The sequence below is a fragment of the Oncorhynchus tshawytscha genome, linkage group LG01, assembly GCF_018296145.1.
Source record: "Oncorhynchus tshawytscha isolate Ot180627B linkage group LG01, Otsh_v2.0, whole genome shotgun sequence".
NCBI lineage: Eukaryota > Metazoa > Chordata > Actinopteri > Salmoniformes > Salmonidae > Oncorhynchus > Oncorhynchus tshawytscha.
This window is the reverse complement of record NC_056429.1, coordinates 43,155,852-43,227,940: the sequence shown is the minus strand read 5'-3', so window position 1 is coordinate 43,227,940 and position 72,089 is coordinate 43,155,852. Positions and strand designations below refer to the sequence as shown.

Here is a 72,089-nt window from a genome sequence, read left to right as displayed (position 1 = left end):
TGTAATAACTTAATAAACTAATTTTCCAATAGCATCTTAGCCCAAATGCCATATAGCATTATTAGCCCACATTTGTTTGACATTTTATTAACATAGTATCATGTAGTGTTGCACAGTATACCGAAACTCCGGTACTTTTTTGCAACAGGAACATGAAAAACGGTTCTGTACTTGAATTTTTTACTTTCGGTACTTCTATAAATTGTGTCTCACGTCTTCTACTGATTGAGAGAAGATCAAGTCTGTCTATCAGTGCAACTGATGTTATACTGTGAGCGCACCACTCATGCCTCTTGCCTGTCTGTTTGTCACGACTTCTGCTGAAGTCGTTGCCTCTCCTTGTTCGGGCGGTGCTCGGCGTTCGACGTCACCGGTCTTCTAGCCATCATTGATCCATTTTTCATTTTCCATTGGTTTTGTCTTGTCTTCCCACACACCTGTTTTCAATCCCATTCATTACCTGTTGTGTATTTAACCCTCTGTTTCCTCTCATGTCTTTGTCCGAGATTGTTTTATTGTCAGTGTTGTTATTTTGTTGTGCGACAGGTCCTCATACCCATGTTTTTTCATGTCTGTACTTTTAGTGTTATGGAGCATGTTCTGTTGACATTTATTAAAAGACTCCATTTACACTCCATTTTGACTCTCCTGCGCCTGACTTCCCTGCCACCTATACACACGACGCTGACACTGCTCCACTTACTCATTACTAGTTCTAGCCTGCAATGAGGAACCACTAAACTCCCTGCGAGTCTGGGCTGCATCACCACTGCACTGAAGTTACCACACTTGAATAATGAAACACGGCATGTAGAAATTTGGAAACTGTTAATTACTGCTCCCAGAACAATGTTCATTGCAGGCGATAACACTACAATGCAAGAAGATACCAAACACAGAAACAGACAAACTAGACATCCAACATAGAATGCCCACTCAGATCACACCCTGACCAAACAAAACATACAAAGCAAACTATGGTCAGGGTGTGATCTGAGTGGGCATTCTATGTTGGATGTCTAGTTTGTCTGTTTCTGTGTTTGGCCTGATATGGTTCTCAATCAGAGGCAGGTGTTAGTCGTTGTCTCTGATTGGGAGCCATATTTAGGTAGCCTGTTTTGTCATTTTGGGTTTTGGGTGATTGTCTATGTTAGTTGCTTGTGTCAGCACAGTTCTCATTATAGCTTCACGGTCGTTATTCGTTTAGTATAGTTTGTATTCAGTGTTCAGTGCTTTCTTTAATAAAAAAATCACCATGAACACACACCACGCTGCATTTTGGTCCGCTTCATACGACAATCGTGACAGAATCACCCACCAACCAAGGACCAAGCGGCGTGGTAAACAGAGGCAGCAGCAAAAGCAGCAGCAGGAGAAGCAACAGGCGCAGCAGGAGAAGCAGGAGCAACAGCAGCAGCAATGGGAGAGGCAGCATTATTTGGAGAAGTGGACTTGGGAGGAGATCCTAGACGGGAAGGGACCCTGGGCAGAGCCAGGGGAATATTGCCGCCCCAAAGCCAAGCTGGAGGCAGCGAAAGCAGAGAGGCGGCATTATGAGGAGCTAGCACGGCAGAGCGGCTGGAAGCCCGAGAGGCAGCCCCAAAAATGTATTGGGGGGGACCACAGGGAGAGTGTGGCAGAGTCAGGAGCCAGACCTGAGCCAACTCCCCCTCTTTACCGTAAGGAGCCATGGATGTTATCGGAGCTGTCGGCGAGTCTGAGAGGGTCAAGGAGTTATTGGACAGAATGGAGGAGAGTGAATGGATGGGAGATGAGGAGACACTCGAGGAGGTGTTAATGGAATTGGGGGAGTGTGAAGAGAGAGAGCAGTTGATTTGGCTTAGTATGCAAGGCATTCGCTCTGAGGTGCGTGTCCCCAGCCCGGTACCACCAGTGCCGGCACCCCGCACCAGGCTGTCTCTCCGTCCCATCAATACAGGTGCTCCCGTCTCTCCGGCGCCGCCGGAGCCCTCCTCCTCTCCGGCGCTGCCGGAGCCCTCCTCCTCTCCGGCGCCCCCGGAGCCTTCATCCTCTCCGGCGCCTTCCTCCTCTCCGGCGCCTTCCTCCTCTCCGGCGCCTTCCTCCTCTCCGGCGCTGCCGGAGCCTTCCTCCTCTCCGGCGCCTTCCTCCTCTCCGGCGCTGCCGGAGTCTCCAGTGTGCCCAGCGCAGCCTGAGCTGGCCGTCTGCCTAGCGACGCCTAAGCTGGCCGCCTGAGCTGCCCCTCAGTCCCGAGCTGCCCCTCAGTCCAGTGGGGCCATTTAGCAGGGTCGCCGTGTTTAGGAGGCCACGGAGGCGGACAATGAGGCGGAGAAAGACTGTGGTGAAGTGGGGTCCACATCCCACGCCAGAGCTGCCACCGCGGACAGACACCCACCCAGACCCTCCCCAATAGGTTCAGGTTTTTTTGGGGGGGGACCTTCATTTCCTTTGTTTTGTCGTTATTTAGTATGGTCAGGGCGTGAGTTGGGGTGGGCAGTCTATGTTTGTTTTTCTATGATTTGGGGATTTCTATGTTTCGGCCTAGTATGGTTCTCAATCAGAGGCAGGTGTCATTAGTTGTCTCTGATTGAGAATCATACTTAGGTAGCCTGGGTTTCACTGTTTGTTTGTGGGTGATTGTCTGTTTGTTGCTTGTGTCAGCACAGTTCTCATTATAGCTTCACGGTCGTTATTCGTTTATTGTTTTGTATAGTTTGATTCAGTGTTCAGTACTTTCTTTTATTTAAAATCATCATGAACACACACCACGCTGCATTTTGGTCCGCTTCATACGACGATCGTGACAGGAATTTAATGAAATTCCAAAGATCTGGAAATCAGCATTTGTCCTACCACTTTTAAAAGGGGGAGATCCAACTCTTGGACCATCCAACTCTTAAATAATTATAGGCCAATCTCAAAGCTGTCACCCCTAGTGAAAATAGTTGAAACTCTTGTAAGTGAACAGCTAAGCGTTTTTATTTACTAACTCTATTTTATCAATGTACCAATCGGGCTTCAGGAAGAAGCATAGCACAATTACAGCAGCCATGAAGGTTTTAAATGATATCACTGAAGACATTGACAAAAAACAGCACTGTGTCTCACTTTTTATTGATCTCTCTAAGGCTTTTGATACAGTTGATCATGCTATACTAAGGCAGAGATTTTCGAGTGTAGGTCTTTCGGAGCATGCAGTTGCATGGTTTGCTAACTATCTGTCTGATAGAACTCAGTGCACTCAATTTGATGGGCTTATTTCTGTTAAATTGTCTGTCTTGAATGTTGTGCCCCAAGGCTCTGTACTTGGTCCTCTCTTATTCACTATTTATATAAATGATTTCGACAAAAATGTCAAATGCACAACTTTTTATGCTGATGAAACTGTTATTTACTGCTCTGCCTCATCTTTTACAAAAGCTTTCCAGAACATGCAAACTGCTTTTTATACTGTTCAACATACCTTGGGATTTTATTTTAGGATAAGGCCTGTTTTTCTTTTGAAGCCAGAAAGGAGGCTAGTATCAGCTACATTTATGCCTTTATTAGACTATGGGGATATTTTATATATGAATGCTTCCACTCAGTGTTTGAGATCAATTGACACTCTTTACCATGGCACTTTAAGATTTATTTTAAACTGCAAAACCCTTACACACCACTGCACTTTGTATACCAGGGTCGGCTGTCCTTCTAGTCACTCGTAGGCTCAGTCACTGGTATACTTTTATTTACAAAGCCATTTTCGGTTTACTACCTTTTTATTTGTTCATTTTTATTGGCCAGAAATGTGGTGGGTACTCTCTTCGTTCGCTGGACTTTATCCTGCTAACTGTTCCAAATGTCCAAACTGAATTTGGTAAAAGGGCGTTTATGTACTCTGCGCCATTGTCTTGGACCACCTAACAAAATACTTTTAAACTGGAAGAACTTGTCCCGATTGGTGTTTTTAAATCACTGATGAAGGATTTTGAAGCTGATTCCCTGACCTGTCAATGTTTTTAATTTGCTGTTTTATACTCTTGTGAATTCAATGGTTTTTACTAGATTACTTGTAGATTTTCATGTTGTCTGTCTGTAATTTTTTTGTAATGACTTGGTGCTGCCTATCTTGGCCAGGGCGCTCTTGAAAAAGAGAATTTAAGCTCAATGAGCCCTTCCTGGTTAAATAAAGGTTAAATAAAATGAAGTTAAATAATGTGACAACATTATATACACTTTTTAAAAGGCCTAGGCTACTTCTTGATTTACTCCTTTTCATCAATAGAGATTTACAATTTAAAATAAATAATTACCATTATGTTGTTAATTAGTTAGATTTTGATTTTGGTAAAATAACATTGGTTGCATAATTGATTCATTAATGCATACATAAAAAATCTAACTGGATTGAATCTAACTGACATTCTGTGACCATTCTACGCATATTTTTTCGCCATGGTATCAACTATCGTGATGGTATCAAGTATCGTTATACTAAACCAGGTTTTGGTATCGAAGTCCAATTCTGGGACCGTGACAACACTAGTATTGAGTGAAAGTAACGTAACTAAAAAAACAAACAACGTGGACTCTGGATTGCCTTAGAGCCCTCAAATTCAAATATGTTCCAATGCTTTTTTTTCATTCTACCCCTCTAATCAAAATTAAATCAAATCAAATTGTATTTGTCACATGCGCTGAAAATCTTACAGTGAAATGCTGATTTACAAGCCCCTAACCAACAAGGCAGTCTTAAGAAAAAAAAAAATCACAAATCATTAAGGAGCAACATTAAAATAACAGTAGTGAGGCTATATACAGTGGTTTCCAGTACAGAGTCAATGTGCGGGGGCACCGGCTAGCCGAGGAAATTGAGGTAATATGTACAGTTGAAGTCGGAGGTTTACATACACCTTAGCCAAATACATTTCAACAGTTTTTCACAATTCCTGACATTTAATCCTAATTCCCCGTTTTAGGTCAGTTAGGATCACTACTTTATTTTAAGAATGTGAAATGTCAGAATAGAGAATTTATTTCAGTTTTTATTTATTTATTCCCATTCCCAGTGGGTCAGAAGTTTACATACACTCAATTAGTATTTGGTAGCATTGCCTTTAAATTGTTTAACTTGGGTCAAATTCTTTCGTGTAGGCTTCCACAAGCTTCCCACAATAAGTTTAATTTTGGCCCATTCCTCATGACAGAGCTGGTGTAACTGAATCACGTTTGTAGGCCTACTTGCTCACACACGCTTTTTCAGTTCTGCCCACAAATCTTCTATAGGATTGAAGTCAGGGCTTTGTGATGGCCACTCCAATACCTTGACTTTATTGCCCTTTAGCCATTTTGCCACAACTTTGTAAGTATGCTTTGGGTCATTGTCCATTTGGAAGACCCATTTGCGAACAAGCTTTAACTTCCTGACTGATGTCTTGAGATGTTGCTTCAAAATATCTACATTTCCATTCCTCATAAATCCATCTATTTTGTGAGGTGCAGCAAAGCACCCCCACAACATGATGCTGCCACCCCCGTGCTTCACGGATGGGATGGTGTTCTTCGGCTTGCAAGCCTCCCCTTTTTCTTCCAAACATAACGATGGTCATTATGGCCTAACAGTTCAATTTTTGTTTCATCAGACCAGAGGACATTTGTCCAAAACCTACGATCTTTGTCCCCATGTCGAGTTGCAAACCGTAGTCTAGCATTTTTATGGTTGTTTAGGAGCAGTGGCTTCTTCCTTGCTGAGCGACCTTTCAGGTTATGTCGATATAGGACTCGTTTTACAGTGGATATAGATACTTTTGTACCTGTTTCCTCCAGCATCTTGACAAGGTTATTTGCTGTTGTTCTGGGATTGATTGCACTTTTCTCAAAGTACGTTAATCTCTAGGAGACAAAACGCTCCTTCATGAGCGGTATGACGGCTGTATGGTCCCATGGCGTTTATGCTGGCATAATATTGTTTGTACAGATTAAAGTGGTTCCTTCAGGCTTTTGGACATTGCTCCCAAGGATGAACCAGACTTGTGGAGGTCAACAATTTTTTTTCTGAGGTCTTGGCTGATTTCTTTTGATTTTCCCATGATGTCAAGCAAAGTGGCACTGAGTTTGAAGGTAGGCCTTGAAATACATCCACAGGTACACCTCCAATTGACTCAATTCATGTCAATTAGCCTATCAGAAGCTTCTAAAGACATAATTTTCTGGAATTTTCCAAGCTGTTTAAAGGCACAGTCAACTTGTATGTTAACTTCTCACCCACTGGAATTGTGATACAGTGATTTCTAAGTGAAATAATCTGTTTGTAAACTATTGTTGGAAAAATGACTTGTGTCATGCACAAAGCAGATGTCCTAACCGACTTGCCAAAACTATAGTTTGTTAACAAGAAATTTGTGGATTGGTTGAGTGGATTTAATGACTCCCGACTTCAACTGTACTTGTAGGTAGAGGCGAAGTGACTATATATGGATAATTGGTGATTTACCCAATAAGTTACTGGGAGTTTATATATGCAGTGTGTGACTCTCTTTAATTATTTGTATATGCATGAATAATTAACAGAGAGTAGCACCAGCTCAAAAGTGGGCGGTGGGGTGGGGACAATGCAAATAGTCTGGGTAGCCTTTTGATGAACTATTCAAGAGTCTTTTGGCTTGGGGGTAGAAATTGTTAATGATTGATTGATGCCCTTTGACCTAGACTTGGCACTCCGGTACCACTTTCCGTGCGGTAGCAGAGAGAACAGTCTATGACTAGGGTGGCTGGAGTCCTTGGCAATTTTTTGGGCCCTCTGATACCGCCTGGTATAGACATCCTGGATTGCAGGAAGCTTGATCCCAGTGATGTACTGGTCCGTATGCACTACCCTCTGTAGTGCCTTGCGGACGGATGCAGAGCAGTTCCCATACCAGGCGGTGATGCAACCAGTCAGGATGCTCTCGATGGTGCAGCTGTAGAACTTTGAGGATCTGAGGACCCATACCAAATATTTTCAGTCTCCTGAGGGGGAATAGCCCTTTTCACAACTGTCTTGATGTGTTTGGACCATGCTAGTTTGTTGGACACCAAGAGACAGACCTGTGACATGTGGACACTTCAAGCTCTCAACCTGCTCCAGTACAGCCCTGTTGATGATAATGGGGACATGCTTGGTCCTCCTTTTCCTGTAGTCCACAATCATCTCCTTTGTCTTGGTCATGTTGAGGGATAGGTTGTTGTTCTGACACCACACTGCCAGGTCTCTGACCTCCTCTGACCATGTAGACTGTCACATCATTTTCAGTGATCAGGCCTACCACTGTTGTGTTGTCGGCAAACTTAATGATGGTGTTGGAGTCATACTTGGCCATGCAGTCATGTGTGAACAGGGAGTTTATTATTATACCTTTATTTAACTAGGCAAGTCAGTTAAGAACAAATTCTTATTTTCAATGACGGCCTAGGAACAGTGGGTTAACTGCCTGTTCAGGGGCAGAACGACAGATTTGTACCTTGTCAGCTCGGGGGTTTTGAACTTGCAACCTTCCGGTTACTAGTCCAACGCTCTAACCACTTGGCTACCCTGAGGGGACCGATCACGCAACCCTGAATGGCCCCTGTGTTGAGGATCAGTGTGGCAAATGTGTTGTTACCTACTCTTACCACCTGGGGGCGGCCCGTCAGGAAGTCCAGGATCCAGTTGCAGAGGGACGTGTTTGATCCCAGGGTCCTTAGCTTACTGATGAGCTTTGAGGGCACTATTGTGTTGAACGTTGAGTTGTAGTCAAAGAATAGCATTCTCACGTAGGTGTTCCTTTTGTCCATGCGGGAAAGGGCAGTGTAGAGTGCAATAGAGATTGCATGATCTGTTTGGATGGTATGCGAATTGGAGTGGTTATAAGATTTCTGGGATAATGGTGTTGATGTGAGCCATGACCAGAGTGCTACTAGTCAGTAGTCATTTAGGCAGGTTACCTTAGTGTTCTTGGGCACAGGGACTATGGTGGTCTGATTGAAACATGTTGGTATTACAGACTCAGACAGGGAGAGATTGAAAATGTCAGTGAATACTTGCCACTTGCCAGTTGTCCAGCACATGCTCAGAGTACACATCCTGGCAATCTGGCCCTGCGGCCTTGTGAATGTTGACCTGTTTAAAGGTCTTTACTCACATCATTTACAGAGAGTATCATCACACAGTCGTCTGGAACAGCTGATGCTCTCATGCATGCTTCTGTGTCATTTAGTCATTTAGCTCGTATGGTAGACTCGTGTCACTGTGCAGCTCTTGGCTGTGCTTCCCTTTGTAGCCTGTAATAGTTTGCAAGCCCTGCCACATCCGACGAGCATCAGAGCCGGTGTAGTATGATTTGATCTTAGTCCTCTATTGACGCTTTGCCTGTTTGATGGTTCGTCGGAGGTCATAGTGGGCTTTCTTCTAAGCTTCCAGGTTAGAGTCCCGCTCCTTGAAAGCGATAGCTCTACCCTTTAATTCAGTGCGGATGTTGCAGGTAATCCATGGCTTCTGGCATGTACGTACGGTCACTGTGGGGATGACGTCATCGATGCACTTATTAATGAAGCCAGTTATTGATGTGGTTTACTCATCAGTGCCATCAGAAGAATCCCAGAACATATTCCAATCTGTGCTAGCAAAACAGTCCTGTAGCTTAGCATACGTGCTATAGATACAAAGAAATCCACAGGGGCTGACTAATTGGTGCCAGGTCTGCTAAAGTGTGCTGCCCCTCTCATTGCCGGCTCAGTAACCCATATCTTAAATCTAACATCCTCTTCAGGAAATATTCCAAAAGTTGGGAAAACAGCTTATGTGCTGCCACTTGGTGGGGATAATTGTGATCTTGATAATTATCACCCCATCTCCAGGCTTCCATGTCTACCCAAAATTCTAAAATCTTTGCTAAATAATCAACTTTGCTCTTTTTTATCTGAGCATGGCATTTTTAATATAAATCCAGTCTAAATTGCTTGAAGTACATAAAAGTGTTGCAGTGGTCGATACTAGTACCTGTTATTTTCACTATTTATATTAACACTATTGTTCAATCTGTAATAAATTGTCCATTTTATCTGAGGTTGATACTATTATGTACACCATTGCCTCAACTGCTGACCTGGCTCAGACATGGCTGCATTCCAATTTTGCATTTATGTAGGAAGTCCTTACTGATTAAAAACTCTTGCTTAACACGGGAAAAACTGAATACATGTTGTTTTCATTTTCTCTTAAGCTTGTCTCAGATGGATTACGTCTGCACTCATCGGATGGTTCTATAATCGAATGAGTCCCTGCATAAAAATACTTTGGAATGACAATGATTTATCGTTTAAAAAAACATGCGAATGAGCTTGTTAAGAAACTAAGATTTTTTACCGAAAAGGGTAGTGTATCTCTCTAGTCAGCAAGAAGCAGATTGTGCAGTCAATCTTTCTATTTGTTCTTGATTATGGTGATACTATTGATCAAAGTGCAGCTGCCTCTACTGTTAAACCACTGGATGCCGTTTTTCATAGTACCCTTAGTTTTATCACATTAAACAGTTTTATTACTCATCACTGTAATCTTTACCAAAAGGTGGGCTGGACGTCTTTGAAGTCACATAGATCAAATCATTACACTCCTTTTGTTGACAAAGCCCTGTTCCACAAGCTTCAGAGTGTTAAGATTTACACATTTTCAAACCCGTTAAAAGGGTTGGTTAACTCTGTGTGTTGTGTATATTATTTATATTTATGTTTGTTGTGCAATGTGTGCTGTGCTGGTGGCTCCCTGATTAAATTTCTACCCCCAAGTTCTACCTCCAAGTTTTGAATGCTTTTTGGTTCCACGTAGAACCCTCTGTGGAAAAGGGTCCTACATTGAACCGAAAAGGGTTTTACCTGGAACCCCGAAAATATATTCAAAGCGTTTCCTATGGGGACAGCCGAAGAACCCTTTTAGGTCTTAGATACCACTTTTTGTGTAGAGTGAGTGACACCTAAAACATTTATGAATGTATTTTTTATAATTCAGAACTCTTTAATTCAGAGATTGATAGGTTCTGAACAAACAGTGTAAAAACTCAAAAGGACAAGTAGAAAAAGCTCAAACTATTCACCCACTGGGTCATACAGCTGCAAACACAAGCTATGATTACATATATTTGTAACCTTCTAATAGGCGGGGTCAACTCCTTACACATCTGGACAGCAAATACATCTCTGTTGCTAGGCAGGAACTTAATTGGTTCCTCTCATGCATGCCCTGCCTGATGCTATAACCTCTATGGGCGTGGAAGTGTATGTTTGTAAGATAGAACTGTAGTAGGAGGATCGTTGTGGTGGGCCCCTTTTTTCCATCTGTTGACTTGACCTCGAGCCGCATTTTTTACTCCTCCCTAGTTGCGCAGCTAGCCTGCCTTATCAAAGACTAACTATTTCCCTTCACCTCCCTCAGAAATATGGAATGAATATGAAGTTTTTGCACTTTCCATACACCCAGTCCCTATCTACCCATTAATGACCCCATCATATTCGTACATTCCTTATACTGTATCTTTCATCAATGTTTATGATGAGTATTTCTGTAATTTGATTTGGCTCTCTGCAATTTCACCAGATGTTTGTTTGAGACAATGCATTACTGAACATAATGCGCCAATTCAACCGGAGGTTTTTGGACATAAATATTAACTTTATCGAACAAATCAAACATTTATTGTGTAACATGGAGTCCTGGGAGTGCCACCAGATGAAGATCAAAGGTTAGGGGTTCATTGTAATGTTATTAATGACTTTTGTGATACCTCTCCTTGGCTGGAAAATGTCTGTATGGTTTTCTGTGGCTAGGCACTGTCCTAACAATATTGCATGGTGTGCTTTCGCCGAAAAGCCTTTTTGAAATTGTACACTGTGGTTGGATTAACAATAGGTTTATCTTTAAAATGGTGTGTAATACTTGTATGTTTGAGTAATTTTAATTATGAGATTTCAGTTGTTTGAATTTGGCACCCTGCAATTTCACTGGGTGTAGGCCAGGTGTTCCGCTAATTACATTAGCTAATGAGACAGCCAGCTAACCTTAGCTAGTTAAAAACAATGAACAAAGTGACAATGCCTAACATTAAGCTCTAACTAGAAAAGCAAACAGCTCTGGGAAGCAAATAATAATGTCTGCTAGGGAGCCAGCCAGCTGATGTTAGCTAGCTAGCTAACGGTACACTTTAGTTTAAGACACATAGCTAGCTAGCTAGATAAACAATGAACCTAGCTAGGTTAACAATGTTTAATATCACACACGTCAAGTAAATTTAGCTCAATCCGGATGGTCAAGGCGATGAGGGAATCAACATCCATAGGCAGCTCCCGGCCATGAGCTCATCCTTAACCTCCTCCCATAATCCATGAAGGAATGTGTCGAACAGGGATTCCGGGTTTCAGGCACTCTCGGGCAGCCAACGTGCCAAAATCAACCGCATAGTCCGCCACACTGCGGGAGTCTTGGCGAAGCTGCAGTAACTTCTGGGCAGCCTCTCTCCCAGACAATGGAGAATCGAAAACCTTTTTCACCACAGCCACAAACTCCTCCAGGCTGAAACACACGGCAGATTGTTGTTCCCACACCGCCGTAACCCTGGCGAGAGCCCTCCTGAACATTAAAGTTATGAGATACGCTATCTTTGAGCAGTCCGGGGGGAAGGATGACTGCTGCAGCTCGAAGATGAGGGATCACAGGGAGATAAATGCCCAACAGGTTCCTGACCCTCCAGCGAAGCATTCCTCGGGAGGTAAGCAGGGTTCTCGGAAAGCCGGGGTGGCCTGGAAAGACACACTACTGACAGCGGTGTTACTGGGGGGCTGGGAGGCAACTGTTATAGCCGGCTACCTCATAGATAATTTGTGGAATTGCTCAAGCAATGTATTCAAGGCAAAGTCATTCTGCCATGGTCTGGAATCCGTCCAGAAGACCTCGAAGTAACTCCTTGTGTCTCCCAATGCAGAGCTGGTCTGTGTCTGATGGGTCAGTCATTGCCAGTTCATACTCTCAGACCTCAGGATAAGACCCAGATGCAGACAATTCGAAGTAGCAAAAAAACAAGGGGCAGGCAAATGACAGGTCAAGGACAGGCAGAGGTCAGTAATCCAGAGCAGAGTCTGAAAGGTACAGAATAGCAGGCAGGCTCAGGGTCAGGGCAGGTAAAGGTCAGTAATTCAGGGAAGTGTCACAAGGTACAGAATGGCAGGCAGGGTCAGGGTCAGGGCACACAGAATGGTCAAAACCTGGAAAACTAGAAAACAGGAGTGTCGGAAAAACAAATTGGCAACAAGACGAACTGGCAACAGACAAACAGAGAACACAGGTGTAAATACACAGGGGATAATGAGGCAGATGTGCAACACCTGGAGGGTGGTTAAGAAAAACACAAGACAGGTGAAACAGATCAGGGTGTGACAGTAGGTTCTAGTTGAGTCTGTCATATCGATAACAAACCGAAAATAAACTAATCTCTGGCTTTTTAACTTGAACAGCTCCATTTCTTTCTTTATGTGTTTTGATAACAGGCCATATACAAATCTGTGAGTCATTCTCTTGAATAAAATGTGTGCACACGTCATGGAGTCAAACCCGTGGGGAGAAATGAAAGGGAGAAATAAAAAAGACTTTTGAGCAGTTCCAATAGTGAATTGAAAAGGGGAAATATGTTGACTTTTCATGGAGGGTCACACTACATTTACAGTACATGCAGCACGATGTGTAGAAAACATTCAGTGTGACATTTTGCCAGTATGAAAAAGAGCTTTCATTGTCATAATGTACCATATCCTTTCTCTTGTAAGGGGGTTTTGAATGCAACAGTTTTGTGACTGTATTGGGTGTCTTCTTTACACACAGTTACACTCTACATGTAATACATTGCATTGCACAGATACAGTAATAATGATGATGGTTATGGTGGTGATTATGTAAAATCTTAATTGTAAATGATTCTTATGATGGTGATGATGATGATGAGGATGGTGGTGGTGTTGAAGGTGATGATGATGTAATGTGGAGAGGAATGAGTGGTGATGTTGATCATATCTAGGCCTTGTTATCTTCACTAGTTAATCACCTTGGCGACACTATTATTTACTCTAATCCCTGTGGATTTGAGTTGATGCAGGGAAAGGTAATTGCTAAATCAATAAAAAATTCAAATTCCCAAAATTCCCAAAATTCAGGGCAAAAATGCATTCCGTTTCAGCCTCTTTAACATGGTGAGTTAAATGTAATCCTTAACAGGGGAGGGGGGAAAAGCGTTCCATTTGCCAGTGGAACACTTAGCGAGATGAAAAGCCTTCCTAGCAGCCTTGTTGCGGGGCTGCTCTGCCTGTATTAATGTATTTGTAGATTACACCCAGCGAGGGGGACTGCAGGGGTCAGTGCCGGAAACAGGCTAGTACAAGCAGCTTACTGCCTGTGCCCTGCAGCCCAGATCCCCGGCCCTGCCAAACAGCTGGCTGTACAGCGCGCCACTGGCCCTGGTGATTAAATAAAGTGCCCTTTTGCAGCTTTCGACTTCCTCAACTCTGACTGCCATTCACAGAGAGTGTTTATATGCCAGACAAACACTCGGCTGACTCAATAAAACATGACCAGGAAAGAACCTGAACCTCAACTCAGAGGTGGTGAAAAATGCTAGCATGTCATCTCTCTCGTGCATCTCATCTCAGGAGTGGAGGAGAGTGAGGAGAAAATGAATAAACATCAAGAGGAGATGAGAGGAAACGTAAGGGGCGCCACCCCTTTTCAACAACACTTTGCTCAGAGGTCTGATGTTATGTTGTAAGAGTGAGGCAGCTGAACATTTTTCATTCAAAGCAAACAGGAATAACTAATTGTACATTTCGAATGCAAAGCCTCCCTGGTGGGGAGTTAGGCAGGGAGGTTTGCGTGTTAAAGGATTTAGACGTTTGTTCCACGAAGGGAAGCCAATGCTTCGGCATGCCAAGCCATAAGTCTCTCTCTCTCTCTCTTTCTCGCTCTCTCGCTCTCTCGCTCCCTCATCAGACACGGAAGCAAAACAATCAAATGGGAACCATTATGTTAATCTCTCAGAGGCATGCAAAGTCTGATAATACCTAAGTGCCACAGCCGTAAGCAGCCTCATGTGAAGGGAATCGTACTGTAACCCTTCTCACACACCACACAGCCGCGGCAGCCAAAAGACTGGGAGACATTTAAATATCACTGCAGTGTTACACATACAGTGCTATATTTTTCATGCTCACTCTAAACTGGAAAAGGAAATGTAATAGCCTCAGTCTTTTTTAGTAGTATTAGAGGCTCCATTTTGGGGTCATATAGAGTAGTATGGCCTGTCACTGTTGTCACTGTTGGAAGTTATCCTCTTAGTCCATTACTCCTAGACAATCCTGGTAGATCAGATATTGCTGACACTATAATTCTGTCAGGTAAAATACATATCCAAAACATACTAATCAGCAGCTCTGTTCAGGTCTAGGAACCAGGTATCTGTCCCTTTTCACTCCCTGATGACGGTCAATGCCGAAACGCATCCCATTTGATCAGTTAATTTGAACTTGTCCATATCAATAAAAACATGTTAACCTATAGTAGCTGTCTCTATTGGATTTCAGTGTTGAGAGACTGAAACAGGCCAGACAGGTGCTACATCTCTGAGACACTTGGGTGGTAATTGGGTGCACCTGTATGTTTTTTCCTTTGAGGAGAGCAGTATCACCTATGTAAACCCTTATGGTCTATTGACCAAAATGTTGGGTTTAAGATCCTTAAAACCTTGGTGAAGAATACAAAAATGCCAGTGTGTTAGTGAATTTCTTTTTCATAACAAAAACAGTGTCCAGATGGGATCCTGTGAAACTAGCCCCTAGCTCAGTAGTGGATGCTGATAACCTGAGAAGGGATCAGGAGACTGTGCTGTGTGTTTGCTCACTACAGTACAACCGTTTTACCTTCCAGAGACGAGACTCAGATACATGGAACAGCCAGGGGATCCATCCCTTTAATATTGAAAAAATCAGACCATGGTCTCCGTAGCTCCCGCAGAATTCACACAGAGAACCTGAATTTCAAAGCCATTGGAAATTGATAATTTTATTCTCTTTGAAGGCTAGTATTTAACAAGGGCTATTTGACCCAATATCTACTTTTAGACACAACCTTAGGTAGCTACAGTTCTGTAAAGGGCCCTGTCACCAATTCATGCAGATCGAATGGGATGGATGGATATGTAAAGCTTGGATAATTCCTGAACATGAAGTACGGAGCTGCATGTGGAGACAGACACTCCAGTCAGCATAATTATATCGCATGTGAGGACCTCTAAAGTATGGCATGTTTAGAATCATTTCAGGGCGTATGTAAATATTTTCCTATGAATTAACCATTTCTGTTTGGTGTAAGACTGATTGGTGTTATCATGCATATTCATTATCTCTTCGAATAATGTCAAAACACTTGTGTTGAATTTGTACAATATTGACAAGGCAATTTAGTGTGGAAAAGTACAGGTATCGTACTGAATAGACAATGAGATATTTTGCTCCCCAGGGCAAAATAAAAGAAGGAATATCATTGGAAAAGAGCTAACATAGAAATAAAAGACGAATGAAGAAGCAAAACTGTTAAGATTAAAATAGTAGGCCATTGTAAATTTTTACTTTTAGTGAAGTTGACCTACAGTATATTTAGCTAGTTGGATGAATAACTGGCATTGTGAGACAAAGTAACTAATATACCATGACAAAAAAAAAAATCTTACCACTGAAGGCCAAATAGCTTCTATTGGAGGCTTTAAAAACACAATAAGCCCTGCACAATGCAGGCTCTAGCAGTCTGCCACTTGTATACATCGATCAGACTAATTCTTAATTTGTCATTCGCGGGTACCTAAGAGACCCATTTGGTGAGTTTTCTGCATGCTATCAATGCTCTTAGCATATCTCCATCATTATGACTCAACAAAAACTCTTTGACAATCATTATTATTGATTCATGACAATTTATGAATTAGCACTGACTGTCTTAGTTGGGTCCGTTTCATAAATGTTGGGTAAGACCACGTCTATCTATCTTACTCCAGCCAGACACAACCCTAAGACACAAAACGCCCAAACCCACCCAGACAATAGGGAGGAAAGTAAAATGCTTACTAACGCAGCAAGTGTGGTGGTACTATAACAGTATAGATTTCACAGAGTAGCAGCGGTCTGTTCAGGAGAGGCCTAAGCAGGTTTTTATGTTGATTCATTACTCTATTAAGGTCCCTGACAGAGATAAGGACCAGCATGTTTCAAAGTGATAGCTGACCTCTGCGTCCTACCCATCACACAACAACCACACCTAAGGAGAGGGCTCCGTTAGTCAGACACCCAGAACACAGCTCTGTTATCTACCCCCCTTCTCAAGTCAATTACCAATAAAATGGATTTCATTCATCGTCTCACAAATAAATGGGAAAGAAAGAGATCGACTGGGTTGGAGAGTGCGGTATAATGGTGAAACTGAAAATATAACCTGTGAGGCCATTGCAGGTGTTATGACAAGTGTATCGTCTAACACATTGAGTCTCTTTCCCACTATACTGTTTTTCAGAAACATATAATGAGTGATGGGGACTGCGGTAACAGGAAACTTGAGTCTACGATTCCTCTAAAAGGAAGTGGAGAAATGGTTGAGCAAGAAAGTAGAAAAAGCACGTAAAGAAAACAACATAAATCCCAGTGCTGACAGATATTTAGGGATTTGTTTGATTTGAAATAAGAAAATATGGATTCTACATTATGACTAGGGAAAAGTCTATAATAAAAAAATACCATTCATTTAATCATATCATACACTACCACCGGGATATATAAAAACAAAACGGAGAAAAGGAAGATAAGGATTTGTCACATTGGTGCCACCATACAATAGTGTTGTGGGCTTGTTATTGTATCAGCCTGCTAACACTGCAAGATGTGGTGCTGCGCTGTGCTCTGTCCTGCATCTGCACGTGTTTCTATTTGCAAAATAAAGTCTATCCGTCTTCTTTCATCTCTTCTATTGATGTTAAAAAGCCCCATGTGAGAGAGACTGGGAGGAAGGTAGAAGAAGGGAATAAAATAATAGTCTATAGAATTGACAGCAGCTGGCTACAAATACTGATCCAAAATGTTTTTCCACACTTGCTATTGATATACACGTCCTATAGTACCGTATATACACTACCATTCAAAGGTTTGGGGTCACTTCGAAATGTCCATATTTTTTGTCCATTAAAATAAAATAAAATAGCTCAGAAATACACTGTAGACGTTGTTAATGTTGTAAATTACTATTGTAGCTGGAAACGGCTGATTTTGAATGGAATATCTACATTAAAAAAATATATTTGACCTTTATTTATACAGGTTTTTCTCATTGAGATAACATCTTTTTTTCCAAGAGAGACCTGGTCCAATAGCAGCAGAGGGAACAACATTTCAGACAAAACAACTTACTTACACTAACACAACATTAAAAAAAACTTTAAAAACACACATACAGTACAACAATTACACATTATGTTAAAGACACAAAAGTCTTGACTAAAAACAACTGTCCTAAAGACAATTACACTCTTCTATGATAAATACATCGATCAAGTGTTTAAACTCCACCAACAAATCTAGATCAGATAGTAGGCACTGTTCTGTGAAGGGTGTAGTACACAGCGTTGTATGAGATCTTCAGTTTCTTGGCAATTTCTCAGAAGAAAGTTCTTTGTTACTAGTCATTTTGAGCCTGTAATTGAACCCACAAATGCTGATGCTCCAGATACTCATCTAGTCTAAAGAAGGCCAGTTTTATTGCTTATTTAATCAGAAAAACAGTTTTCAGCTGTGCTAAAATAATTTCAAAAGGGTTTTCTAATGATCAATTAGCCTTTTAAAATTATAAACTTGGATTAGCTAACACAACGTGCCATTGGAACACAGGACTGATGGTTGCTGATAATGGACCTCTGTACGCCTATCTACAGTTGAAGTCAGAAGGTTACATACACTTAGGTTGTAGTCATTAAAACTCGCTTTTCATCCACTCCAAAAATTTCTTGTTAACAAACTATAGACCTCCACAAGTCTGGTTCATCTTTGGAAGCAATTTCCAAATGCCTGAAGGTGTCACGTTCATCTGTAAAAACAATAGTACTACATGCAAGTATAATCACCATGGGACCATGCAGTCACCATACCGTTCAGGAAGGAGACTTGTTCTGTCTCCTAGAGATGAACGTAATTTGGTGCGAAAAGTGCAAATCAATCCCAGAATAACAGCAAAGGACCTTGTGAAGATTCCGGAGGAAACAGGTACAAAAGTATCTATATCCACAGTAAAATGAGTCCTATATCAACATAACATGAAACAAAAGAAGGTAGAAGCCACTGCTCTACAAAACCCGAAATAAAATATAAAACGGTTTTACAACTGCACATGGGGACAAAGATCTTTTTTGAGAAATGTCTGTCCCATAAGTGACCATGGGTTATGTTTGGAGGAAAAATGGGAGTCCTTGCAAGCCTGAAGAACACCATCCCATCTATGAAGACGGGGGTGATAAAGAAAAAATCATGTTGTGGGGGTGCTTTGCTGCAGGAGGGACTGGTGCACTTCACAAAAAGATGGTAACATAGAAGGAAAGTCTTGTGGATATATTGAAGCAACATCTCAAGACATCAGTCAGGAAGTTAAAGCTTTCGCAAATGGGTCTTCCAAATTAACAATAAGCTACTTCCAAAGATCATCAAAATGGCTTTAAGGACAACAAAGTCAAGGTATTGGAAAAGCCATCACAAAACAAATGTATTTGTCACATACACATGGTAGCAGATGTTAATGCGAGTTAGCGAAATGCTTCGGATCTTCTAGTTCAAATGCAGTAATAAATGAGAAGTAATCTATACATCCTAACAATACTGCAAAACTACTACCTTATACACACAAGTGTAAAGGGATAAAAATATGTACATAAAGATACATGAATGAGTGATTGTACAGAACGGCCAGTGGCAAGATGCAGTAGATGGTATCGATGAAACAGTATATACATATGAGATGAGTAATGTAGGGTATTTAAACATTATATTAAGTAGCATTGTTTAAAGTGGCTAGTGATATATTTTACATAAATTTCCATCAATTCCCATTATTAAAGTGACTGGAGTCGAGTCAGTGTGTTGACAGCAGCCACTCAATGTTAGTGGTGGGAGGTTTAACAGTCTGATGGCCTTGAGACAAGTCTGTTTTTATCTTTCGGTCCCTGCTTTGATGCCTGAAGGTGACCTCGTTCATCTGGATGAAAACGGGGTGAACAGGCAGTGGCTCGGGTGGTTGTTGTCCTTGATGATCTTTATGGCCTTCCTGTGAGGAAGGTGGTGTAGGTGTCCTGGAAGGTAGTTTGCCCCGGTGATGCGTTGTGCAGACCTCAAACCCTCTGGAGAATAACAGCAAAGGACCTTGTGAAGTTGCCGTACCAGGTGGTGAAACAGGTACAAAAGGATGCTATCACAGTGCATCTGTAAATTTTGAGTGCTTTCAACATGACAAAGGAATTTCTTCAGCCTCCTGAGGTTGAAGAGCCACGGCTCTGATTAAATCGAAATAAAAAATTCCCTTGGTAGATAATGGGGACAAACATTTGATTTTGAGGAATTCTAAGTCTGGTGAAAAGAAGGACATGAGTTCCTGTATGTTTTGTGGTCACAACAGGCTTGTTAATCATAAGGCAACCCCATCCCCTCTTCTTACCAGAAAGATGTTTGTTTCTGTTGGCGCGAGGCGTGATGGAACCAGCTGGCTGACCGATTCCGCACTTCACAAAATAGCCATGGTAACATGAAGCAAAGAAAGTCTTCTGATGTATCTGAATGCTACATCTCAAGACATTCAGTAGTATGTTAAAGTGGTGCAAATGGGTCTCTGAGCCTGATTAACAATGACCGCAACATTTCCCCAAAGTCTTTGTTTTGGGCAAAAGGCTGGGATCCATTCTGTTGTCCTGGGTGGAAGGCAGAAACAAATGTATTTGTCAAAGTTATACCTGGTCAGATGTTGGTGAGATGACGAAATGCTTGTATATTCAGTAGTTCTTCAATGACTGTAATGTAATGAAACCTAAAGATTCCAAAACTTACCTGGGGTACCACGTAACACGTAAAAAAATAAAAATAAACTGCATACATAAAGAACACGAAGATACATGAATGAGTGATTGTACAGAATGGCATAGGCAAGATGCAGTAGATGGTGGGCAGAACTGAAACAGTATATACATAGAGAGTAATACAAGGTATGTAAACATTTGATATTAAGTTTTGTTTAAAGTGGCTAGTGATATATTTTGCAAAATTTGACCCATCAATTCCCATTATGAAAAAAAACTAAAGCTGAAATAAATCAGCCACTCAATGTTATGGTGGCTGTTTAACATTCTGATGTGCCTTGAGATAAAACAGGGACTTTTTACTAGGATTAAATGTCAGGAATTGTGAAAAACTGAGTTTAAATGTATTTGGCTAAGGTGTATGTAAACTTCCGACTTCAACTGTAGATATTCCATAAAAAAATCTACCGGTTCCAGCTACAATAGTCATTTACAACATTGACAATGTCTACACTGTATTTTATGTTAATTTAATGTTTTTTCTTTCAAAAACAAGGACATTTCTAAGTGACCCCAAACTTTTGAACGGTAGTTTATTTGAAATCAAAATCCAGACGACAGTAGCATTTTGATAGCTTCTGAAGCCAGATTTATACATTTTTGTGCAATTGCTACAATAACATACATCAATTAAATTTCACCAACAAACCCAGGTACATGTACACACCTGGAAACCTTGAAACTACAGGCAATTAGTGTATGATTATGCTTGAAAAAGTTGTTTCTGTTAAATAAAAAACTCAAATGTGGATATTTTCTAATAATTTACATAGAAACCACAGAAACACAAACAATTGTCACGTCTACTCCCGCTCCTCCTCTCTGGCGCTCATTGTCACCAGTTGTCTAATCATTACGCACACCTGCCACCATTGTTATATGCACCTGCGCCTCATGACACTCGTGACGGAACCAGCTGGCTGACTCCATCACTTTCCTGATTAGCCATGTTTCCGTGAAGCAAAGATCGGTCATTCCTGGTTCTTTCCCTGGAATGTTACCCTTCCTGTCTGTACACTACCTGTGTGTCTTGTTTTGTCCTATGTTTGTTTGTTTAGCCTGACTAGAAGACCGTACATTTCCCAACTTTCACACACGTTACAGAATAACTTTGTTTTGGAGCATCAGGGGGATTTTTCTGTTGGTAGGTGACTGGAAGGCAGAACACAGGATGCTGCTGCCGGAAAGAAACCGAGGATGCCTCAGCAGGCTCATCAGGTTCACAAGACTCGGTTGGCCGGTCAAGCGTCTGGTGCCGAGTCTACCGTGGATGCCCCAGCAAGCTCGTTAGGCTTCCATGCCTTAGCTGGCTCGACAGGTTCACAAGACTCGACAGGCTCCCACGCCTCATCCGGCTTGACAGGTTCCCGCGCCTCAGCAGAGGTGACCACTCTGACCAGTCGGTTGTAGATGCGTGTCAAGGAGGGGCTACTGTCACGTATACTCCCCGTCCGGCGCTCTAGGTCACCAGGTTGCCCATTATTACGCACACCTGTCACCATCGTTGCGCGCACCAGCGCCCCATCAGTCTCACCTGGATTTCATCACCTTCTTGATTACCTTTCATATATCTGTCACTCCCTTTGGTTTCTTCCCCAGGCGTTACTGACTCTGTTTGGGTTTCATGTCTGTACGCTTTTCGTGTTTCTTGTTTTGTACTTCGTTCTATTTCTTTATTAAATTATTCACTCCCTGTACTTGCTTCCCGACTCCCAGTGTACACATTACAACAAGACAAAATTAACTGTAATAGACTTTATCCCTCGAGTCACTGTATTATTTCACAAAACAAACATTGGTTTATTGATTAGGCTATATTAGAGAATGTTTAAACGTTTTCTCTTGTGTGGCAATGCTCAAGTAGGGTCTCTGGTTAAGAATCTACAGTAAAGGCATAAATCTGAGGACATAGAGATTCTGAGACATCACCATACTTGAGGCTTTGCTACAGGATATTGCTTCTGCATTCAGGGGATAACTCCCAGTTCATCTGCAACTGCACCTCCTAAAAGCCCTAGCATGGAGATGAAAGAAGAGAATTAAAACAAAGAAGACAATTGTAAAATAAAATTGGGCAAAATGTCAATGTACTGTATAATAAAAATAGGTAGCTAGAAAAAAAATGTATTATTCGCTTTGTCACTGGACAGTTCTTTTCAGCCTTCACAAATATGGAGAATGGGCTATGACAGAAAGCATAGAAATTAGACATTATTCAAATGGTAAGGTGCATTCAGTTTGTTATGCTAATGTGTGGGCTATATGTATTTGAACTGATTGCTTTGCACAGAAAAGGAATGGCTGTGACTGAAAAAAGTCTTTAAAAAACAGATGTCTATTTGTGAACTAGTTATATTGTGATATGTTTGAACTAGATATAACATTTGGTCCCTAGCTGGCACTAAATTTTTTTATTGAGTGTGCGGCCTTATTGTCTGTACTGAGCGAAAGCACACCTCCTTTAACCTTCTGGTACTAAACACTATATTGCTACTTCTACACAGCAAGGCACAAGGCTTAAACAGAGCTCCACAGGATGATATCACTAAAAAAATAAGTTAAATACTACTAAAAGCTATTGTATCTATGGTTCTTCATACAATCCCTCAGAAGTGCATAAGTTCAGAATTCAACTGCATGAAAACATTTTTCAATCTACATTAACTGTAGAACTCTTGCTAATTGTAGATACTGCATAATGCACATTAAATATGTAGGCCAATGTTGATTGTAATTGAGGCAGCTTCATATGTTTTTTTTAATGAACAAATAAGATCAATCATTCAATCAAATAAATGACCAGCATGTGAATGCTCAGCAGGCTGGTGTATGTCCACAGCCTCTGCAGAGTTGGCATGTCTTCTAATCTACAACATGTGAGGGTTTATATGAAAGACACAAGCGATAAATAAAGAGAGAGAACCTGTGTGAGAGTATTCCTCCCCACGCTGACAATTAATGATGACAATTTTAATTTTGATACGCTAGCTGTTCCCTTGTTCAGCCAGGCCAGACGAGTCCAGGAAGTCACCTATCTAATAAATGCCAATTGATATTAATGTGCCAAGGCACTGCCTGTAACTTGGCAGCTGTGGGTGAATCAATCACAGACGTTACTTTCTACTGACATATACTCTCGCCCTGGCCTAGTAGCAGAGCTAATGGCCGCAAAAGCAGTTCTGTCAACCAGAGGTATCCTATTAATTATGTAGTCCCTCACCCGTGCCGCTGAGATACCTTACAATATTTACAGTGTTTGTCCCATCTGCATCACATAGCTCTCATCAGCTATTATGCTACTTTACTGAACCACAGAGTTACTGTTCATGAAGAATCAGACACGGAGGTTTCATAAACTTGTCAATTTGTAAGGTGTGTGTGAGGAAAAAAATGTGTCCATCCGTCAAGCCCACACAGAATTAAATCCCTTTAGGTGAGGAGGGGAGGAGGGTAGAGGAACAGAGTGAATCTAAAACGGGTCACGTGGATCACGTGTGACCCCCTCTGCTAAGTATGCAGTGACGTTTGAGAGCTCAGTCAGTGTAGCAGTGTCTGTCAGCCTGCCTCTGCCTCTGCTTCCACGCTACAGCTGCTACTTTTCCTCCCGCTGCAGAACAACGGAGCCCAGCCAAGAGGAGAGGTGCTGGACAGAGAGAGAGAAAGAAAAATAGGAATGAGAGCTTTTTCCTCGAGATTCAGGATCATGTTCTACTGCAGCCATCCTCAGAAACCCTGAGTGGAGGGTTTGTTCTCTTTTCCTTTCTCTCTCTCTCTCTGTCAGACTGCCTAGCAACATGAGGGACTAGCCGCAGCACTTCCACCACAGCTCGGCTCTGTCGTCCCTCAGCACTGCTTTCCTTTCCTTCAGCAGAGCAGGCTGAGGATAACAGATGCATAAAAGAGCAGTGAAGAGGAAACAAATGGCACAGTGAAGGCTTCTGTTTTATTTCCGGGCACATTGCAATAAGGAAAGTGGGGACAGGAGGAGAAAGAGAGAAACCGGTGCGACCGTTGGAGAGATAGGAAAGGTGTAGTGCTGAGACAAGGATTGAAAAGAGGGGAGAAATAACCCTAAACCTGAGGTCTTGGTGAGGCAGAGGAGGAGAGGACACAGGCTGTGGAACGCACTGTGACAAATGGATGAGTGTTACACCAACGATAATACATTCAGACCCGGGCAAGGTGGATGTGTGTTGCGTGATTAGGCAGACAGGGTGGAAGTGGACATTACCCCAGATTTCTGAGGAGAGGAGCAGTGTTGGCGTGCCGAGTGTGTCGACAGACGGCACCAGTGATCACACAGTCCGTCTGCCAGTCACAGGAGGAGGTACAGTACTATATGTTTCATCAGCTCTGGTACTCAACCTCCCCCAATCCTCATTATTAATTTACCCCCCCCTCCATTCTCCTCTCTCCCATCCTCCTCTCTCGCTTCACAGAACATTTGTGGGTGTTAAAATCTCAGTTTGAGGTAAAAAGTGTTGTGAGTGTTATACCTGAGTGTTGATTCTAGTGGTGCTTACATCAGTGGCATTGAAATTGACGCCACCTGCGGTGAATAAATGAAGTGTTATTTGAATCACAGTAGAATACTATACTGCATTGAGTTAATTATCATTAACTCTCTGAGTGAAAGACATGGGAGAGGCCTCATTATTATATTTCCCAGCATGCTTTGCTGCAGGTGGCTTTTTAGAATAGTTATTTTTTTTATCTATAAATATATATATATGTTTCTTGTGGACATTGAATAATTGATCTTATACTACACAAAGTAACAATACACTAAATAACAGATATTCCTAAACGAATCCAATCTGTAAGTTATTAAACTTATTTCACTAATTATTGAGTTGGTTTCTCCAGTTTAGATAGTCTCATTTATCATTCTTCCCTACCTTGGCTGTCATTCTAACAACAGATTTCAGGTGATTTAAAGTTCCAATTGTTAGACATCCTATAAGAATGGTATAACACTTTGCAAGCCAGCATAATGTGACTTGCCAAAGTGGCCTACAAACCATGAGTGTAAGGCCACTGTGATAGAGTAGAGCTAGGCTGTCAAAGTATGGTATTGTCCCCAAAAAGTTTTGTATTGTCATAAATAATGTAACTTTAGTTGGTGAAGGCTACAAGACTGAAAGCCATCAAATGCAACAGGCTTCTCTCTGTCACTAGCAAACACAGTCATGGGTGGTACAGGAACCCCTAAAATTCCCTTGAAAGGCACCCTGGGAAATAAATATGCAAATAAGGTTTTACATTCTACAGTGTTAAAACAAAACCCCAAAATGTGTTACTGTAACACTACAGGTGTTAATTCCCTAACACAGAGGAAGTGTAACAGCATTAGCTCTAATAAAGTATTAATTTCAGTCGGAATTTGCAACACCCAACAATCTTGGGGTGTTAATTTGTCAACACTTTAAACAGTTTTAGTTTAATTCTATTTGAGATGGTCACATATCATTTCTAAGAAAGCGTTAAATTGAAAACTGTGGGTGTTAAAATCCTAATAGTAAATGTGCTATCCATCTATGCATCCATCTATCAATATATCCTCTTCCCACAGCATAGCCAGGCTCACAGCTCTGTCGTTTACAGCCCTCTCAGACCTTTCAAAACCATTACCTGCCTGATCCAGTGATTCATGCTGGCACGCCGGGCAGATCTCATTGATCCAATTCAATTAACACTGTCTCTATCCCATGCATCATGTCCATCCCACTGACTGGGGAAATTGGCACAATGGCCCAGATGCTTAGGGATAGCTAATTGCTGAGATGTTCCTTTAAAATGCATGAGGTTTGGCTCTTCATCTGGTTCGCAGGATTCCCCCTCTACTAAGAAACATAAAAAGGATCTCATTTGCAAAGCACGTCATCATTTATTGCAGCAGATTAACCTGCAAACACACACACAAAACCCAACACAGCAGCTTAACAGATGACACACAAACAACCCAGCAAAATGACTTAATGCACAAGATACACACACAACCCAACATAGTGAATTCACCTATGACACACACACACAGACACAACTTAATACAGTGACTAAATCTATGACACACACACACACATAACCCAACAGCAGCTGCATCATCAACCAAGATCACCTATTCTCATTTAATTAAACTATTCTTACTAAGCTGCACCCATTCTGAGGGTTTGCTGTATATCTCATAAATACTAATACAGTATCAGAAAATGCCTCTGAGTTGCTACGGCTGAATGTGATTCGAAGGCATCAGATATGGCTGTGTGTGCATCAGATATGGATTTCTGTACAGGGGGGCTCCGGTGGCCTGGCCTAAATTTGACCAGCGCCTAGGCGATGAAGTAAAGTAACACCCCGTCAATCCAGTAACATTAGCCCACACACACATTTTCTCAAGGCCTGCCTTTTCTGCTTGTACTCAAGATTATCCAGATAGACACAGAACAAACAAGCCACGATTGAACAGAGAGAATGAGAAAGAGACAGAAAGCAAGAAAGAAAGAGGAGTGAAGGTATACGTTTACCAGAAACCAATATACAATTAATACACTCGCTCTGAATGAAGCACAATAGCATGCAATTCCCAGTACATTCCCCATGTTTGAAAAAACCCAGAAAACTAAGAAGTCAACCCACAGAGGACAGAATGTAAGAATACAAAGTAAAGTTCTGAGTAGATTCAATCAGACTCATATTCACATCTCCACTAGGCCTACTTGAACATTGCTGTAAATGTTGTTCAGGATGATGGTAATAACAACACAAGCCGCTAAGTTATTTATAATCATAACATCAGATTAAAATGCCTTTAGATGTGAGAGCGATGGGGTCAGAGGTACAGTGTGAAATTTCAGAACACTACGCAATTCATTTAGACCCGTTCTGGAGCAGCAGCACACACACACACACACAGACATCAGCACTGGATGGAAAGAGCATAAAGGCTATTCTTAGAAAAAATGGCTGAGGGTTGGGTTGAGTGATAACTGCTTAAAACCTCTTGAAACTAGGGGGCACTATTTTCATTTTTGGAAAAATAACATTCCCAAAGTAAACGGGCTATTTTGTCAGGACAAGATGCTAGAATATACATATAATTGACAGCTTAGGATAGAAAACACTCTAAAGTTTCCAAAAACTGTAGAATATTGTCTGTGAGTATAACAGAACTGATATTGCAGGCGAAAGCCTGAGAAAAATCCAATCAGGGAGGGACTCTTATTTAGAAAGCTCTGCGTTCCTATGCGTCCCTATTGAGCAGTGAATAGGATATCAACCAGATTCCTTTTTCTCTGGCTTCCCTAATGTGTCTTGTGTCACAATACATAGATTCAGGCTTTTATTTTGAAAAATGGGCCTGAACGACAACATTGTGTCAGTGGTCAGCTGGTGGCTCTCAGAGTGATTTGTGCGTAATAGACAAATGCGGCCATTGTTTCTCTCTTTCCTACTAAGAAGCCACCTGTCCCGGTTGATATATTATCGAATAGATATTTGAAAAACACCTTGAGGATTGATTATAAAAAACGTTTGCCATGTTTCTGTCGATTATTATGGATCTAATTTGGAATATTTTTCGGCGTTGTCGTGACCGCAGTTTCCGGTGGATTTCTCAACCAAACGTGAAGTACAATCGGAGGTATTTCGGCTATAAAAATAATCTTTATGGGACAAAATACAATTTGCTGTCTAACTGGGAGTCTCGTGAGTGAAAACATCTGAAGCTCATTAAAGGTAAACAATTTAATTTGATTGCTTTTCTGATTTTCGTGACCAAGTTGCCTACTGCTAGCTGCACAGAATGCTATGCTAGGCTATCGATAAACTTACACAAATGCTTGTCTTGCTTTGGCTGTAAAGCATAATTTCAAAATCTGAGATGACAGGGTGATTAACAAAAGCCCACGCTGTGTTTCACTATATTTCACTTGTGATTTCATGAATAATAATATTTTCTAGTAATACTTTTTGTCCGTTGCATTATGCTAATTAGTGTCAGTTGATGACAATTCTCCCGGATCCGGGAGTGGTAGTTCTAAGTTAATGCTTTGGCCTCAGACTGACCCTCACGGAGTCTGGCTGTAACAATAGGGGAATACAGCCATAGCATTGTATTACAGTCAAAACCTGTTCAAATATTGAAAACTTGTGAGATTGCTTTATCAAAACAAATATCACAGTTATGGTTGAGGTACGTGTGAAGAGTAGTCTACCTTGAATGGTTTATTCAATCACATGTATTGTGTGCACCACAATGTCCTCTCTAGACCCATTCAGCCCAACATGCAGTTAGTTGTCAGCTGGTTGGATTTCAGCAGCATCTGTCTGGTATACATAAGGTAATTTGTGTCATCAAATAATCCAGTCCCCCCAAAAATTACTATCCAGAGACCTTTGTTTTGGCCTCAATAAACAAACATATAGCATCACACACAGATCAGTATTGAATATCAGACTGCATTTGACAGAGTGCCAATGGCAACTATGAAACAAAGAACGATCGATACTCTGACAAGGCTCGCATTTATAATAACTGACGGTCAACATATTAGACTATGGACTTTAATAGGATGAAAAACGTACACAATGTTAATCTTTAAACTCGGTTTGACTGTCACAAAAAAAAAACATTTGAAGAGTTTATTTCCAAAACACATTTCCACCGTTCTAATGTCCATTGCTCGTGTTTCTTGGCCCAAGCAAGTCTCTTCTTATTATCGGTGTCCTTTAGTATTGGTTTCTTTGCAGAAATTTGATCATGAAGGCCTGATTTACACAGTCTCCTCTGAACAGTTGATGATGAAATGTCTGTTAATTAAACTCTGTGAAGCACTTATTTTGGCTGCAATTTCTGAGGCAGATAACTCTAATGAACCTATCCTCTGCAGCAGATGTAACTCTGGGTCTTCCATTCATGTGGCAGTCCTCATGAGAGGCAGTTTCATCATAGCGCTTGATGGTTTTTGTGACTGCACTTGAAGAAACTTTCCAAGTTCTTGAAATGTTCCGTAGTGACTGACCTTCATGTCTTAAAGTAATGATGGATTGTCGTTTCTCTTTGCTTACTTGAGTTGTTCTTGCCATAATATGGACTTGGTCTTTTACCAAATGGGGCCATCTTCTGTACAACACCACTACCTTGTCACAATACAACTGATTGGCTCAAATGGATTAAGAAGGAAAGAAATTCCACAAATTATCTTTTAACCTTTTACGACTAGGGGGCAGTATTTAAATTTTTTGATAAAAAACGTTCCCGTTTTAAACAAGATATTTTGTCACGAAAAGATGCTCGACTATGCATATAATTGACAGCTGGATAGAAAACACTCTGACGTTTCCAAAACTGATGTTACAGGCAAACCCCAGATAAAAATCCAATCGGGAAGTGCCGCAATTTTTGAAACCGCCTCATGCCAATGACTCCTTATATGGCTGTGAATGAGCTACGAATGAGATTACATTTCTAAGTATTCCCCAAGGTGTCTACAGCATTATGACGTCTCTTTACACATTTATGTTGAAGAATAGCCGTAAGGGACCACATTTAGCAAGTGGTCACATGATGTCTCCCGCAGACAATCTTGCGTAAAGTACTGAGGTAGCCATTTTTCCAATCACTTCTTATGAGAAATCAATTTTGTCGATGGATATGTTATCGAATAGATATGTTAAAAACACCTTGAGGCTTGATTCTAAACAATGTTTGCCATGTTTCTGTCAATATTATGGAGCTAATTTGGAAAAAAGTTTGGCGTTGTAGTGACTGCATTTTCTGGTTGATTTCTCAGCCAAATGTGACGAACAAACGGGAACTATTTCGCCTACAAAAATAATATTTTTGGAAAAAAAGGAACATTTGCTATCTAACTGGGAGTTTCCTGAGTGAAAACATCCAAAGTTCTTCAAAGGTAAATGATTTAATTTGATTGCTTTTCTTATTTTCGTGAAAATGTTGCCTGCTGCCAGCAGAGCCTAGCATAGCATTATGCCATGATAAACTTACACAAATGCTTGTCTAGCGTTGGCTGTAAAGCATATTTTGAAAATCTGAGATGACAGTTTGATTAACAAAAGGCTAGGGGTATTTATGTCCGCTGCGTTATGCTAATTCGTTTGAGGCTATGATTACGCTCCCGGATCCGGGTTTGAGAGTCACAAGAAGGTTTAACAAAGCACACCTTTTAATTGAAATTAATTCCAGGTGACTACTTCATTAAGCTGGTTGAGAGAATGGCAAGAATGTGCAAAGCTGTCATCAAGGCAAAGGGTGGCTATTTGAAGAATCTCAAATATAAAATATATTTAGATTTATTAATCACTTTTTTGGTTACTACATGATTCCATATGTGTTATTTTATAGTTTTGAGGTCTTCACTAATATTATACAATGTAAAAAATAGTACAAATAAAGAAAAACCCGTGAATGAGTAGGTGTTCCAAATACTTTTGACCGGTAGTGTATGTACATTATATGAAATCCAAATAAAAATCAAATTACATTACAGGTTGTAATGCAACAAAATTGGAAAAACACCATGGGGGATGAACACTTTTGCAAGGCACTGTAGATACTGATAAAACACATCAATCTCTTTCATAAGTTCTTTAAACAATAATAGCTAATTTCCCAACATTTCTGAAAATGGATTTATAATGGTTTGGAAAGAAACTCTTCATTTGGACATTTTGGGCCTTGGTGTTCTATTAGATTTCATCATTTAATGGCGTCTATCATCAGGTGTGATTTGAGACATATCAGTCATTAGCTGGATTAAAATATTATCATGCAGTCTTTGATATTTTTTACTGAGGTGGACCTGCTGGGGCCTCAATTATCACCACTGTAACTAATTGGCTGGTGTGACAGTGATGGGAGGCAAGGAAATACATTAATGAAGCACCACATTCGGCCTAATCACTGAAACGCTACCAAAAGAGATGCCTGCCTGATGCCTGATCAGACGGTGTGAAATTTCACTTGATTAGACAACAGTGTAATCAGGAAGTGTATAGGAGATGTTCTACCCACTGTGACTATTATAACCTACCCAAACCAGAAACCGTGGACTGATGGCAGCATTCACACAAAATTGAAAGCGCGAACCATCGCAAGGTGGCTGGGAATATGTCCGAATACAAACAGTGTAGTTATTCCCTCATTAAAGCAATCAAATAGCCAAAACGTCAGTATAGAGACAAATTGGAGTCGCAATTCAACGGCTCAGACACAAAACGTATGTGGCAGGGTCTACAGACAATCACAGACTACAAAAGGATAACCAGCCACGTCGCGGATACTGACATCTTGCTTCCGGACAAGCTTAACAGGTTCTTTACCCACTTTCAGGATAACACAGGGCCAACGATGTGGCCCGCTACCAAGGACTGTGGGCTCTCCTTCTCCGTGGCCGAAGTGAGTAAGACATTTAAACGTGTTAACCATTGCAGGGATGCCGGCCCAGATGGCATCCCTAGCCGCGTCCTCAGAGCATGCGCAGATCAGCTGGCTGGTGTGTTTACGGACATATTCAATCTCTCCCTATCCCAGTCTGCTGTCCCCACATGCTTCAATATGGCCACCATTGTTCCTGTACCCAAGAATGCAAAGGTAACTGAACTAAATGACTATCATCATGAAGTGCTTTGAGAGACTAGTCAAGGACCATATCACCTCCATCTGTCACCCTGTCACCCTAGACCCACTTCAATTTGTTTACCGCCCCAATAGGTCCACAGACGATGCAATCGCCATCACACTGCACACTGCCCTATCCCATTTCGACAAGAGGAATACCTATGTATTCCTAACAATCTGCACCCAGGTGGTGAAGGTAGGAAACAACGCTTCGCTGCGCTGATCCTCAACACTGGGGCCCCACAAGGGTGCTTATTTAGCCCCCTTCAGTACTCCCTGTTCACCCATGACTGCGTGGTCATGCACACCTCCAACTCAATCATGTTCACCCATGACTGCGTGGTCATGCACACCTCCAACTCAATCATCAAGTTGGCAGATCACACAACAGCGGTTGGCTTGATTACCAACAACGACGACGAGACAGTCTACAGGGAGGAGGTGAGGGCTCTGGGGGTGTGGTGCCAGGAAAATAACCTCTCACTCAACGTCAACTAAACACAGGAGATGATCGTGGACTTCAGGGAACAGCAGAGGGAACATCCCCCTATCCACATCGACAGGACAGCAGTGGAGAAGGTGGACAGTTTTAAGTTCCTCGGCGTACACATCACAGACAAACTGAAATTGTCCACCCACACAGACAGTGTGGTGAAGAAGGTGCAACAGCTTCTCTTCAAGCTCAGGAGGCTGAAGAAATGTGGCTTGTCACCTAAAACCCACACAAACTTTTACAGATGCTCAATTCAGAGCATCCTGTCGGGCTGTATCACTGCCTGGTACAGCAACTGCACCTCCCACAACCGCTGGGCTCTCCAGAGGGTATTGCGGTCTGCACAACACATCACCGGGGGCAAACTACCTGCCCGTCAGGACACCTTCAGCACCCGATGTCACAGGAAGGCCAAAAAGATAATCAAGGACAACAACCACCGAGCCACTGCCTGTTCACTCCGCTTTCATCCAGAAGGCGAGGTCAGTACAGTTGAATCAAAGCTGGGACTGAATAACAGCTTCTATCTCAAGGCCATCAGACTGTTAAATATCCATCACTAGGACATTACAGGCGTTGTGAGTGCCTTATGCATAGACTTGAAATCACTGGCCACTTTAATAAATTAAACACAAGTCAATTTAATGTTTACATATCTTGCATTACTCATCTCACATGTATTCTATACTATTCTACTGTATCTTAGTCTATGCCGCTCTGACATTGCTCCTCCATATATTTATACATGATTTATTCCATTCCTTACTTAGATTTGTGTGTATTGGTTATATTTTTGTGAAATTGTTAGATATTACTCGCAATAACATCTGCTAAACACATATATGTGACCAATAACATTTGATTTGATATGACAAACAACACGTCAACATCTCCTCTCCTGCGAATGTGTGTGTGCTCCCACACGTGTGTGCATACTGTATTAGACTCCTGATAATTATTCCATGTATAGACGACAACAGAAACCTTTTGGGCATTCGATTTGCTCTGATTTAAAGTGTGTTAACCTTTAAAGCAAAGCCAGCCTTGGCCACTCTCATTCTGCCCTAATTGCCTGCACAAGGTAAGCACATTAAGCTCAAAAGGTTAGCATGCTCCCATCCAGTTGTTGTGACAAATGAGTAAACACTTTCCCTCTCTCTCTCTCTCTCTCTCTCTCTCTCTCTCTCTCACTCACTCACTAACTTATAGCATTACACATCATAACACATGAACAAACACAATGCTAATAAACAAACAAACTGAAAGTAAGACAGAAAGAAATGGCGGAAGAATTCAGGAACGGAGCTGTTTGTGTCTCAATTATATGGAAAGAAACATAGGCCCCTCAGCCTGCCAATATCTGGCAGCATGTTTGTGTGTGTGTGAATGCCTGTGTATGTGTGTGTACTCAGAGAGCGAGAGCTGGCAGGGTGGCTTCTCTCCATGCAGGCAGAGAGGCAGGCAGGCGAGGTATTGATAAGCTGGAGGTGCAAGGTGAATGGTGGATGAAGGCTGATATCGCCGGTGGCTGGCTGAGGCTCCTGCAATACTGCTTGCTGGAGCCTGAAATTTCCTTTGACAGATGAATCTCCGTCCCGGCTGGTGAGGCATGGAGCGGCGGGGGGCTGATGACACAGGCTCACCAGAGCGGCGCAGAGTAGCGTTAGCCAGCGTCATGTTGTGCAAACCTGCAATTTATACCTCCGCCCCTGGCATTAAACCCGGCTGATGATATGCAAGAAGCCCCCCTTCCATTCCAATCTACCTCCATCATCACCAGCCCACAAGCCCTAAGGAGTTTACATACAGTACTAGTACCAGACAAATGCTTTATTTTCCTGTTATGTTATACACTATATATACAAAAGTATGTGGAAACCCCTTCTAAGTAGTGGATTCCACCCACCAACCCTTCTTTTACGCTACTACTACTCTCTGTTCATCATATATGCATAGTCACTTTAACCATATCTACATGTACATACTACCTCAATCAGCCTGACTAACCGATGTTTGTATGTAGCCTCGCTACTTTTATAGCCTCGCTATTGAAAAAAGCCTGTCTTTTTACAGTTGTTTAATTTCTTTACTTACCTATTGTACACCTAACACATTTTTTTGCATTATTGGTTAGAGCCTGTAAGTAAGCATTTCACTGTAAGAATACCTGTTGTATTCGGCGCACGTGATAAATAAACTTGGATTTGATTCGACTATTTCAGCCACACCCATTGCTGACAGGTGTATAGAATCAAGCACCCAGCCATGCAATCTCCATAGTGTAACATTGGCAGTAGATAACATTGGCAGTAGAATGGCCTTACTGAAGATCTCAGTGATTTTCAACGTGGCAACGTCATAGGATGCCACCTTTCCAACAAGTCAGTTCATCAAATGTCTGCCCTGCTAGCTGCCCCGGTCAAATGTAAGTGCTGTTTTTGTGAAGTGGAAACATCTAGGAGCAACAACAGCTCAGCCGCAAAGTAGTAGGCTACACAAGCTCACCAAGCAGGACCGCCAAGTCATCATCAGTCCTCGGTTGTAACACTCACTACCGAGTTCAAAACTGCCTCTGGAAACAACTTCAGCACAACAACTATTCGTTGTGAAGCATAAGAAAATGGGTATCCATGGCCGAGCAGCCGCACACAAGCCTAAGATCACCATGCGCAATGCCAAGCATTGGCTGGAGTAGTGTAAAGCTCTCCGCCATTGGAGCAGTGGAAACATGTTCTCTGGAATGATGAATCACGCTTCACCATCTGGCAGCCATATGGACAAATCTGAGTTTGGCAGATACCAGTAGAGTGCTACCTGCCCGAATGTATTTTGCCAACTGTAAAGTTTGGTGGAGGAGGAATGGTCTGTGGCTGTTCTTCATGGTCTGGCTAGGCCCTTTAGCGTTAAGAGCATACATAGGCATTCTAGACGAATCTGTGCTTCCAACTTTGTGGGAACAGTTTGGGGAAGGCCCTTCCCTGTTTCAGCATGACAATGCCCCCGTGCACAAAGCGAGGTCCATACAGAAATGGTTTGCCGAGATCATTGTGGAGCAACTTCAACCCCATCAAACACCTTTGGGATGAATTGGAATGCGGACTGCGAGCCAGGCTTAATCTCCCAACATCAGTGCCGTCTTCACTAATGCCCTTGTGGCTGAATGGAAGCAAGTCCCCACAGATCAGTGTGGAGGAACTTGACTGGCCTGCACAGAGCCCTGACCTCAACCCCATCAAACACCTTTGGGATGAATTGGAATGCCGACTGTGAGCCAGTTTTAATCTCCCAACATCAGTGACGACTTCACTAATGCTCTTGTGGCTGAATGGAAGCAAGTCCCCACAGCAATGTTCAAACATGTAGTGGAAAGCCTTCCTAGAAGAGTGAAGGCTGTTAAGGATCGGACCCTTTTATTCAATTTTCGTCAAAATGTTTATTTGAACATACATGCTAATATTAATTTTAACAGTTTGCTGCTTCAGTGTCTTTAGATATTTTTGATATTTTTGATGTTGCTATGGAATAATGAAGTATAATTACAAGGATTTCATAAGTGTCAAAGGATTTTATTGACAATTACATGAAGTTGATGCAATGAGTCAATATTTGCAGTGTTGACCCTTCTTTTTCAAGACCTCTGCAAACCACCCTGGCATGCTTTCAATTAACTTCTGGACCACATGATGGCAACCCATTCTTGCATAATCAATGCTTGGAGTTTGTCAGAATTTGTGGGGTTTTGTTTGTCCACCCGCCTCTTGAGGTTTGACCACAAGTTCTCAATGGGATTAAGTTCGGGGGAGTTTCCTGGCCATGGACCGAAAATATTGATGTTTTGTTCCCCAAGCCACTTAGTTATCACTTTTACCTTATGCCAAGGTGCTCCATCATGCTGGCATTGTTCGTCACCAAACTGTTCCTGGATGGTTGCGAGAAGTTGCTCTCGGAGGATGTGTTGGTACCATTCTTTATTTATGGCTGTGTTCTTACGCAAAATGTGAGTGAGCCCACTCCCTTGGCTGAGAAGCAACCCCACACATGAATGGTCTCAAGGTGCATTACTGTTGGCATGACACAGGACTGATGGTAGCGCTCACCTTGTCTTGTCCGGACAAGCTTTGTTCCGGATGCCCCAAACAATTGGAAAGGGGATTCATCAGAGAAAATGACTTTACCCCAGTCCTCAGCAGTCCAATCCCTGTACCTTTAGCAGAATCTGTCCCCGATGTTTTTCCTGGAGAGAAGTGGCTTCTTTGCTGCCCTTCTTGACACCGGGCCATCCTCCAGAAGTCTTCGCCTCACTGTGCGTGCAGATGCACTCACACCTGCCTGCTGCCGTTCCTGAACAAGCTCTGTACTGGTGGTACCCTGATCCTGCAGCTGAGTCAACTTTAGGAGACGTTCCTGGTGCTTGCTGGACTTTCTTGGGTACCCTGTAGCCTTCATCACAACAATTGAACCGCTCTCCTTGAAGTTCTTGATGATCTGATAAATGGTTGATTTAGGTGCAATCTTACTGGCAGCAATATCCTTGCCTGTGAAGCCCTTTTTGTGCACAGCAATGATGACGGCACGTGTTTCCTTGCAGGTAACCATGGTTGACAGAGGAAGAACAATGATTTCAAGCACCGCCCTCCTGTCAAAGCTTCCAGTCTGTTATTCGAACTCAATCAGCATGACAGAGTGATCTCCAGCCTTGTCCTCGTCAACACTCACACCTGTGCTAACAAGAGAATCACTGACATGATGTCAGCTGGTCCGTATGTGGCAGGGCTGAAATGCAGTGGAAATGTTTTTTGGGGATTCAGTTAATTTGCATGGCAAAGAGGGACTTTGCAATGAATTGCTATTCATCTGATCACTCTTCATAACATTCTGGAGTATATGCAAATTGGCATCATACAAACTGAGGCATCAGACTTTGTGAAAATATATATTTGTGTTATTCTTAAAACTTGTGGCCATGACTGTACACAAATTTCACAGTGTGTGCGAGACACTGTGGCTTGTAGGCCTCTCCAGGTCTCGTACCCACTGTGAAATTTGGCGGAGGATCGGTGTTACGGATACAGGTTTTTATTTTTTATTTCACCTTTATTTAACCAGGTAGGCTAGTTGAGAACAAGTTCTCATTTGCAACTGCGACCTGGCCAAGATAAAGCATAGCAGTGTGAACAGACAACACAGAGTTACACATGGAGTAAACAATTAACAAGTCAATAACACAGTAGAAAAAAAAGTGGAGTCTATATACATTGTGTGCAAAAGGCATGAGGAGGTAGGCGAATAATTACAATTTTGCAGATTAATAACACTGGAGTGATAAATGATCAGATGGTCATGTACAGGTAGAGATATTGGTGTGCAAAAGAGCAGAAAAGTAAATAAATAAAAACAGTATGGGGATGAGGTAGGTAAAAATGGGTGGGCTATTTACCGATAGACTATGTACAGCTGCAGCGATCGGTTAACTGCTCAGACAGCAGATGTTTGAATTTGGTGAGGGAGATAAAAGTCTCCAACTTCAGCGATTTTTGCAATTCGTTCCAGTCACAGGCAGCAGAGAACTGGAACGAAAGGCGGCCAAATGAGGTGTTGGCTTTAGGGATGATCAGTGAGATACACCTGCTGGAGCGCGTGCTACGGATGGGTGTTGCCATCGTGACCAGTGAACTGAGATAAGGCGGAGCTTTACCTAGCATGGACTTGTAGATGACCTGGAGCCAGTGTCGCAGTGGTGGGTGGGTACAAGTCGCAGTGGTGGGTGGTATAAGGTGCTTTAGTGACAAAACGGATGGCACTGTGATAAACTGCATCCAGTTTGCTGAGTAGAGTGTTGGAAGCAATTTTGTAGATGACATCGCCGAAGTCGAGGATCGGTAGGATAGTCAGTTTTACTAGGGTAAGTTTGGCGACGTGAGTGAAGGAGGCTTTGTTGCAGAATAGAAAGCCGATTCTTGATTTGATTTTCGATTGGAGATGTTTGATATGAGTCTGGAAGGAGAGTTTACAGTCTAGCCAGACACCTAGGTACTTATAGATGTCCACATATTCAAAGTCGGAACCATCCAGGGTGGTGATGCTGGTCAGGCGTGCGGGTGCAGGCAGCGAAAGGTTGAAAAGCATGCATTTGGTTTTACTAGCGTTTAAGAGCAGTTGGAGGCCATGGAATGAGTGTTGTATGGCATTGAAGCTCGTTTGGAGGTTAGATAGCACAGTGTCCAAGGACGGGCCCGAAGTATATAGAATGGTGTCGTCTGCGTAGAGGTGGATCAGGGAATCGCCCGCAGCAAGAGCAACATCATTGATATATACAGAGAAAAGAGTCGGCCCGAGGATTGAACCCTGTGGCACCCCCATAGAGACTGCCAGAGGACCGGACAGCATGCCCTCCGATTTGACACACTGAACTCTGTCTGCAAAGTAATTGGTGAACCAGGCAAGGCAGTCATCCGAAAAACGGAGGCTACTGAGTCTGCCGATGAGAATATGGTGATTGACAGAGTCGAAATCCTTGGCAAGGTCGATGAAGACGGCTGCACAGTACTGTCTTTTATCGATGGCGGTTATGATATCGTTTAGTACCTTGAGCGTGGCTGAGGTGCACCCGTGACCGGCTCGGAAACCCGATTGCACAGCGGAGAAGGTACGGTGGGATTCGAGATGGTCAGTGACCTGTTTGTTGACTTGGCTTTCGAAGACCTTAAATAGGCAGGGCAGGATGGATATAGGTCTGTAACAGTTTGGGTCCAGGGTGTCTCCCCCTTTGAAGAGGAGGATGACTGCGGCAGCTTTCAAATCCTTGGGGATCTCAGACGATATGAAAGAGAGGTTGAACAGGCTGGTAATAGGGGTTGCGACAATGGCGGCGGATAGTTTCAGAAATAGAGGGTCCAGATTGTCAAGCCCAGCTGATTTGTACGGGTCCAGGTTTTGCAGCACTTTCAGAACATCTGCTAACTGGATTTGGGTAAAGGAGAGGCTTGGGCGAGTAGCTGCGGGGGGGGGCGGAGCTGTTGGCTGAGGTTGGAGTAGCCAGGCGGAAGGCATGGCCAGCTGTTGAGAAATCCTTGTTGAAGTTTTCGATAATCATGGATTTATAGGTGGTGACCGTGTTACCTAGCCTCAGTGCAGTGGGCAGCTGGGAGGAGGTGCTCTTGTTCTCCATGGACTTCACAGTGTCCCAGAACTTTTTGGAGTTGGAGCTACAGGATGCAAACTTCTGCCTGAAGAAGCTGGCCTTATCTTTCCTGACTGACTGCGTGTATTGGTTCCTGACTTCCCTGAACAGTTGCATATCGCGGGGACTATTCGATGCTATTGCAGTCCGCCACAGGTATCCTGTGTGTGTGTGTATCCTGTGTGTGTATTTATTTTCTCTCCTCCTCACAGGTGGCAATCATCATTCCCCAATCAGTCATCAATCAGTCGCTCATCAGAAGACACACCTCCTCCTGTTTCCATTACCCTATCACATTCCCTTTCCCTTGGTTTTAAAACCCTGTCTGTTGTTTGCTCTAGAGCTTAATCTCTCTGTCAATGCCATCTGTCTGTAGATCTCTTGTTGGGTTTTTGCAACTACATGTCACTTTGTTCCCACCTGTGAGTATTGGTTTTGTTATGTTGGTTGTTTGACGGCGGGAAAGCGGGGTACCAAGATAAGTCTCCCATGGGCATACATTACCCGTAGGAATACTTTGTATAAAAACACTAGTTAGAACTGGGCGGACCACCCACTATATTTTTGGTTAGTTAGTTAGCTGTTGGTGAAGTAAGCTAGTCTAGCTTAGGGGTGTTTTTGGATACTTATTATTTCTTTCCTTGGGTCCAGCTCAGCCCCTTTTCCTGCTCCCCCCCATTACCGTGTGTTTTCAAATAAACCATGAGTGTTTGACGGTAATTTAGTTGTCTGTGGTTATTTCGTTCTCACTCTTACTTTTTCACTATTATAATTTGCATGAGTTATGTTACGGGTCTCGTTACCATCCCCCCTAGACTGTCGGGCCAAAAGGGATTCGTAACAATCGGTGATGATCTGCGGGGCTTCAGCAAGGCTGGAATGTTCCATTAGCAGAAAAACACCATTCTCAAAAGTGACCACAAATGTGATTATGCATGTAATGCTTTTATTATAAAGGTGCATTTTTATGGTGAAAATTAACTGTGACGTAATTCTCCGCCCATGTAGGCAGCTTAATCTATTGAAGTGAGACCACACATACTATGTGCACTTGAACTGGAGAGGAGAGGTAGGTTACTGAAGTTGATGTTGACCTGGTTTTAATGCTAGTCTAGCTCTCTGGAGTTTTCATACATACAGCTATGCTTTGTTTCACAGTCCTGCTCAACTGTTGGTTACCTAGTTATTGCAAAATGATGTAATAACAATGTAGTTGCTTCTTCAAACAATTCCTCATAATAGAGAACTAATTGATGCCGACTGGAACATGGCACTGGTTGTTTAAATGACTCACAAAGAAAGAGAACAGCTGGTCATTACTTAATTATTAAGTAATTACTGTTTTACCATGCAATTTGTACTATGTGCATACCAGGAAGTAGACTATAAAGCAAAACACAACTGATATAAAATTCTCAGAAGTCCCCTGCTGGTATACATCCACACTGACATGCTCATGGATGTATGCAATATCACCTCCACAGCTCCCTAATACATATATATAGTACCATAAATAGTTACAACACTCACACACATGCACGTGAGTATGAATGCACGCACACACGCACGGACACACATGCCCTGTCTCCCTTCCCCACTAGCACCTACACCCTATCACCCATGGCAGCCATCATCCAGATGTAAGAACTCACACTCTTCACTCCATCTCAATTCCCCATTAGTAACAATCCACCACAGGCGAAGCGTTTACGATGCAGACATTTAAGGCCAGTGGAGATGAGTGTCAGGTTTTGCTGACCTCATGGAAAGTGCAAATATAAACTACAAGAGGTATTTACCATGGTGAATGGGTAACATTATACTGTACACAGAATCCATTCTATTGGATTATATTTCTTTGACTATACATTACTCATGCAGTGCAGCAGAGGGGTTTCATATTTGAATAGATGAGTCATTCTGAATTACTTTGATCATCTGCCACTAAGAATAAAATGCAAAGAAACAACTAAACACAAAGTCAAAGCTGAATAATTTTAAATAAGCTTTGCTCCTCTTCATGGGGATATAGTAAAATCTATACAATTTAAACAGTTGACATACGTATGGCTCAACGCCATACAATTCTACAGTAGTAGGCACATTTCTGAGCATTTGCCTAGCCTGTTTCTCTGTTCTGTCTTCCCAGATAAGAGAGGTGATCCACTAACAAGGCGACTCCAGTCTCTGATCTGAAGGAGGCGTACCTGGAGCATGATCCTTGGTGTGTCTGCAGAGCCAGTGAAGAGCCTGGGACCGGCCTCCGTGGCCACAGAGTCAGCACCCTCCTAGCTCTGCCAGGGGATGCAAGAATAGCTCGGCGAGGGGGCTCAACCATCTCCCTCCTAGCTCTGTGTGGGGCTTCAAGCAACCCCTTCCAGGGCGCCTTGTAGGTCCGCCAGGGGGCTCACTCCCACCCATCTGCCAGCTCAGATAACCCTCTGGCTGTTGGCAAACACATGTTTGACGTGATCGAATGTGACCGCCGCCACGCCATCCAGAGCAGCTGCAGCCCCCTGCTCCCCCTGCCTGCTGATCCACCATGCAGTGGAGACGGCGGCACTGCTGCCCCATGAAGATGACCTGGACCATGAAGCGCTCGCTCTTCCGGACCCACATGGCAGGTCTCCTGTCCCTGGCCCTCCTCTTCACTCTCTTCCTCTTCTTCAGCCACCAGGACTGGCTGCCAGGCCGGACCGGGCCCCGTGACAACCCCCTGACCTACACCGTTAGGGGCTTCCGCACGGCCAAGACCGAGGCAAATCAGAGCTTGAGTCTGCGGAACCTGTGGCGGGAGACAGGCTATGTGCCTCCAAAGCCCCAGCTTAACCTCAGCTCCCAGCAGGCTGAGGGTGGCGGTGGAGGGGAAGCCATGGTGGGTGTAACAGGACTAGAGAACTCGATGAGCGCCAACAACAGTTTACAGCAGGAGATGGGCGTGGGAGGGAGGCTCAATTCCCAGCCCTACCGCTATATCCTCAACGAGCCCTTCAAGTGCAGGGATAGTACCCCATTCTTGGTGCTGCTGATTGCTGCAGAGCCAGGCCAGGTAGATGCCAGGAACGCTATCCGGCAGACGTGGAGCAACGAGAGTGTGGCCATGGGTCTAGGTTTCGTCCGACTCTTCCTGCTGGGTCTAGGGCGGAGCTCGGACAGGTACACCCAGACCGCTATTGAGGAGGAGAGCTGGGTTCACCATGACATCATCCAGCAGGACTATCAGGACACATACTACAACCTCACCATCAAAACCCTGATGGGCATGAACTGGGTGGCCACCCATTGCCCGCAGGCGCACTATGTCATGAAGACAGACAGTGACATGTTTGTTAACACGGAGTATCTCATCCAGAAGCTGCTGAAGCCCGAGCTCCCACCCAGACAGAGCTACTTCACTGGCTATCTGATGAGGGGCTACGCACCCAACCGCAACAAGGACAGCAAGTGGTACATGCCTCCAGAGCTGTACCCTAGCGAGAGGTACCCCATCTTCTGCTCGGGAACCGGGTATGTGTTATCTGGGGACATGGCGGAGAGGATCTATCAGGCGTCTCTGAGCATACGGAGGCTGCACCTGGAGGACGTTTATGTTGGCATATGCCTGGCCAAGCTCCGCATTGACCCCACGCCGCCGCCCAACGAGTTCCTCTTCAACCACTGGAGGGTGTCCTACTCCAGCTGTAAGTACAGCCACCTCATCACCTCCCACCAGTTCCAGCCCAACGAACTGATCAAGTACTGGAACCACCTGCAGACCAACAAGCACAATGCATGCATCAACATGGCAAAGGAAAGGAATGGGAGGTATAGACACAGGAAGTATCACGCAGAGAGACCTCAGTGATGATAACTCTACTTACTGTGGGAAGTCTGGACAGGAAGACAAAATGGTAATGAAGTGGACCACAAGAATGGTTGGATCTGGAAAGGGCATGTTAAGAGAGCTATACAAGAGCAGTGTTTTTGGTATTGTGTAGAGTCAATTAAAACTATTTTTTTAATTTGAGAGAGATGTTATGTATTGTAAACCTGTTGAAAACTCTTTTTAAAAAGGGCAGTGACGTTCCATGTTTATGTGCAAAATGAAGCATGCACACATAAAAAACTGCATAGTGGGGATTCTGCCACTTTCAGGTGCAAATACAATGATCAGAGAGACAAGGCCAGTGGTTGATGGGGTTTTGTTACACAACAGGTAGGTCACTAACAGTGGGGACATTTCTGTCAAAGAACTATAAACAATTAATAATATTAAGAGTATTTACATGGGATGGGAAAAGGGAAAGAGAGAAATGCATCACTACCTACAGAAATGATGAATATATTTATGATGTGGACCACTAATGCTGCCCTCATTCTCAATGTTTACTTTACATAATTATCATAAAATATGAATTAAAAGGGTTTACCTGTCAATATTCCATATATTTTTTATTTACAACCAAGGTGAAAGCACTCAGAATAACAACTGAGATTGTATTTTCTAAAGCTTTAGATTGAGTGTGACGAGTCTGCACATGAGCAATCAATTGAATAACAACTAAATGTATTGAATTTCTCAGGTTTCTTTTGCTTTTGTTGTTTGTAATTTTGAGTAACGCCTCACTTGACGCTGCCTATTTTCCATTCACCATTATACACCAACAACTCATTTTGCCATTTTGCAGTCAACATCCATTTACATATATTATCAGGTAAGAAGGTAAGACCCAGGTGCAGACAGGTAGAATTAACGATGGTTTAATAATCCAACAGGCAATAGACAGGTTAAGGCAGGCAGGCGTCAGTAAACCAGAGGTGGGGCAACGGTATCGGACGGCAGGCAGGCCCAGGGTCAGGTTAGGCAGAGTTCAATAATCCAGAGGTGGGGCAAAGGTCAGCAGACAGGCTCACGGGCAGGCAGAGTGGTCAGGCAGGCGGCCTCAGAGTCAGGACAGGCAAGGGTCAAAACCAGGAGGGCGAGAAAAAGAGATACTGGGAAAAGCAGGAGCTGAGAACAAAAACTCTGGTTGACTTGACTAGCTGGCAACAGACAAACCGATAACACAGGTATAAATACACAGCTGATAATGGAGAAGGTGGGCTACACCTGGAGGGGGGTGGAGACAATCACAAAGACAGGTGAAACAGATCAGGGTGTGACAGTACCCCCCCCCTAGGGGCGTCACCTGGCGTTCTACCTGTATGCATACCTTTGTTGACCAGGGTGCCGGCGGTGGAAATCGGCGATGAGGCCTAGGTCCAGGATGTCTCTAGCAGGGACCCAGCACCTCTCCTCCAGGCCATAACCCTCCCAGTCAACCTGGTCCTGGAAACCCCTGCCCCATGGTTGAACACTCAGGTAGAGTCTCACTGTGTACGCTGAATGGCCACCGATGACACAAGGAGGAGGCATGGGCCTGGAAACAGAAGACAAAGGGCTGTGAGACATGGACTTAATCCTAAACACATGGAAAGTAGGGTGAATACGGAGCGTATGGTGTAACAAAAGACAAACAGCAGTGGGGTTAATGACTCTAGAGATGGGGAATGTGCTGATGAAACAGGGGGAAAGTTTACAGGAGTCATACCATCTGCCCAAGCCGATAGCATGGAGCAGGGGTCCGGTGGCGATCCGCTTGTCACCTATACATGGAAGTGGTCTTCAACAGAGCGGTCCGGGCTCTCTTCCAGGTACGGCAACAGTGACGGGTGGCAATCTGGTCAGAGGGATTGCTGACTTCCTCCTCTTTCTCGGGGAAGAGTGCTGGCTGATATCCCAAGGAACACTCGAAGGACGAGAGACCCGTGGCAGAGCAAAGAAGGGTGTTGCGGGTGTACTCAACCCATACCAGTTACTGACTCCAGTTGGTAGGTTTGGCGGAGACTAGGCAGTGAAGAGTCGACTCTAAGTCCTGGTTGGCTCGCTCCAACTGGCCTTTGGAATAGGGGTAGAATCCAGAGGGCAGGCTGGCCGATGACCCAGTAAGTGTACAGAACACCTTCCAGAACCGGGAAAAGAACTGCGGACCCCGGTCGGAGACCATGTCCACCGGGAGTCCTTGGATCCGGAAGACGTGCTGCCCCATAAGCTGGGCTGTCTCCTTGGCCGTGATTAGTTTGGGGAGAGGAATGAAGCGGGCAGCTTTGTAAAACCGTTCGAGCACCGTCAGGATGGCAGTGTTACCCTCAGATGGGGGAGGCCTGTGACAAAATCCAGGGATATATGGGACCAGGGATGGTGAGGGACAGGCAGTGGATGGAGAATATCAGCCGTAACTTACTCTCTTGTTCTGTGCACAGACTGTTCAGGCGGCGACAAAAGTGCCAACATCCGGAACCATTGTAGGCCACCAAAAGCATTGTTGCACTGAGGCCAGGGTCTGACGAGTGCCCGGGTGACATGCAAGCCTGGAGGAATGATCCCACTCCAGGACCACAGAGCGGACAGTGTCAGGCACAAACATTGTGTTATCTGGGCCCCCCAGGGTTCGGCTGGGACCACTGCGCCTCCTGGACCTGTTTCCCTATACCCCAGCTGAGTGACGTTCCTGGCAACGAGGTGGGAAGGATGGTCTCGGGCTCCGGGGAGGTAACCGTAGGGTTATAGTGGCGAGACAGGGCATCCAGCTTGATGTTCTTGGACCCCGCCCGGGTAGGAGATGGAAAATTTGAACCGGGTAAACAGCAGGGCCCATTTTGCTTGCCTGGAGTTGAGGAGCTTGCGGTGCAGAGATACTCCAGGTTTTTTGTGGTCAGTCCACACAATTAATGGATGTTCCACCCCTTTTAGCCAGTGCCTCCATTGCTCCAATGCCATCTTCACCGCGAGAACCTCCAGATTCCCCACAACGTAGTTCCTCTTCATGGCATTGAGGCAGTGGGAGAAAAACGCCCAGGGATGCATCTTAACCTCTCTGGGATATTCGGGCCAGTGAAAGTGCAGGGTGCCAAATTCAAAACAACAGACATCCCATAATTAAAATTCCTCAAACATACAAGTATTTCACACCATTTTAAAAATAAACTTGTTGTAATTCCAGCCACAGTGTCCGATTTCAAAAAGGCTTTACGACGAAAGCACACCAAACGATTATGTTAGGTCAGTACCTAGTCACAAAACATACATGTATTGTGTAACATGAAGTCCTATGAGTGTCATCTGATGAAGATCATCAAAGGTTAGTGATTCATTTTATCTTTTTGTGCTTTTGTGACTCCTCTCTTTGGCTGGAAAAATGGCTGTGTTTTTCTGTGGCTTGGTGGTGACCTAACATAATCATTTGTGGTGCTTTCGCTGTAAAGCCTATTTGAAATCGGACACTCTGGTGCAAAAAAACAACAACCTTTAAAACGGTATAAGATACATGTATGTTTGAGGAATTTTAATTATGAGATTTCTGTTGTTTTGAATTTGGCAACCTGCACTTTCACTGGCTGTTGTCATATCATCCCATTAACGGGATTGCAGCCCTAAGAACTTCAAGGGTAGGGGGCAGCATTTGGAATTATGGATGAAAAGCATTCCCAAATTAAACTGCCTTCTACTCAGGCCCAGAAGATAGGATATGCATGTAATATATTTGGATAGAAAACACTCTAAAGTTCACAAAACTGTTAAAATAAGGTCTGTGAGGTATAACAGAACTGATTTGGCAGGCGAAAACCTGAGAAAAATACATTCAGGAAGTAGGATTTTTTTCTTTTTTCTATTCAATGCCATTACAGTTTCCATTGATTAGGACTCAAATTGCAGTTCCTATGCCTTCCACTAGATGTCAGGAGTCTTTAGAAATTGTTTCAGGCTTGTATTCTGAAAAATTATGGCGTAAGAGCAGTCTGAATGAGTGGACCCTGCCATGTCACAGAGCTTTTTCATGGGTGCGACCGAGAGAGTTGTTTACCTTTTATATTGATGACGTTATTGTCCGGTTGAAATATTATCGATTATTTAGGCTAAAAACAACCTGAGGATTGAATATAAACATCGTTTGACATGTTTCTATGAACTTTATGGATACAATTTCGAATTTTTTGTTTGCATGTTATGACTGCTTTTGAGACTGTGGATTACTGAAGGAAGACTGAAGACACGCAAACAAAACAGTGGTTTTCGGATATAAAGAGAGACTTTATTGAACAAAGGGAACATTTATTGAATAAACGAATGTCTTCTGAGTGCAAACATATGAAAATCATCAAAGGTAAGTGATTAATTTTATCTCTATTTCTGACTTGTGTACCTCTTCTACTTGGCTGGTTACTGTTTGTAATGATTTGTCTAGGGGGCTATGTTCTCAAATACCGTCATTTCTGGACTATTAAGTGCACCTGAATATAAACCGCACCCACTGAATTTTTTTAAAATATGTATTTTGTACGTAAATAAGCCGCACATGTCTATAAGCCGCAGGTGCCTGCCGGTACATTGAAACAAATTAACTTTACACAGCCTTTAAACGAAACACGGCTTGTAACAAAAATAATTAGGCTTTTAAACTAAACACGGCTTGTAACAAAAATAATTAGGCTTTTAAACTAAACACGGCTTGTTACAAAAAGTAATAGGCCTTTACACAAACACGGCTTGTAACAAAAATAAATAGGCTTTTAAACAAAACATGGCTTGTAACAAAAATAAATAGGCCTTTTCACGAAACACAGCTTGTAACAAAAATGTAAAAAATAGCAGTAAACAGTAGCCTACCAAGAAAGTCATTGGTCACTATCTTCCTCCTCCTGTGCACTGAAACCACTGAAGTCATCTCCTTCGGTGTGGGAGTTGAATAGCCTCAGAATTGCTTCATCCGATATTGGATCGTTTTCATTGTCGCTCTCGTCACTTTCATCCAGAGGCAAATTCCCGGCTGAGCTCATGCTGCCCTCTTCAACACGCAGCAGCCCAGCCTTTCGAAACCCGTTGATGATAGTGGATTTTTTGACAATGCTTCACGCTGTCAGGACCCACTGGCAGACTTGACCATAAGTTGCTCTTCGCATGCGGCCCGTTTTAGTGAAGGATTTCTCCCCACTTGTCATCCAAGCCTCCCACTGAACACGGAGCGCCACCTTAAATGCAGGATTTACACTGATGTCGAGTGGCTGCAAATACTTTGTTGTGCCCCCAGGAATCACAATTGGAATTAATTTTGTCCTCTTGATGGCTTCTTTCACAGAATCTGTTATGTGGGCCCTCATGCTGTCCAACACGAGCAATGCCTTGTTCTTGTGAAAGAATCCTCCCGGTCGCTTGCCGTAACACTCCGTATGCACTCCGTATGCATCAGTGAATTTGCGGAAGTTTGAAACTTTTTCCTCGTAGTCGGGAGGGAGCTGCTGACACAGACTCGTCCGTACCCTGATGGACAGGCTTTTACGTCTCATAAATCTTAGACACACGATGGTCCACCTCTAATATCCTCAAACTTCATTGCGGTGGCAATTGTTTTGGCTTTCAGTCGGATCTGCACAGTTGAAACACCTTGTCCGTCCGCTCTCTGTGTGTTGACCCAGTCTTCAAGCTCATTTCGTAGTTCGGGCCATCTGCTTTTCTTCCCTCTAAAAGCTTTTGTTGTCTTTTTGCACTGAGTCAGTTCCTCACGCTGCTGTTTCCAACGACTCATTAAGGCCAAGCTTATCATCGACTCATTAAGGCCAAGCTCCCGTGCAGCAGCTCTATTTCATTTTCCAACAGCCAGATTGATCGCCTTAAACTTGAAAACTGCATCATATGCATTTCTTCGTGTCTTTGCCATGATGAGGGTGACAAAATGACTACCGTAATCAGAATGATGGGAAGTTTGAGCAAGCTCGATTTACGTCACATTATGTGACGGTGCTCAGTTTTTTGGCGGCATGAATCTTGTGAAAGTAGTAAAAATCCATAAATTAGCAGCGTCATTGTATAAGCCGCGAGGTTCAAAGCGTGGGAAAAAAGTAACGGCTTATAGTCCGGAAATTACGGTAATTGTAAGGTATGGTTTCGCCGTAAAGCATTTTTGAAATCTGACACTGTGGTTGGATTCACAAGAAGTTCATCTTTAAACCTATGTAAAATAGTTTTATCTTTTCTGAGTTTTTATAATGAGTATTTGAATTTGGCGCTCTGCAATCTCACTTGATGTTGGCTTGGTGGGACGCTAGCTCCCACATACCCTAGAGAGGTTAACCTCTAGTGACACCCCATCCCGTGAACGGGACCGTTGTCATCATCTGACACTAATTAGCATAATGCAACGGACATAAATCTTCCTATTCCTATTCATGAAAATCACAAGTGAAATATATTGGAACACAGCTTAGCCTTTTGTTAATCACCCTGTCATCTCAGATTTTCAAAATGTGCTTTACCGCCAAAGCTAGACAAGCATTTGTGTAAGTTTATCGATAGCCTAGCATAGCATTATGCCTTGCTAGCAGCAGGCAACCTTTTCACGAAAATCAGAAAAGCAATCAAATTAAATTGTTTACCTTTGATGAACTTCGGATGTTTTCACTCACGAGACTCCCAGGTAGTAAATTTTTTCCCAAAATATTATTTTTGTAGGCGAAAAGCTCCATTTGTTCTTCACGTTTGGCTGAGAAATCGACCGGAAATTGCGGTCACGACAATGCCGAAAAATATTCCAAATTAGCTCCATAATATCGACAGAAACATGGCAAACGTTGTTTATAATCAATCCTCAAGGTGTTTTGCAAATATCTATTCGATAATATATCAACCGGGACAATTGGTTTCTTAGTAGAAGCGATTGGAATAATGGCTACCTCTGTATTTTACGCAAGACTTTCTCTGGGAGCATCAGGTGACCACTTGCGCAATGAAGCCGCCTACGGGTATTCTTCAACATAAATGCGTAAAACTATGTCACAATGCTGTAGACACCTTGGGGAATACGTAGAAAGCGTAATCTGGTTGATAGGGCATTCACAGCTCAATAGGGACGCATCGGAACGCAGGGCTTTCAAAAGATGAGTCACTTCCGGATTGGATTTTTCTCAGGCTTTCGCCTGTAACATTAGTTCTGTTATACTCACAGACAATATTTTTACAGTTTTGGAAACTTTAGAGTGTTTTCTAATCTAAGCTGTCAATTATATGCATATTCTAGCATCTTGTCCTGACAAAGTATCCCGTTTAATTTGGGAACGTTATTTTTCCAAAAATGAAAATACTGCCCCCTAGTACAAACAGGTTAATGCAACCGCTGTGTCAGATTTCAAAAAAGCTTTACTGAAAAAGCACACCATGCAATAATCTGAGTACAGCACTCAGACAACAAAACAAGCCATACAGATATCCGCCATGTTGTGGAGTCAGCAAAGTCAGAAATAGCATTATAAATATTCACTTACCTTTTGATAATCTTCATCAGAATGCACTCCCAGGAATCCTAGTTCCACAATAAATGTTTGATTTGTTCGATAAAGTCCATCATTTATGCCCAAATTCCTCCTTTCTGTTCGCTCGTTTAGTACACAATCCAAACTCACGATGCGGGGGCAAGTCCAGGCGAAAGTTCATACGAAAAGTCATATTACAGTTCGTAGAAACATGTCAAACGAAGTATAGAATCAATCTTTATGATGTTTTTAACATAAATCTTCAATAATGTTCCAACCGTAGAATTCCTCTGTCTGTAGAAATGCGATGGAACGCATCTACCTCTCACATGAGCGTGCGTGATCAGCTCATGCCACTCTGGCAGACCTCTGACTCATTCAGCTCCCATTCCCCCCTCCTTCACAGTAGAAGCATCAAACAAGGTTCTAAAGACAGTTGAAATCTAGTGGAAGCCTTATGAAGTGCAATATGACCCCATAGACACTGTATATTGGATAGGCAATGACTTGAAAAACTACAAACCTCAGATTTCCCACTTCCTGGTTGGATTTTTTCTCAGGTTTTTGCCTGCCATATGAGTTCTGTTATACTCACAGACATCATTCAAACAGTTTTAGAAACTTCAGAGTGTTTTATATCCAAATATATTAATAATATGCATATATTATCAACTGGGCCTTAGTAGCACACAGTTTCCTCTGGGCACCTTATTCATCCAAGCTACTCAATACTGCCCCCCAGTCCCAAAGAAGTTAAGATCCAGGGCAGAACGTTGGGAGAGGACCTCCCCCACTCCGACATCCGAAGCATCGGCCTCCACCACAAACTGATGGGAAGGGTCAGGATGAACCAGGATAGGAGCCTTGGTGAAGCGATGTTTAAGGTCTCGGAACGCCCGATCAGCGGCAGAGGACCATGTGAACGGAAGCTTGGTAAAGGTGAGTGCAGACAGGGGGAAGGCCAGGGTGCTGTAACCCCAGATGAAGTTGCGATAAAAGTTGGTGAATCCCAGGAAGCATTGCAGCTGCACCCTGGACATAGTCTGAGGCCAATCCACCACCGCTCTCACCTTCTCGGGATCCATCTGGACACTCCCAGCAGAGATGATGTAGCCCAGAAAGGGAATGGTGGAGCGATGGAACTCACACTTTTCCTCCTTAACCTCTAGTGACACCCCATCCCGTGAACGGTACCGTTGTCATCATCTGACACTAATTAGCATAACGCAACGGACATAAATATTACTAGAAAATATTCCTATTCATGAAAATCACAAGTGAAATATATTGAGACACAGCTTAGCCTTTAGTTAATCACCCTGTCATCTCAGATTTTCAAAATATGCTTAACAGCCAAAGCTAGACAAGCATTTGTGTAAGTTTATCGATAGCCTAGCATAGCATTTTGTCCAGCTAGCAACAGGTAACTTGGTCACGGAAATCAGAAAAGCAATCAAATTAAATTGTTTACCTTTTATGAGCTTTGGATGTTTTCACCCATGGGACTCCCAGTTAGATAGCAAATGTTCCTTTTTTCCCAAAATATAATTTTTGTAGGCGAAATAGCTCCGTTTGTTCTTCACGTTTAGCTAAGAAATCGCCCGGAAATTGCAGTCAGAAAACGGCAAAAAATATTCCAAATTAGCTCCATAATATCGACAGAAACATGGCCAACGTTGTTTATAATCAATCCTCAAGGTGTTTTTCAAATATCTATTCGATAATATATCCATCGGGACAATTCGTTTTTCAGGAGGACCGATCGGAGTAATGGCTACCTCTGTATTTTATGCGAGAATCAGGTGACCACTTGCGCAATGTAGCCGCCTACGGGTATTCTTCAACATAAATGCGTAAAACTACGTCACAATGCTGTAGACACCTTCAGGAATACGGAGAAAGAGTCATCTGGTTGATAGCCCATTCACTGCTCAATAGGGATGCATTGGAACACAGCGCTTTCAAAACATGAGGCACTACCGGATTGGATTTTTCACAGGCTTTCGCCTGCAACATCAGTTCTGTTATACTCACAGACAATATTTTTACAGTTTTGGAAACTTTAGAGTGTTTTCTAATCTAAGCTGACAATTATATGCATATTCTAGCATCTTGTCCTGACAAAATATCCCGTTTAAATCCCGTTTACCCGTCCCACAATACACCCAGCTCTTTGCCTAGTTGCATAGGCTTGGGAAACAGTGCCTCGGCCGTCTTCGGTGACTCCCGTGGAAGGTCGGGAAACATCGGGTGCTCTCGGCAACGGACCGTCAGGGACTTGCGGGATGATTCAGAGGCAAGGTGGAATCCCTGGATGTGCGAGCAAAATTGAATTTCCTCTCGATCCGTCATTCCCGCAATCGCCCATCGATGCGGGTGGCCAAAGCGATGAGGGAGTCAAGATCCGTAGGTAACTCCCGAGCAGCAAGCTCGTCCTTAACCTCCTCTGAGACGCTGTGCAGGAACATGTTGAACAGTGTTTCCACGCACTCTCCACTGCCAACGTGCGGAAATCCACTGCATAGTCAGCCACTCGGTGGGCATCCCGCCGGAGCTGGATTAGCTTCCGGGCAGCTTCTTTCCCGGAGAAAGGGGCATCAAAAACCTTCCTCACCTCTCTTGGGAACCCCTCCATTCTCACACACATGGCCGGCTGTTGATCCTATATGATGGTAGCCCATGCGAGTGCCCTCCCAGACATCAGTGTGACGAGGTAGGCTATCTTGGAGCGATTCGAGTGGAAGGAGGAGGGACGAAGCTCGAAAATGAGGACACACTGAGCTAAAAACGTCAGACAGGCTCTCCATTAAAGCTTTCCGGGGGAGGTAACCGGGGCTCCCGGAAAGGTGGAGTAGCTGGGGGGCAGCGCTGCTAACTGCCGAGTTACTGAGGGGCGGTGGGGTTACTACCGTGCCAGACAACCTGCGGAATTGCTCCAGCAGAATGTCCAACGCCCGGTCATGGCTCTCAGCCAACGTTTGGACCCCTTCCATAAGACCATGAAGCATTTCCTAGTGCCTATCAATTTAGGTTCCTTGGGAGGAGATGGCGTCGCTGGCCCAGGTGTAATGGTTCAGTCATGGCCAGTTCATACTCTCAGGTATGGTTAGATCCAGATGTAGATACATTGAATTAACATTGGTTTAATAATCCAACAGGGGCAGGCAGGGGTCAGTAAACCAGAGGTGGGGCAACGGTCCCTTATGGCAGGCAGGTTCAGGGTAGACAGAGGTCAATCATCCAGAGGACGTGGCAAAGGTACAGGTTAGCAGGCAGGCTTAGGGTCAGGGTCAGGCAGAGTGATCAGGCAGGCAGGTTCAGAGTCAGGACAGGCAAGGGTCAAAACCAGGAGGGTGAGAAAAGAGAGACTGGGAAAAGCAGGAGCTGATAACAAAAATGCTGGTTGATTGACAAACAAGACAAACTGGCAACAGACAAAGAGAGAACACAGGTATAAATACACAGGGGATAATGGGGAAGATAGGCGACACCTGGAGGGGGGTGGAGACAATCACAAAGACAGGTGAAACAGATCAGGGTGTTTAAAAAAATATATATATATTTCACCTTTATTTAACCAGGTAGGCCAGTTGAGAACAAGTTCTCATTTACAACTGTGACCTGACCAAGATAAAGCAAAGCAGTACGACACAAACATCACAGAGTTTCACATGGAATAAACAATCGTACAGTCAATAACACAATAGAAAAGTCTATATACAGTGTGTTAAAATGAAGTAAGATTAGGGAGGTAAGGCAATAAATAGGCCATAGTGGCGAAATAATTACAATTTAGCAATTAAACACTGAAGTGATAGATGTGCAGAATTAACTATGGGGATGAGATAGTTGGGTGGGCTATTTACAGATGGGCTATGTACTGGTGCAATGATCTGTAAGCTGCTCTGACAGCTGATGCTTAAAGCTAGTGAGGGAGATATGAGTTTCCAGCCTCAGTGATTTTTGCAATTCGTTCCATTCATTGGCAGCAGAGAACTGGAAGGAATGGTGGCCAAACGAGGAGTTTGCTTTGGGGGTGACCAGGGAAATATACAGTGCCTTGCGAAAGTATTCGGCCCCCTTGAACTTTGCGACCTTTTGCCTCATTTCAGGCTTCAAACATAAAGAGATAAAACTGTATTTTTTTGTGAAGAAACAACAACAAGTGGGACACAATCATGAAGTGGAACGACATTTATTGGATATTTCAAACTTTTTTAACAAATCAAAAACTGAAAAATTGGCCGTGCAAAATTATTCAGCGCCCTTAAGTTAATACTTTGTAGCGCCACCTTTTGCTGCGATTACAGATGTAAGTCGCTTGGGGTATGTCTCTATCAGTTTTGCACATCGAGAGACTGAAATTTTTTCCCATTCCTCCTTGCAAAACAGCTCGAGCTCAGTGAGGTTGGATGGAGAGCATTTGTGAACAGCAGTTTTCAGTTCTTTCCACAGATTCTCGATTGGATTCAGGTCTGGACTTTGACTTGGCCATTCTAACACCTGGATATGTTTATTTTTGAACCATTCCATTGTAGATTTTGCTTTATGTTTTGGATCATTGTCTTGTTGGAAGACAAATCTCCGTCCCAGTCTCAGGTCTTTTGCAGACTCCATCAGGTTTTCTTCCAGAATGGTCCTGTATTTGGCTCCATCCATCTTCCCATCAATTTTAACCATCTTCCCTGTCCCTGCTGAAGAAAAGCAGGCCCAAACCATGATGCTGCCACCACCATGTTTGACAGTGGGGATGGTGTGTTCAGGGTGATGAGCTGTGTTGCTTTTACGCCAAACATAACATTTTGCATTGTTGCCATAAAGTTCAATTTTGGTTTCATCTGACCAGAGCACCTTCTTCCACATGTTTGGTGTGTCTCCCAGGTGGCTTGTGGCAAACTTTAAACAACACTTTTTATGGATATTTTTAAGAAATGGCTTTCTTCTTGCCACTCTTCCATAAAGGCCAGATTTGTGCAATATACGACTGATTGTTGTCCTATGGACAGAGTCTCCCACCTCAGCTGTAGATCGCTGCAGTTCATCCAGAGTGATCAAGGGCCTCTTGGCTGCATCTCTGATCAGTCTTCTCCTTGTATGAGCTGAAAGTTTAGAGGGACGGCCAGGTCTTGGTAGATTTGCAGTGGTCTGATACTCCTTCCATTTCAATATTATTGCTTGCACAGTTCTCCTTGGGATGTTTAAAGCTTGGGAAATATTTTGTATCCAAATCCGGCTTTAAACTTCTTCACAACAGTATCTCGGACCTGCCTGGTGTGTTCCTTGTTCTTCATGATGCTCTCTGCGCTTTTAACGGCCCTCTGAGACTATCACAGTGCAGGTGCATTTATACGGAGACTTGATTACACACAGGTGGATTGTATTTGTCATCATTAGTCATTTAGGTCAACATTGGATCATTCAGAGATCCTCACTGAACTTCTGGAGAGAGTTTGCTGCACTGAAAGTAAAGGGGCTGAATAATTTTGCACGCCCAATTTTTCAGTTTTTGATTTGTTAAAAAAGTTTGAAATATCCAATAAATGTCGTTCCACTTCATGATTGTGTCCCACTTGTTGTTGATTCTTCACAAAAAAATACAGTTTTATATCTTTATGTTTGAAGCCTGAAATGTGGCAAAAGGTCGCAAAGTTCAAGGGGGCCGAATACTTTCGCAAGGCACTGTACCTGCTGGAGTGTGTGCTACGGGTGGGTGCTGCTATGGTGACAAGTGAGCTGAGATTAGGTGGGGCTTTACCTAGCAAAGACTTATATGTGACCTGGAGCCAGTGGGTTTGGCGACAGATATAGTGCAAAATGTGAGTCAAACCTTTCCAGGATCTGAATCAGATGGGGATTTGTGAAAACATACTGAGAAAGAAATGAGGACCAAATCAAATCAAATTTTATTTGTCACATACACATGGTTAGCAGATGTTAATGCGAGTGTAGCGAAATGCTTGTGCTTCTAGTTCCGACAATGCAGTAATAACCAACAAGTAATCTAACTAACAATTCCAAAACTACTGTCTTATACACAGTGTAAGGGGATAAAGAATATGTACATAAGGATATATGAATGAGTGATGGTACAGAGCAGCATAGGCAAGATACAGTACCTGATATCGAGTACAGTATATACATATGAGATGAGTATGTAAACAAAGTGGCATAGTTAAAGTGGCTAGTGATACATGTATTACATAAGGATGCAGTCGATGATATAGAGTACAGTATATACGTATGCATATGAGATGAATAATGTAGGGTAAGTAACATTATATAAGGTAGCATTGTTTATATATTTACATCATTTTCCATCAATTCCCGTTATTAAATTGGCTGGAGTTGAGTCAGTGTCATTGTCAGTGTGTTGGCAGCAGCCACTCAATGTTAGTGGTGGCTGTTTAACAGTTTGATGGCCTTGAGATAGAAGCAGTTTTTCAGTCTCTCGGTCCCAGCTTTGATGCACCTGTACTGACCTCGCCTTCTGGATGATAGCGGGGTGAACAGGCAGTGGCTCGGGTGGTTGATGTCCTTGATCGTGCATCGTGAAGAATTCCTACTGTATTATCTCATATGGAGGGAATTATGAAAAAAGTCCAAATGATAACACTGATTAGATTTGAATTAGAAATAAATTCTCATAACTTTGAAGGGGTGTTTAAATCAAATCAAATCAAATGTATTTATATAGCCCTTCGTACATCAGCTGATATCTCAAAGTGCTGTACAGAAACCCAGCCTAAAACCACAAACAGCAAGCAATGCAGGTGTAGAAGCACGGTGGCTAGGAAAAACTCCCTAGAAAGGCCAAAACCTAGGAAGAAACCTAGAGAGGAACCAGGCTATGTGGGGTGGCCAGTCCTCTTCTGGCTGTGCCGGGTGGAGATTATAACAGAACATGGCCAAGATGTTCAAATGTTCATAAATGACCAGCATGGTCGAATAATAATAATAAGGCAGAACAGTTGAAACTGGAGCAGCAGCACGGTCAGGTGGACTGGGGACAGCAAGGAGTCATCATGTCAGGTAGTCCTGGGGCATGGTCCTAGGGCTCAGGTCCTCCGAGAGAGAAAGAAAGAGAGAATTAGAGAGAGCATATGTGGGGTGGCCAGTCCCCTTCTGGCTGTGCCGGGTGGAGATTATAACAGAACATGGCCAAGATGTTCAAATGTTCATAAATGACCAGCATGGTCGAATAATAATAAGGCAGAACAGTTGAAACTGGAGCAGCAGCACGGCCAGGTGGACTGGGGACAGCAAGGAGTCATCATGTCAGGTAGTCCTGGGGCATGGTCCTAGGGCTCAGGTCCTCCGAGAGAGAGAGAAAGAAAGAGAGAAGGAGAGAATTAGAGAACGCACACTTAGATTCACACAGGACACCGAATAGGACAGGAGAAGTACTCCAGATATAACAAACTATCCCTAGCTCCCCGACACAAACTACTGCAGCATAAATACTGGAGGCTGACACAGGAGGGGTCAGGAGACACTGTGGCCCCATCCGAGGACACCCCTGGACAGGGCCAAACAGGAAGGATATAACCCCACCCACTTTGCCAAAGCACAGCCCCCACACCACTAGAGGGATATCTTCAACCACCAACTACCATCCTGAGACAAGGCTGAGTATAGCCCACAAAGATCTCCGCCATGGCACAACCCAAGGGGGGGCGCCAACCCAGACAGGATGTCCACATCAGTGAATCAACCCACTCAGGTGACGCACCCCCTCCAGGGACAGCATGAGAGAGCCCCAGTAAGCCAGTGACTCAGCCCCTGTAATAGGGTTAGAGGCAGAGAATCCCAGTGGAAAGAGGGTGTGTTTACTCCAGATGGTTGAGATGTTCAGTGGGGTGTATAATGTATTAAATGTCTACACACTCCACTGCTCAGGGTCAGCTAAAAGATCATACATAACTGGTTGAATTGGTGGACGACTCGGCATTGTACAAGGACAGTTCTAAAATTGAATTCATGCATAGCGATCTGGAGCCGCTATATCAGCGAACTTCATTGCACATCTGTCCTACTTGTGTTAATCAGCCATACATTTGGGTAATTAATATACATTTAACATACATTTGTTTATTGAGCTGTGTAAAAATGTAAAGTTCACAATGCAACATATGTACAGTGTGGTCTGAAATGATTGACAAATCAAAATGAGTAATAATGACTATATATAAACTCCCAGTAATTAATTTACCAATGTTTTGGCATCACTGTGCCTTCTTCAGGGTAATGTCATGAAAACTTGAACCAGGTTATGTAGACAAACAGTGCAATTAGTGCAACCAATGACAATAGTGAGAGGTGTGTCATAATGATTAAGTTAATTTGAATGAATTAGTGAAACTGTTAAAAAAACAATAGTTTTGCACTAATTGCACTGTTTGTCTACATAACCTGTTTCAAGTATTCATGACATTACCCCGAAGAAGGCACAGTGATGCCGAAATGTTGGTAAATACAAAATATATTACTGGGAGTTTACACAATGGGGAGTACAAGTATTTGATACACTGCTGATTTTGCAGCTTTTCCTACTTACAAAGCATGTAGAGGTCTGTCAATTTTATCATAGGTACACTTCAACTGTGAGAGACGGAATCTAAAGCAAAAATCCAGAAAATCACATTGTATGATTTTTTAAGTAATTAATTTTAATTTTATTGCATGACATAAGTATTTGATTATCTACCAACCAGTAAGAATTCCGGCTCTCACCGACCTGTTAGTTTTTCTTTAAGAATTCCTCCTGTTCTCCACTCATTACCTATATTAACTGCACCTGTTTGAACTCGTTACCTGTATAAAAGACACCTGTCCACACACTCAATCAAACAGACTCCAACCTCTCCACAATGGCCAAGACCAGGGAGCTGTGTAAGAACATCAGGGATAACATTGTAGACCTGCACATGGCTGGGATGGGCTACAGGACAATAGGCAAGCAGCTTGGTGAGAAGGCAACAACTGTTGGCGCAATTATTCACAAATGGAAGAAGTTCAAGATGACGGTCAATCACCCTCGGTCTGGGGCTCCATGCAAGATCTCACCTCGTGGGGCATCAATGATCATGAGGAAGGTGAGGGATCAGCCCAGAACTACACGGCAGGACCTGGTCAAAAACCTGAAGAGAGCTGGGACCACAGTCTCAAAGTAACCCATTAGTAACACACTACGCCGCCATGGATTAAAATCCTGCAGCACACGCAAGGTCACCCTGCTCAAGCCAGTGCATGTCCAGGCCTGTCTGAAGTTTTCCAGTGACCATCTGGATGATCCAGAGGAGGAATGGGAGAAGGTCATGTGGTCTGATGAGACAAAAATAGAGCTTTTTGGTCTAAAATCCACTCGTGGTGTTTGGAGGAAGAAGAAGGATGAGTACAACCCCAAGAATACCATCCCAACCATGAAGCATGGAGGTGGAAACATTCTTTGGGGATGCTTTTCTGAAAAAGGGGACAGGACGACTGCACCGTATTGAGGGGAGGATGGATGGGGCCATGTATCATGAGTTCTTGGCCAACGACATGAAACACACAGCCAGAGCACCTAAGGAGTGGCTCCGTAAGAAGCCTCTCAAGGTCCTGGAGTGGCATAGCCAGTCTCCAGACCTGAACCTAATAGAAAATCTTTGGAGGGAGCTGAAAGTCCGTATTGCCCAGAGACAGCCCCGAAACCTGAAGGATCTGGAGAAGGTAGGGTCTGGGGTGGCAGGGTAGCCTAGTGGTTAGAGCGTTGGACTAGTAACCGAGTTCAAATCCCCGAGCTGACAAGGTACAAATCTGTCGTTCTGCCCTGAACAGGCAGTTAACCCACTGTTCCTAGGCCGTCATTGAAAATAAGAATTTGTTCTTAACTGACTTGCCTGGTAAAATTAAAATTAAAATAAAATGGTCTGTATGGAGGAGTGGGCCAAAATCCCTGCTGCAGTGTGTACAAACCTGGTCAAGAACTACAGGAAATGTATGATCTCTGTAATTGCAAACAAAGGTTTCTGTACCAAATATTATGTTCTGCTTTTCTTATGTATCAAATACTTATGTCATGCAATAAAATGCAAATACATTACTTAAGAATCATACAATGTGATTCTGGATTTTTGTTTTAGATTCCATCTCTCACAGTTGAAGTGTACCTATGATACAAATTACAGACCTCTACATGCTTTGTAAGTAGGGAACACCTGCAAAATCGGCAGTGTATCAAATACTTGTTCTCCCCACTGTATATATATATACTGAGCTATATTGTATGCTCAAAACAATTGGAAAATTTAATTATTTTATAAAAAATACAATTGCTCAGAAGGAGACAAGTAATATTTTTTTTCTCAAAAAGATATGGGTCAAAATGACCCTTAAAGATACTTATAAATACAATAGTCAAATATTTACTATTTGGTCCCACCTTCTTAGCATTTAATGACAACATCAAGTGTGTGACTCGACAAACTTGTTGGATGCATTTGCAGTTTGTTTTGGTTGTGTTTCAGATTATTTTGTGCCCAACAGAAATTAATAGTAAATAATGTATTCTGTCATTTTGGAGTCACTTTTATTATAAAAAGGTATATAGGCCTCCTGAGTGGCGCAGTGGTCAAAGGCACTGCATCACAGTGCTAGCTGTGCCACTAGAGATTATGGGTTCGAGTCCAGGCTCTGTCGCAGCTGGGAGCTGGCTTGGTGTGGCTGGCTTCCTGGTTGGATGGGCATTGTGTCAAGAAGCAGTGCGGCTTGGTTGGGTGGATCTCGACCTTCGCCTCTCCCGAGTCCGTACGGGAGTTGCAGCGATGAGACAAGACTGTAACTACTACCAATTGGGGTGAAAAAATAAAAAATAAATAAAAAGGAATATAATGTGTTTCTAGACAATTCTAAATTAATGTGGATGATCAAATTAATTAGGGATAATCATGAATAATGATGAGTGAAAAAGTTAGAGGGTCAATGATCATACCCCTAACCTACTAACCTCTCACCATTACCAATAACAGGGGAGGTTAGCATGTCGTTGGTATGATCTGCAAATGCATACAACAATTTTGTAGAGTCACAAGCTTGATCTAGTTGGTGAAATGAAATAAAATAATATTTAAAAAAAATTAAAACAGAAAACTAGTGTGTGCATACAGTAGTGGTGTGGCATATGTATTCACCCTCTTTGCTATGAAGCCCCTAAATAAGATCTGGTGCAACCAATTACCTTCAGAAGTCAAATAATTTGTTAGATTGCACACAGGTGGACTTTATTTAAGTGCCACATGATCTCAGTATATATACACCTGTACACTCTGAAAGGCCCCAGAGTCTGTAACACCACTAAGCAAGGGGCACCATGAAGACCAAGGACCTCTCCAAACAGGTAAGGGACAATGTTGTGAATAAGTACAGATAAGGGTTGGGTTATAAAAAAATACCCAAAACTTTCAACATGCCATGGAGCACCATTAAATCCATTATTAAAAAATGGAAAGAATACGGCACCAAAACAAACCTGCCAAGAGTGGGCCACCCACTCAAAATCACGAACCAGGCAATGAGGGCATTAATCAGAGGCAAAATAAGAGACCAAAGATAACCCTGAAGGAGATGCAAAGCTCCACAGCGGAGATTGGAGTATCTGTCCATAGGACCACTTTAAGCCATACACTCTGCAGAGGTGGGCTTTACGGAAGAGTGGCCAGAAAAAAGTAATTGCTTAAAGGGAAGAATAAGTAAACACGTTTTGTGTTTGTCAAAAGGCATGTGGGTGACTCTCAAAACATGTGGAAGAAGGTATTCTGGTCAGATGAGACCAAAATTGAGCTTTTTGGCCATCAAGGAAAACACTATGTCTGGTACAAGCCCAACACCTCCCATCACCCTGAGAATCCCATCCCCACAGTGAAGCATTGAGGTGGCAGCACCATGCTGTGGGATGTTTTTCATCGGCAGGGACTGGGAAACTGGTCAGAATTTAAGGAATGGCAGATGGCGCTACACACGGAAATTCTTGAGGCAAACCTGTTTCAGTCTTCCAGAGATTTGAGACTGGGACGGAGGTTCAACTTCCAGCAGGACAATGACCCTAAGCATACTGCTAAAGCAACACTTGAGTGGTTTAAGGAGAAAAATGTAAATATATTGGAATGGCCTATTCAAAGCCAAGACCTCAAAACCATTTGAGAATCTGTGGTATGACTTAAAGATTGCTTTACACCAGCTGAATCCATCCAACTTGAAGGAGCTTGAGCAGTTTTGCCTTGTAGAATGGGCATAAATCCCAGTGGCTAGATGTGCCCAAGCTTATAGGGACATACCCCAAGAGACTTGCAGCTGTAATTGCTGCATAACATGGCTTTACAAAGTATTTACTTTTTTTGGGGGGGGGGGTGATTAGTTATGCGCTCTAATGTTTTGTGTTTTGTGTTTTTTTTTGTCTTGCTTGTTTCACAATAAAAAATATTTAGCATCTTCAATGTGGTAGGCATGTTGTGTAAATCAAATTATACAACCCCCCCAAAATCTATTTTAATTCCACGTTTTATGACAATAAAATAGGAAAAATGCCAACGGGCCGAATACTTTCGCAAGCCACTGTATATACAACGTATGTAATATATTTAATGATTATTATAATTTCAGGCCCCACTGTATGTAATAATAATGCATTTCATTGTAATGTCACCATTGATCATGACAAAAACATATCTGTGCATATTTGGTTGGCTCAGCATCCAGAATTAATTAGCTATATACTAATACCAGACATCTGATCACCTGGTATGTGCAGTACCAGTCAAACGTTTGGACACACCTACTCATTCAAGGGTTTTTCTTAATTTTTACTATTTTCTACATTGTAGAATAATAGTGAAGACATCAAAACTATGTAATCAGGTGTTAAACAAATCAAAATGTATTTTAGATTCTTCAAAGTAAAAACCCTTTGCCTTGATGACAGCTCAAATCAAATAACTTTGCACACTGTTGGCATTCTCTCAACCAGCTTTACCTGGATTGCTTTTCCAAGAGTCTTGAAGGAGTTCCAACATATGCTGAGCACTTGTTGGCTGTTTCTTCTTCACTCTGCGGTCCAACTCATCCCAAACCATCTCAGCCTGGAGGTGTGTTCGGTCAATGTCCTGTTGAAAAATGAATGATAGTCCCAATAAGCCAAACCAGATGGGATGGTGTCTCGCTGCAGAATGCAGTGGTAGCCATGCTGGTTAAGTGTGCCTTGAATTCTAAATAAATCACAGACAGACTCACTAGCATAGCACCCCCACACTATCACACCTCCTCTTCCATGCTTCACGGTGGGTCCACACATGTGGAGATCATACGCTCACCTTCTCTGCGATTCACAAAGGCACGGCGGTTGGAATCAAAAATCTTAAATTTGTACTCCTCAGACTAAAGGACAGACTTCCACCGGTCTAAAGGCCATTGCTCGTGTTTCTTGGCCCAAGCCAGTCTCTTCTTGTTATTATGTCCTTTAGTGTCCTTTAGTAGTGGTTTCTTTTCAGCAATTCAACCATGAAGGCCTGATTCGCGCAGTCTCCTCTGAACAGTTGATGTTCATGTGTCTAACTTGAACTCTGAAGCATTTATTTGGGCTGCAATTTCTGAGGCTGGTAACTCTAATGAACTCATCCTCTGCAGCAGAGGTAACTCTGGGTTTTCCTTTCCTGTGGCGGTCCTCATGAGAGCTAGTTTCATCATATCGCTTGATGGCTTTTGCGACTGCACTTTTAGACATTTTGCCGTATTGACTGACCTTCATGTCTTAAATTAATGATGTACTGTCTTTTCTCTTGGCTTGTTTGAGCTGTTCTTGCCATAATATGGACTTGGTCTTTTACCAAATAGGGCTATCTTCTGTATACCACCCTTACCTTGTCAAAACACAACTGATTGGCTCAAACGCATTAAGATGGAACAAAATTCCACAAATGAACTTTTAACAAGGCACATCTGTTAATTTAAATGCATTCCAGGTGACTACCTCATTAAGCTGGTTGAGAGGGGGAGGCAGAAGAGGGGAGGGGAAGACAAAAAGGTAGAGGGAGGAATGAGAGGAGAAAAAAGGGGGTAGAAAAGGAAGGCAGAACAAGCGAGCGGAAGGAGGGCAGAAGGGTTTGGGGAGAGGAGGGAGAAAGGATAAAAGTAGAAGAAAGGAGCTGGTGATGAATGAAAAGGAAAGAGGCTGTGACTGATCAGTATTGAAAATCTGTGATGCTGTAAATGTGGTAGAAGTGAACCGGGGAAACGGATTGAAATGTCGGCAATGATGAAGTGTGGGCTGCTGACTCAACCTGGACTCTACCACCGCAGCTCAGCCCTACCGCAGGAACCAGAAAAGTAAAATACACTTGAGTAGCAGTCAAATATCTTGACCTTTCCCCAGCAGAGCTGTAGTAGACCTGAGTAATGTCTCTCCCCGTTGGGCTTAAATGTTCTAACATGAATTCCAATTTAAAGCTTTGGCATGGTATGTTCTGTTCATAATGAAAACACTGTAAATGGCCTTCATTACAAGAAAAAGGTTTAAATGTAAAGGTTCTGATAAAAAAAATTTAACATTATTTTCTAGGACATCATGAAAATATAACAGGTGACTATACTCAAATCAAATGTTATTGGTCACATACACAAGGTTAGCAGTTGTTATTGCGAGTGTAGTGCTTATTCTTCTAGATCTGACAGTGCAGCAGTATCTAACAGCTAATATCTAACTATTCAACAACAAATCCTAATACACACAATCTAGTAAAGGAATGGGATAAGAATATATTAAATATATGGATGGGCAGTGACAGAGTGGCTAAGATGCAATAGATAGTATAGTATATACATATGAGATAAGTAATGCAAGATATGTAAACATTCTTAAAGTGGCCAATGATATTGAGTCTGTAGATAGGCAGTTGCCTCTCTGTGCTAGTGATGGCTGTTTAACAATCTGATGGCCTTGAGATTGAAAAACAGCTTCTATCTCTCGGTCCCAGCTTTGATGCACCTTGACTGACCTATTGGGGCGTCAAGAAAATTTAAGTGGGTCTAGGGTGACAGGTCGGGTGGAGGTGATATGATCCTTGACTAGTCTCTCAAAGCACTTCATGATGACAGAAGTGAGTGCTACATCATGCAGGCCAATAACTACATCTCAGTCAAATAGGCCTATGTTGTATTGATTTCATTTAAAAGATCTGAATCACGGCTTTAAACAGCACCACGCTTGTTGTTTTTAATGATTTAGATAGCAGTGGTATATTAATAAAGCGTCATTGTCGAGCCCCCTCAATATCCTTTTTTGTTATCAATTTCCTGAGCTGTGGTCTATCATCAGACACAGATCTCATTAACATCTTCTAACAGATGGTAGATTCCAACAAAGCCTCAAGGACTCAATGATGGGGAGCAGATAGCATCGATCCAAAATCTATTCATAAACATAATTTGTGGGTGACAACAATCCTGTATGGCCCATACAGGAGGAGAGGTTGGACATCCATCTGCCAGCTCTCAGATAACAAATCTTACCATCATATCAACACCAACCCTGAGCTCCTCTTCAGCCATGTAGGGGCAAACTGAGGGCTGTTAAATCACAAGAGCAGTCAAGGGTGATGTGATGTCAGCCGTTTTGTCGAAAACTAAACCAATCCAAGAGGTGTATGGAGGTCACTGAGAGGATGTGGCTAAACTAGGAACAAACGATTATTACAACAAGAGTAGACTGACAAATTTCAGAAGAAAGTTATTTATTTATGGCCATTTTGAGCCTGTAATCGAACCCACAAATGCTGATGCTCCAGATACTCTACTAGTCTAAAGAAGGCCAGTTGTATTGCTTCTTTAGAACTTGTTAGAGCTAGGGTCCTTTTTTCTCAATTTCCACCTGACTGACATGCCCAAAGTAAACTGCCTGTTACTCAGGCCCAGAAGCCAGGATATACATATAATTGGTACCATTGGATAGAAAACACTTTGAAGTTTGTAGAAATGTTAAAATAATGTATGTGACTATAACACAATAGATATGGTAGGAGAAAATCCAAAGACAAACCAACAGGAAATGTTTATTTTTTGAGCCCATGCTCTTACAATGGAAAGTATAGGGGCATATGCAAATCCAGCTCCCAGATTGCAATTCCTATGGCTTCCACTAGATGTCAACAGTCTTTGTTCAAGGTTTCAGGCTTGTTTTTTTACAAATGAGGAAGAATTATGAGTTTTACTACAGGGACTCAGAGTTGGAAATCAGTCTGTGCACGTGCAACGAAGAGGACACGCACCTGCTAATATCATTTTCCTATTGAACATACTACTTTCCGTATAAAATATTATAGTTTAATTACATTTTAGGGTACCTGAGGATTGAATAGAAAGGTATTTTGACTTGTTTTAACAAAGTTTAGGGGTAGCTTTATGGATTCCTTTCTCTGCATGTTGAACGAGTGGATTACTCAAATCGATGGCGCCAACTAAACAGTTTTTGGGTTATAAACAAGGATTTTATCTAACAAAACGACACTACATGTTGTAGATGGGACCCTTTAGATTGCAAATCAGAGGACGATTTTCAAAAAGTAAGTGAATATTTAATCGATTTTTGTGATTTTTATGAAGCTTGTGCAGGTGGAAATATGTTGAAGTGGGGCACCATCCTCAAACAGTCGCATGGCATGCTTTCGCTGTAAAGCCGATTTGTAAATCGGACAGTGCAGTTAGATTAACAAGAATTTAAGCTTTAAACCAATAAAAGACACTTGTATGTACCTAAATGTTTAATATCCATAATTTATATCATTATTTATTTGATTTGCGCACCCTCCAATTTCACCAGAAGTAGTCGACAGGTGTCCCGCTAGCGGGACGGCTAGCCCTTAATTAATCAGCACAACCATTTTCAGCTGTGCTAACATAATTGCAAAAGGGTTTTCTAATGATCAATTATCCTTTTAAAATGATAAACTTAGATTAGCTAACACAATGTGCTACTGGAACACAGGAGTGATGTTTACTGATAATGGGCCTCCCATTAAAAATCAGCCGTTTCCAGCTACAATAGTCATTTACAATATTAACAATGTCTACACTGTATTTATGATCAATGTGGTTTTCTTTCAAAAACAAGGACATTTCTAAGTGACCCCTAACTTTTGAACGGTAGTGTGTGTGTATATTGATAGAACATATTGGGAAGGCTCTTGTGTCAGTTCAATATGCAGATAACACTCTTCAGGTATTTGTTAGAAAACATTCCCATAACATTTATAAACCAGAACCTTTGACCCCAGTCATGTGTGCGTACAGTACATACTGTAGGTAGATAAGTCCTGGCCATTGTACTGCAACAATTTCCAGGATCAACAGAAATGGCATCAAACCTTTTTAAAAACTGCATTAATACTCCAAAAATCAATACCTGGGGCAATAATTATCCTCTCCCACATTTGTCCAACTCCTGTAATCAGCAGTGTGGTGTGTAACACTGATACAACTCCTCCGGCACGGTGTCACATTTCAGCTCAGTTGACAAACGAGGACAAATCACAGCCCAGGAGTGCATTAGCAATAGTATTACATTTTGGTAAAATATACGCCTGACAAAACTTTATCCTGCACAATCTCAGAGGTGTCACAGAAAACATGTCTTACACATAGGGTGGGGGGGTCCCTCTAAAGTATGGTGATTAGACGCATGTGTGGATTTTCAATATTGACAGTTCATTATTGCCTCAAAAGAAAAGGAAATTTTATGTGCTTTCTGTGAGTTTTCAGTCAAAATAATAAACTCAACAAAAATATAAATGCAACAATGTCAATGATTTACAGTCATATAAGGAAATCAGTCAAATGAGAGAAATGCATTTGGCCCTAATCTATGGATTTCACACGATTGGACAAGGGCGCCATGGGTGGGTTTAGGAGGGCATATGTCCACCCACTTGAGAGCCAGGCTCACCCACTGGGGAGCCAGGCCCAGCCAATCAGAATGTGTTTTTCCCCACAAAAGGGCTTTATTATAGACATAAATACCCCTGAGTTTTCTCAGCTGTCGGCGGTGATCTCAGATGAACCTGCAGGTAGCCAGATCAAATCAAATCAAATCAAATTTTATTTGTCACATACACATGGTTAGCAGATGTTAATGTGAGTGTAGCGAAATGCTTGTGCTTCTAGTTCCGACAATGCAGTAATAACGAACAAGTAATCTAACTAACAATTCCAAAAAACTACTGTCTTATACACAGTGTAAGGGGATAAAGAATATGTACATAAGGATATATGAATGAGTGATGGTACAGAGCAGCATAGGCAAGATACAGTAGATGATATCGAGTACAGTATATACATATGAGATGAGTATGTAAACAAAGTGGCATAGTTAAAGTGGCTAGTGATACATGTATTACATAAGGATGCAGTCGATGATATAGAGTACAGTATATACGTATGCATATGAGATGAATAATGTAGGGTAAGTAACATTATATAAGGTAGCATTGTTTAAAGTGGCTAGTGATATATTTACATCATTTCCCATCAATTCCCATTATTAAAGTGGCTGGAGTAGAGTCAGTGTCATTGACAGTGTGTTGGCAGTAGCCACTCAATGTTAGTGGTGGCTGTTTAACAGTCTGATGGCCTTGAGATAGAAGCTGTTTTTCAGTCTCTCGGTCCCAGCTTTGATGCACCTGTACTGACCTCGCCTTCTGGATGACAGCCAGATGTGGAGGTCCTGGGATGGCGTGGTTACACATGGCCTGCAGTTGTGAGGCCGGTTAGAGGTACTGCCAAATTTTCTAAAACAATGTTGGAGGTGTCGTATGGTAGAGAAATTAACATTAAATTATCTAGCAACAGCTCTGGTGAACATTCCTGCAGTCAGCATGCCTATTGCACGTTCCCTCAACTTAAGACATCTGTGGCATTGTGTTGTGTGACAAAACGGCATAAGTTAGAGTGGCCTTTTATTGTCCCCATCACAACGTGCAGCTGTGTAATGATCATGCTGTTAAATCAGCATCTTTATATGCCACACCTGTCAGGTGGATGGATTATCTTGACAAAGGCGAAATGCTCACTAACAGGGATGTAAATAAATTTGTGCACAGAATTTGAGAGAAATAAGCTTTTTGTGCTTATTGAACATTTCTGGGAGCTTTTATTTCAGCTCATGAAACATGGGACCAACACTTTAAATGTTGTGTTTTATATTTTTGTTCAGAGAATATAATTACTGCATTTTCAATGGGAATTTGTCTCAACACAAGATTCTATATAAATTCATATACATTATCATTTGAGACATTTTCTCCATCAGAATACCTCTGTCCCAGCAGGGAAATCAACAGTGTACCTCTAGGATATTTATTATACAGTAGGAGGTTTCATTTGTGTCAAATGAAGAAAGCAAGCACATTGTGATCAGGAATGTTGGCCACCAACACTACTAGCATTAGTGGTTCAATCAGGTCCTAATGCTGCTCTCCCTTTTGGCAGCAAGTCTCTCACACACAAACACACACACATATACACACGCATTTCTCTCTACCTTTGCACTCCCTCTCCTTCCCTCTCTCCCTTCCACCCACTACTGGAGCTTTATTGTCACCTAGGCCCCTACAAGGCCTTGCTGGTGGGAAAAGATTGCTGTGTGGAACAGCACGGAAAGAGTTGCAGCCATATGCACGAATCCAGATATATGACAAAGGCTAGGGATTGTGACAAGGCGCTTTGCAGATGGCAGGAAGGTCTGAATCTCACAATGAGGTGCTAGTCCTTGCGTAGGGAATGACCTTGGCACGCAGGGAACAGAGAGAAAGACACATGCAGGCGGCTATAACCTTGTGATAAAATGGGTTGTATAGCCAGGTTGGAGAAAATGTTAATCAATGGCAGGAATACATTATGTAATCTCTGTAGAACAATTATAACTATGATTGTAGTTATGATTATAAGTCAGGAAATGCCAAGAAACTGTGCTTTTGAACTTTCTGTGTACAAAGGAAATTGAGGGACGACTTACAATTATAATCCATTTGTTTTGTATGCGTCTTCACTTAATCTTGGGGTCTTTGAAGTGATGTTGAATGTGCACATGTACACACACTGCACACACACACATACTGTACACACCCTCTCGGTTAATAGAAGTGATTGATGTCATGGGCTAACTTGTAATGTCCAAGTTTCATTAAAGCAAAATGCAGGAATCAAGATAAAGGGAATGAAAGTCTAAATTAAAGTGACAGGACTGAAATTGGAATATATATATATATATATATATATATATATATATCGAGAGAGAGAGAGAGAGAGAGAGAGCCTGGTTCTTAATTCCTATAACAGACCATTTGAGAAAAGTCACAAATTCCTGAGCCCTTCGTCGGTTCCCATTTATAATTACTTTGGTGTTATCAATTGGCAGGAGGAAAGACAGGACTCCTGATCATTAGCTCAGGCTGTTTCTACTGCAGGACAATCTATGAGCTTCAAGGCCCAATTCAAAGTGCTTGAACTGTCTTATTTATAACATTTCTCAACAGCAATATGAAATGTTCAAATGCAAGCAGTAGGCTACCTAACCGTGGCTTCAGATAATTCAGACACAATGTCAAAAGGGAACTGTAGTGAACATACGGGATATGCAACATAAACGTTGTTGTTGTTGATATTGTTATTATACAGGGTCAAAAATGTATATATTCAGTAGTTATGTTTCCATCCAATTTGACAGATTTTCATGCGAATATACTAAAATCTGCATAAATGCGGGAAACATTTTCCCACCAATGGCATGTTTCTACCAAACTGATTTGTCGCACATAAAAAAAGTGCGTGATAACTCAGTGCACATAAAATATACTTTTTCGCTCAAGTTTTCATGTACTGAATAAAAATTTATGTTCAATGTGTTTCCATCGCATTTACAACTCCATCAATGGTCTTGTCGCAAAAACTAAAATACAAATGTGCCCACTCTGGTCTTGGCACATGCGCTCTAGCCAACAGCTCGCAGATACAGTGTGGGTAGGCGAGCCTACATTATCAGTAAGTGTGAGATTATTATCATCACTGTGTACTTTCACCACTCTATGAATTTCATCATAATTTATCAAATCTGTAGCTTAAAACTGAATGAATTAATAAAGCCACATACAAACATGGTCTCTTTTTTTGCTTTCTTGAGTAAGGCAGCTCAAATGCAGATGTTTCAGCCTAGCTCAGTGCTTTCTGTGGTGGTGGGGCAGCCAGCAGAAAATACGGAGCGTAGGGGTTGGTAATGTTTTCTAG

General features: G+C 42.6%; 1 protein-coding gene across 1 annotated transcript; it reads left to right on the top strand.

The window, feature by feature from the left end:
• Positions 1-23,685: 23,685 nt before the first annotated feature.
• On the top strand, positions 23,686-44,021 carry LOC112250966 (beta-1,3-galactosyltransferase 2). Its single transcript, XM_024421544.1, has 2 exons — positions 23,686-24,483; positions 41,617-44,021. Exon 2 carries the CDS (start codon positions 42,010-42,012, stop codon positions 43,309-43,311), a length of 1,302 nt encoding a protein of 433 aa, XP_024277312.1. The 5' UTR covers positions 23,686-24,483; positions 41,617-42,009; the 3' UTR covers positions 43,312-44,021.
• Positions 44,022-72,089: the final 28,068 nt, after the last annotated feature.

What these genes read in the sequence shown, in the direction of transcription:
- LOC112250966 (XM_024421544.1), top strand. Translation starts at nt 42,010, where the DNA reads ATGCAGTGGAGACGGCGGCACTGCTGCCCCATGAAGATGACCTGGACC.